General features: G+C 33.5%; 2 protein-coding genes across 4 annotated transcripts; one reads left to right on the forward strand and one right to left on the reverse strand.

Moving 5' to 3' along the window:
* Positions 1-218: 218 nt before the first annotated feature.
* LOC123705034 (protein male-specific lethal-1-like) lies at positions 219-29879 on the forward strand. 3 transcript variants are annotated; one of them, XM_045653585.1, is made up of 11 exons: positions 219-1030; positions 5744-5890; positions 6527-6638; positions 7952-8132; positions 10115-10323; positions 12565-13163; positions 13703-13820; positions 17306-17475; positions 18495-18619; positions 21315-21518; positions 27752-29879. In XM_045653585.1, the coding sequence occupies exons 1-11, from the start codon at positions 641-643 to the stop codon at positions 27822-27824; spliced, it is 2328 nt and encodes a 775-aa protein (XP_045509541.1). In that variant the 5' UTR covers positions 219-640; the 3' UTR covers positions 27825-29879. The 3 variants fall into 3 exon arrangements, with proteins under 3 accessions (XP_045509541.1, XP_045509542.1, XP_045509543.1); XM_045653586.1 differs by having other exon boundaries at positions 12718-13163; XM_045653587.1 differs by lacking the exons at positions 21315-21518; positions 27752-29879 and adding an exon at positions 25220-25357.
* Positions 29880-33143: 3264 nt separating this feature from the next.
* Positions 33144-50638, reverse strand: LOC123705041 (secernin-3). The gene is made up of 6 exons (XM_045653600.1): positions 50416-50638; positions 47840-48036; positions 41909-42215; positions 38188-38379; positions 36527-36661; positions 33144-35741 (listed from the first exon to the last, which is right to left on the reverse strand). The coding sequence occupies exons 1-6, from the start codon at positions 50566-50568 to the stop codon at positions 35529-35531; spliced, it is 1197 nt and encodes a 398-aa protein (XP_045509556.1). The 5' UTR covers positions 50569-50638; the 3' UTR covers positions 33144-35528.
* Positions 50639-72089: the final 21451 nt, after the last annotated feature.

Consider the following 72089-nt stretch of genomic DNA (forward strand, 5'->3'; position numbering starts at 1 on the left):
CTCACATTAAATTTTATTGCAAATTGTTTTATTCTATAGATATAAAAAATAATAATGTTGAATTTATTCCAATTTTAGTTTTTATATACCACAGTTTATACCGACTTTATTATATTTTGTCTATGGTGACGTTCAAATAAATGTTGCCACTATCCAAAATTGCTGTTTCACTTCCCAAACAAAAGTTACTTTATATTCTGTTGTCTACGGTTGACGCCTTGACGCTAGTGATAGATTTTCTTACAATTTTTACATAGACATTTGTAAAATTGCCGTTTTCTTGATGTTTAAACCCCTTTGGTTTAATAAAACTGCACTCCTACAAATGCGTCTTATTAAAGTTAATATTTAAACCGGTGTAAGCTCAACAAGCGATCCTTTTATTACGTCTTTTATCGTTTTACATGTGCGTGAAAGAAATGTCAGTAAAGAAGATTATGAGATACGCAAATTTTTAATTGTTATGACAATGTGATTATAGAAAAGGGTGTATTCGGTCGTGTGTATCAAGTTTGTATGAGTGGCTTTGGGAACGACCAATCCGTTGTAATGCTACACACATGCGGAGAGTTGGTTTAAGCTAGGTTTTGACAGCCGGCTGGCTCGTCTGAATTCAATTCGATATTGGCTTCCCATAAAGATGAACAGTCGCAGTAGTGTTAATGAAACAAATTTGGTGAATTTCTCGGCTGATCTGTCAACGCTCAATCAACTGGATTCAAAGGACGGCTTGCTGAGTTTTCCGTTCGATCACATTTACGCTTGCCATTCTGATGAACCTGATAGACGACCAGCATTGCAACTGGACAAGGAAGTAGAGGTGTCGACGCACTGTGTCGTGGGTGAAGAGAAGACTCTGACGACCCCCACAGAGATCCACAAGCTACAAGACCAATTGAGTGCATTTGAAAACCAAAACAAGAGGTTGAAAGACCTACTAATATACCACTTGGATCTGATACAACAGCAGAACGAATTGATTTCCAAGAGAGACAAACTGTATCAGACATTAAAACAGGAAAATGATACAGTAAGTTAATTTTTTGCTTAATTTGTTTTTGTGCTTGTCAAGTCAAGGTTAACTTATCAATATTGTATACAAACAAACTAAATTGATTTTGGTCAAACTAAATTGTGTAAATGGAGTTTGATTTGTTGAAACTAATTCCCTATTACAATTAATTATTGTTAACAATTTCATAGAGTTTTAACCACAAATTAATATTAATTGAGTGAATGATAATATTTTAACACCTAATAATTTGGGTTTACAAATGTGTCTATTGTAAATGCAAATTGTTTAACTTTGTTAAGTATCAAAATGGCGTAGGATTTTTAATCAAAAAGCATTATAAAAATTGCATAGTAAATTATAGTGGAATATCTGAAAGAGTAGCGGTATTACAACTTAATCTAAACAAACAACTTCTTACACTTGTTCAAGCATACGCACCTACCGAAAAAGCGAGCGAGGAAGAACTTGATAGATTCTACAACGATCTTAGGACGGCCCAGGAAATTGAAGGCAAAACCGTATTCGTTATGGGAGATTTCAACGCCCAAATAGGACAACCATCTAGTCATGAAAATTTTGTAATGGGTAAATTTGGATATGGGAGACGGAATGCTAGAGGTGAAAGATTAATTCAATATGCTTGCGAACAAAACCTGTTTATAATGAACACATATTTTAAAAAGAGGCACAATAGGAGATGGACTTGGGTGTCGCCAGACCATAGAACGAGAAACAAAATTGATTTTATAATGTGTAATGAACCTAAAATTATAAATAATGTAGAAGTTCTGAATAAACTGTCCTATCCGTCAGACCATAGATTAGTACGAGCATCTCTTTCATTAAAAATACCGAAATTGAGCAGGAAAACTTTCAGATCGAAACATAAGTTACCTTCAACTGACCAAGAAAAAATGTTCTACATAAAGCTACTGAAACAAAATTTAGAAAATAATATAAATCTCAATCATGATACAAAAAACATACAATATTTCTACGACAAATTAGAAAACATAATCTCAACAAGCGTTATTAAAAAACCTACAACTAATAACAGAGACAATAAAACTCACATACTAAGCGAATCAACAATAAAACTACTAAACAGGCGAACAGAATTATTAAAAACTAAAAATAAAACAAAAGAAATTAAAGAGGAACTTAAAAAATTGTTTAAATTATCAAATAAAGAAATAGCAAGAGATTACAAAAACCATAGAAGCAAAATTATAGAGAAAAACTTAGACAAATACAGAAGCATCAAACGAGCTAACAAAGAACTTACTACACATAAAGACTGGATACTTAAACTAAACAAAAAGCAAGACACAACTAAAACACGTCAGGATATTATTAACTACGCAACTTCATTTTATAAAGAATTATATAAGAAACCAGAAATAATGATACAAAATACACAGAAAAAGTCCTTGAGTACGCAACATAAGGTAGATATTGTAAACGAATTTGTTAGTGAGGACGAAGTATTAAAACATATCAAAAAACTAAAATCTGACAAAAGTCCAGGCCCAGATAATATTACCAATGAAGCTTTAAAGATAGGTGCACCAGTACTCACTCCATATCTCGCACAACTTTATAACTTAGTACTTCAAACCGAAAATGTACCTAAACAATGGTACTGCTCAGAGATAGTTTTGCTCTACAAAAAAGGTGATCCATTAGATATTGCTAATTATAGACCTATTAGCCTTCTATCTAGTATTTATAAACTTTTCACATCCATACTTTTGAGTCGGTTAACACCACTAATAGATTCCCAACAACCAATTGAACAAGCAGGCTTTCGTTCAGCCTTTTCAACTATAGATCATATCCACACGTTAGACCAAGTACTAGAGAAATATAAAGAGTTCAATCACCCGCTTTATGTAGCTTTTGTTGACTACTCAAAAGCATTCGACTCCATTACTCACTGTTCAATTTGGAAAGCGCTCGAATCATGCAAAATAAGTACCACATATATAAACATTCTAAAGAACATCTACTCTCATAGTGTAAGCAGAATACGGTTAGAAAACAAAGGAGAAGAGATACAAATCGGACGAGGAGTTAGACAAGGCGACCCCTTATCGCCAAAGCTGTTCATCGCAGTATTGGAGGACGTCTTCCAGAGTATTGACTGGAAAAACAAAGGGCTGTGGATTTCAGGCCGATATCTTAGTCATCTAAGATTCGCAGATGACATAGTTCTATTTGCCAACTCAGCCAACGAACTAGAACAAATGTTACAACTGTTATCGAACTCCAGCCAGGAAGTAGGCCTACATATGAACCTTCAAAAAACTAAAATAATGACCAATTCTCGAACTAAATTAATACAAATATCCGGTAATAAAATCGAATATGTTAACAGCTACATATATCTAGGAAAGCTAGTATCATTTAACGAAAACTGTAATGAAGAAGAAGTTGATAGAAGAATTAATGGGACATGGAAAAAATTTTGGGCTCAAAAAGAAATTTTAAAAGGAGACTACCACATAGGATTGAAGAGAATAGTGATGGATACTTGTATTTTACCTAGTTTGACATACGGGAGCCAGACATGGACATATACAAAGAAAATTAAAAACAAAATTACCACATGCCAACGTTCAATGGAACGAAGTATATTAAAAATAAAAAAAATACAGAAGATTAGAAGCAAAGACATAAGAAATAAAACTAAACTAACAGATGCTCTCCGCCAAGCTCTACATCTCAAATGGCAATGGGCGGGTCACATATCGAGATATACAGATAACAGATGGACATTACTGACAACTAAATGGGCAGGACCAACAGGAAAAAGGAAAAAAGGTAAACCAAGAAAGCGATGGGCTGATGATTTAATAGAAACGGTGGGCAAAAACTGGATGAAAATTTCACAGGATAGGATTACATGGAAGAGGAGAGAGGAGGCTTTTACCCAATAAGGGGTCCGTGGAAATAAGAAAAAATTAAACTAACATTAGATACTAAAATAAATTAAGTTAAACTAACAACTAACAAAACATTTGAAATGTAAATTTTGATTTATTACACGGAATAAATGAGCTTTATTATTATATTATTATTAAGTATCAAAATATTACCACAATAGGTAGGTATATGACAAAGTAAATATGTTTCATATTAAACATATGGACCTATTATATTATGTTTGTTTTTAGTTTCATAGATTGAAGTTTATTAGCTGCATATTTGATATGTTATATGAATTGATGGTTAAATTTTTTAAACATGATCCCCATCATGATCAATGGCTTAAGATTTTACTTAAAGTGTTGTTTTTAGTACAAAAATAACCTTAAAAAAATAATTTTCATTTTCGATTTTCACAAAAAATACGCATTTCGGCAGAAAAAGAAAAGCAGTTTGCTATGAAAAGTCACTAACCTTTATCGATTAGACACCTCAAAATAATGAAATTTGGGGATCACAATATAAAAATGCATCCCAATCAAAAATTGACTTACAAATTATTAATAAAAAAATTGTGAACACTCATTAATATTGTATTATAATAATGTACATTTGGCAGCCTTATGGCAACCATTTCTTACAGGCAACTGAATAAATAAATATTGCAGGACAATTTTCACACACGGCACGATCTGATCCCATACTGAGCTTTCGCTTCTGTTATGGAAACCAGATGCCTGATAAACATACATATATAATTTTAAATACATACATAAATAGATAATTAACACCCAGACCCAGAGCAAATATCTATGTTCATCACACAAATATTTGCCCCGGTTGAGAATCGAACCCACAACCTCTGGCTTGGAAGGCAGGGCCACTACCAACCAAGCCAATGGGTCAGACGGAATAATGATGTATTTTAATTAATAAGCTTAATAACACTCAGGTAAAATTTATGAGTATTATTTTTACCTGGGTGTTAACTATTTTGTATATTGTTAGAAAAATATTTTTTTTCTTATATTTATACAAGGTATTTATATTTTAATAAGAGTTTTAATTTTTTTTATCTCAGAATTTACTATATACTTGTATAGATGCTATTTTAATGGATATTAAAATATATATACAATAAATAAGTATTCTTCAACATTTCTAATAACGCCACCTAGTTTTATATTCACAAACTAAAATAGCGGTCTTTTTTTTATTAATATTTAATAGCCTGGTAAATAGCGGTCACTTTGCAACTGTCAAATAAAACCAAATTAAAAAAAAAAACTTTCTTTTAATTATCTTAATTTCTTTAATTGAATATAAAATGTAATTTGTATTATATTTCAAAATGCGATTATATATATATATATATGTATTTCAACATTGTGCACTATTTTGAGGCCTATGCCATGAATGCTGAACTACAAGACATTTTATGGTTACCTAAACAAAGTGTATGATGAATAATATGCTTTAATTGTAATTCTTTTACTTCAGAATAAATGGGCTTAGGCTGCAGTTAGACAACGAGCGCGGTCGCCGCGCGGTGGCTGTTCAGTTATAGCAAATTTATGTTTTATTAACAAGGACGTAAAGTTCAAATTAATTTCAACTTTACGTTCAACTGGAAATGGTCCGGGTTCGCAGTGGCGCGGATGAACGCGCGGCCGCCGCGCGGTCACCGTACTTTCGCCGCGCAGTAACATTCCATGTCATATAAACGCGCCCTTAATATTATTAGTGGTAATTAAATATTAATAAAAATAATAATATAGACCTTCATCTTCTCTTTGATAGCTCAGGGCAAAACTGATGAGGGCAGAACGCCGTGTGGCAATCAGCCCAAGGACACAGGCCCTTAATGCGGCCTATCATGCGTCAAAGCAGCTGCCGACATCCACAGTGACGTCTGGTTCCATGAAGAACCAGCCAACCACATCTGAGGTATATTACCTACCTACCTTATAGAGTATACCCTAACATTGGCTTCAGCTGACCTTTGTTTAATTGTGCTATTAAAGATAACCGTAATTCATCTTCATTTTGTACTAAATGACCCAGTGAACTTTGTATCACTTGTTACTTGATATCTCACACTGTTTAAACCTTCCCTGGACTATGACAAACATTTAAAAATCGAATCTACTAAATCAGCCTCCCAGCCCTTCTCGAGTTTTAGCGAGATTAACAAACAGTTCATACTTACAATAGACAAAAGAAGATTGTGCTAGTTACACCACTCGCTTAAAAATAGCTTAACAGATACTAATGATTCTTTGTTTGTTGGATATGTGTCAACTTGGATTAGGATAATAATTTACGAGTCTAGTGCATTGATGTAATTGTTTTCGAAAACAGTCTTTTTATAGAGATTGCTTTATTGCTTTTCATACCAAGTGTAATATACTAAAATGTTTATAATGTTGTTTGTTGTCTATGTATACATTGATTAATTTGCTTAATGAACTTTACGTTGTAGCTTTAATTTCTGCCTTGCTACAGTAAAATGTACCGCTTCATAAAATTTTTTACGACTATATTTAGTTTTTTTTGTTACTGTAACTCTAAATGCGTTCACAGATTGTACTGAACAGCTTCTCAGAGCTGCTACTCCCGAGCAACGGGTCGATGGTGGTGGACCAGACACCGATCAAAGAGACGTTTGGCATTGCTCGCTTGCATGCGACCCCAGGTAGGTAATGAATACAATCATGATTTTAAAGGCTTAAACTTAGTGGTGACATTATTTATAACTGGAGGACAAGGAGGAGGTGAATGGTTAATAATGTGCATTCCTTTTAAAAAGGAATAAAGATATTTGGCATGTCGACTTGCGAAGAAGATGGAGTACCAAACTTTCCAAAGAAAGGAAATTACTTGTAGCAGAATGATTTTTTAATTGAAATTAATGCCTGTTGATAAAATAAAATGCTATCAAGTGAAGTATATACTTAATTATCTGATACTTCAGTCACAAAGAAGTGGAGAATTTGAATAGTATTGTTAATTCATAGTTACCATAGTAGCGAATTGCTACAATCAAGCATAAATGGGTAGTGGTACTTTATGGTTAATTTATGATTCTACTACCTACTTATTTGTGGTTATTGTATTAAAGTTTGTTACTGCAATGTTGGCCAGTGGTGGCACAGTGGTTAATATCCCTGACTTGTGAAAAGTCGGGACCTGAAAAATAATGATTTTTCAATTTATCTGCCCATTATCCACAACACCACTGTTTCAAATGGTGAAGAAAACCTTTGTTAGGAAACCTATATCACAAAGAAAATTTCATGGTATGTGACATCTGCTTCAGATGATTCTGCTTGAGAAAAAGGTTTTGGTACTGTCGCACTAATTGGTTTTAATCTATTTTTTCCATAAACTATAGTTTTACTTATTGATATTATGTTGTATTATAATGCTTCCTAGTTCATTTTCTCCCACATGTAAATTTATGAATTTACTAGCTTCCGCCCGCGACTCCGTCCGCGCGGATGTCGGTCTTCGCGTGGATGGTTTATCCATTTTGACTAACTCTGACAATGACATCTTATAAATATTTATTGGACCCAAATACGGATAGGCCTATAATAATACGCAACGTTTGATCGCTGTTCTACAGAACAACGTCAATGGATAAAACTGAAAAATTAAGATTAATTTTTTTCTACGTATTTTTCCAGGATAAAAAGTATCCTATTTTACGCCCAGGATAATAAGGTATAATTATACCAAGTTTCATCGAAATCGAACCGCTAGTTTTCACGTGATGCCTTCACATACAGACAGACAGACAGACAGACAGACAGACAAAAATATTTTTAATCACATATTTGGGTTTGGTATCGATCCAGTAACACCCCCTGCTATTTATTTTTTCAATATTTTCAATGTACAGAATTGACCCTTCTACAGATTTATTATATGTATAGATGCTTTTATCTCTTTTTATCGCCTTTTGATTTCGTCGAATTTTCAAGGTGTCAAAATCTTTTATTTCAGAGCAAATAGCCGCGTACACACAAGACCCGGACCGTGACGTGAAGAAAGTGCTAAAGGCATCGCTAGTGCCACCAGAGAAGATGATTGACAAGAAGCGATCGTTGATCAAGAAGGAGGTCCGCAAGGAGATCTTGGAGGAATCGGCTCGTACCGGCGCGCTGGGTACTAAGTCGGCGAATAGGTATCGTGGGTTCTGTTTGGGACACATTTTTCGTTATTTAAGGGCTGATTTTTCAATCCTTGGTTAAATCTTATCCGTCCAATAAAGTATTACTCAATAATATACAGATGTCACCTAAAAACTGTCAAAAAGTGAGCAAGTAACACATTTTTAAAATGGTTGTTTAATACTATATTCGATGAATAAGTTTTAACTAAGGATTGAAAAATTGGGCTTAAAATGACTTAGGAATAATTAAGATATTAATGTGTAGGTTTGTGAACAACTCTGTATAAAATTTGTTATAGACATTTTATGAAATGAAGCCGTGGGTTCAAGCTAATAATAGATGTATTCGATTTTTTATCGGGTTTAATAAAGATTGGTGTTGATTCTTGGAAGTCAGATTGATATAGATTATCTTCTATATCTCAAACATTTTTTAACGATTCATTATTCTTTTTTATGGTATTTGATTAAGACGATGGTCATATGGACTGGTCTGATATATAGATTGTATTTTACAAGCACTTTTATATTTAAGGAGCTTTTGCGAATTTATAGTTAATAAGCGATTGTGTTTTCTATATTTATATGTGACACAAAACTGAATGGAATCTTGATGATTGTATGACCGGGAGGGATGGACATTGTGAATGTTCACAACTTGGCAAAGGCGGTATTATAACATTTAAAAAAATAAATAAGCCTTTCCAAATTGAATCAAACACTACTGTTTGATTTATCAAAACAAAGAAAAATATTGTCTGATAATGTAGTATGTAGTATTGGTATTATTCATGATTTTGATTTTGCTTGGCAACTGTTATTATTTGTGTGCATTTCTGCAATTTTAGCTGCGACGTTTTTTTTATAAAAAAAAAGACTCATGACACTTCTTTTAACGCCGTCTATTTTCAAAATAAAACAACTTTATATTAAACACTAATTGAAGCGCTCATTGTATTTATGTTAATACCTTATTTAATTACGAATACAATTTCATTAAAATCTGTTTAGGCTATTTAACATTAACCGACGGACATATGGACTAGCATTCCGCCCGCGGCTTCGCCCGCGTTTTCAAAGAAAAACCCTATAGTTACCATCCCCGTGAGATTTCCGGGATAAAATCTATTCTATGTGTTAATCCAAGTTACCCTCTTTATATGTGCGCAATTTTATTGTAATCGGTTCAGTAGTATTTGCGTGAAAGAGTAACAAACATACATACACACAATACAATATTAGTAGGATAATTAATATGCACATATCGAATACACTGTTTATTAGGCCAATAATTGTATTATAAAATTGATGTATGTCTTTATTGTTGAATACGCAAATTACTGATAAAATGCGAAATTGTTATATGTACATATTTGTAAGCGAAGTTTATATAGATTGTTTATTATAATGTTTTTCAATGATATAATGTTATTCATAGCCGCTGAACTTTTAAGGGGTGAGGCTATTTCAAATAGACCCACCCATAGTCAATTAAAAAACCATTTTAGTATGATTTCCGATATAAATAATAGAGATAGCATGAAATCGACGAATGTGTGAGCTCTATGAGCGCATATGTTATTTCAAGGCAACTTTGTTTACAAGTTTGTGTCGAATAATATACATCATGAATAAATTGTAGGCTGTGACTATTTTATAAGCATAATGATCATGTTGGATGATCGCGAATGGACAGGACTTGGGTTCGATTCCCAACATTAAGTAAACTGGCAAATTGCAGCACAGAAAATAATTTTTATAAGTGTAATATACATATAGCTTCTATCGCGGGCATTGAGCGCGGGGACCGAATCGAGAAATTCCGTAACGAAAAAACCTCACGCTCCCCACTCCGACGGGCTCGGAGGTGTGGCTTGAAGGCATGCTATGCAATAGCTTTACCGCGGCAGTCCCCGAGTGCCACACGTCTTTTTTTATCATGTTTCCTACCACAATCTTTTCGCAATAATAATTCTCTAACCAACGCTCGACAGCCGCAAGCCGATCCTAGAGCGGCTCCAAGCCAAACGGCGGGCCACAAGCACTGCCAGTGCTAGCGCGAAAGTCAGCCGGGCGAAGGTGATGAAACCGGTGGAAACGCCAGCCCCACCGCCGGAACTGCCGGAACCGTCGGAACCGATGGATATGTCACAAATGCCGGATCTGTCCGAACTGTCGGAACTGCCGGATCTGACGGAAGAACGTAAGTAGATAGTAGCTAGGTTTAAAAACAAGTGATAACTGCGTTAAAAACAACCGACTTCAAACTTGCACTTGCAACATTGACAAATACAGACAAAAATGCTCATAAAATAAAAACTATTGGGCCTATCCGAATAAAATTTTTATGGGACCAATTCGACACCATCCCGCATCGAACAAAAAAAGAATCACGTAAATCTGTTCAGAAACCTCTGAGTAATCGGTGTACATACATAAAAAACATACCGGCCGAATTGATAACCTCCTTTTTTTGAAGTCGGTTAAAAAGATAAAGATAGGTTATACTGTATATAGGGCTTCGTAGGGTAATAGATGAATAGTTCATGGATAGTGTGGCTTCTCGCGCGGTAGGGTTACATTAAAATGTTGGGATTGCGTTACAATCTTTAATTTTGAATAGCTCTGAATTGGGTAGACACCATATAGGGTTAGGTGAAAATAATTCTTGGAAGTATTAGGTTCAGCTATTACGTACGCATAAAATTGATGAAAGGTGATCAAAGTTCATTATTATTGCATAAAATATAATACGTGGCGTCTCGCGTGGTAGTTGAAAATAATCCACAATTGGGTAACTATAGTTGATAGTGAATAGCTCTGGTTCGGGTAACTAGTTATAGAAGTAGGTGATTCGGTATGAAGTGACGATAGATTTAATCACTATAGATAGGCCGCCCAATAAATCAAACATTTTTGTCCAAATTTGAAAGGTTTCCTTAATGGACAACTTTATTTCCGAGTTAAATAAGTTAGTACCTAAAAATTTTGGATTGAGTTATCGATAATTTTTTCTATTAGGATGGTAATGGTAGTATTATTATAGGTTTGTTAGGATAAACAGTTATTGGTAAAAAATAGCGCGTGGCTTCTCGCGTAGTAACTCTACGTTCTAGGTTCAGATTTTATTAGGAAAAATATATTATTATTTGGTTACTAAGTCCTAGGTTCTGTTATTATTGTCCTTGTTAATTCCAGATTCAGTTATGGTTGTTAAAAAGAGTAAGGCTTATTATAAACTGGGGTCATTTTTGGTTCAGTTTTGAGGTGACATTAGCTATTCTCAAAGGATTTTATATTGTTTGCCTCCATGTAAATAAATTTAAGATGAAGCCGGTAGGTTGATAAATTTCATATAATGCCTTCAAGTTCAGAATTCAGGGTGTCGTATCTATAGAATTATTTTCTTCTCCATTAGCATAAGGTATTGCTCCGAAACAAATTTTACATGCATCCCCAGTGTTAAAGGTTGCTGAATGGTTCCATGTGCAATAACCACTAAATACCCTAATAATAAAAGGTTCTTGCCGCTTGATTCTGCCATTACAAAATGAACAGATATTTATGGCCTTTTTATAGGCAGCTTAACTGCATACTCCCTCATCTATACTAATATTATAAAGCTGAAGAGTTTTTTTGTTTGAACGCGCTAATCTCGGGAACTACTGGTCCGATTTGAAAAATTATTTCGGTGTTAGATAGCCCATTTATCGAGGAAGGCTATAGGCTATATATCATCACGCTAAGACCAACAGGAGTGGAGCAATGCGGGTGAAATCGCGGAGAGCAGCTAGTCATTTATATAAAATTGATTTCAACGACTTGCAGAATCAAAGAGTGGGATCTTATGTAATAACTAACTATAGTCAATAACTATCTTCGAATATGCATAAATAAATTGGCTTTAAGATAGGAAGAAATGAGTTGAGTGATGAGGATGGATGGAATAAGAATGTTCCGATCCTTCACTTATCATACAAAACGTGTTAACATAGTCGAAAATATTATTTTTCTTTTCCTATTTTATCGTAATCAAAAAAACGTCATCCATAAAATATAATAAATGGTATTTTTGCCTCATGAAGAAAAAGAGGGATTCACATAATCAATTTTAAAATTACATAATGCATTTTTATTGTTTATCTATGTATTTGCTCATATACTTGGCAAAAATACCATAACATAGAATAGGCTAGGTATTAAGTAATCAGTATAATTATAAGACTAATTTGATCTGTAAGCCGTAAATTATTATACTAATCTGTAGTTTAATATAGAAAAGCATACAAAATATCTTACTTGCCTGTGAACAGAAAGAGGGACAAAAAATAAATCCTCTTGACTGTTTTGAAATTCTACCAAAGAGTAGATTAGATTGAGCCTAAAGCCGTTTAAGCAACCCTATTCACTCAATAACTAAAAAAGAACACATAACAATTTGCAGCGCAATCCCCTACCGAAGACTCCCAACGGTTCACCGTTAATCGGAAATCGAAAATGATTAACACTTACGGCAAGTTGAAGATACCAAAGCGTAATGCGAAATTCACTGGCTCTTTATCTGATAGGCTACAATTAATCGATACTACCCCGACAGGCGAAGATCCGTACCAATTAGGCGAGGCTGAGATGAGAGAACAGTCGCCAATACAAAAACTGATGTTGAAGCCAAACAACAAGCGGAAGTCTACAAAACTGTACGCCATGGTGGACAAGAAGAAGAGTCGCTACTTATTCAAAGACCCCTCGAAGATCATCATGAAAGCGTCCGACTTGGAGATGGTGAAAACTGAGCCGGATATCGATTGGCGGATATACAACAAGAATCACGACAATTTTGCGTTCTTCAACGACGGCGAGAATCTGTCCTCGTCGCTGCCTTCCTTGGACGCGAACGAGTTCCAAGAGCTATTCAACTCAGATGTCAATCTGGACAATCTAGCTAACCTAGACAATATAAACACGCTGGATTATACACCAGCACTGCCCGATAAGTCAAAGAAAAGGGCAGGTAGAACGACTAGCTTGATGGACCTGGCCGAGGTAAGAGTTTTGCTATTTGATGAACACCGTCAACGTGTTACCTGACGCGATACCGACAATATAGGCTATAGCGAATGTACTTAAATTGTAGCGTTTGCTTCTGTTTGTCTAGCATTAAATTAATTTTATCCTAATTATTGGAGACTACATTAACAGTTGTGACTGCGGTTAAGATGGCTTTAGTTTTAATTTTCCCCATAACAGATTGCTTTCTGCTGTTGTGTCTAACAATATAGATATATTTTCAACATTGGAATTAGCGGAAAATGTTCCGTTTCTTATATTATGTGTCTTTTCTAAATCGGACAAGTGCTCCGAGGGATAATTTCCAAAATCCAAACTAACAGTTAATCCCTTATAATATAGTATAGACGTTATAGCTTAATACCTGCTTCCTTGTCTTTACCTCGAAAACCTTTGTTCCACTAATGGCTTACCTTTGAAGCTACATTAGCTTAAATTTCTAGAAATGGTCTTCTCGATTTCAACCCTTATCCATTTGCCTCAGCAAAGAAGTAAATCCATATTAAAATTTTTAGGAGGACGAAGAAACAACAAAAAGGGGAGGTCAAAGCAATCGTGGTAGGAAACGTGCATTTTCTGCCACTGGGCTAATAAAGCAGACGAAAACACAGGCAAAACCTAGGGGCTCTAAAGGTATTGAAAAAGCGTTTGGCCTAGTCAAACGTGCTATACGATAAGACGTCAGACGAGGCTATTTTGTTTTCCTATAAATTGGGAACTTCAAAATGTCTGTGTCTAGAATAAGTTTAGTTTGTAAGTTTTGGTTTTAAGTCGTGATAAGTTGTGGGCAGCATCGCATTTGACTCTCTTGATTTGAGGTAACTATGTAGTGTAAAAAGTGGCCATAGACGTGGGTTCGATTTTACCAATGGATAGATCGTCTGTATCGAGGTAAGCTTACTAGTTTTAATGGGAATGTCCTCGATTCTGTTGACCTGATCTCTCTTGTATACCAAAGACAAAATGACATGAAGTATTTTTCCGTTTAGGGGGATCCATCTGCATTATCATAGGATTCCAATCAACATTTAGTTCAATAGCTATTAAAATAATTGACTATTTTAAGACAAGACATGTGGTGATATGTATTCTTGATAAATCAAAAATGGCAAAACCGATTTCATTGAGTTTTTCTTCGTTAGATTTAAGTGGAAATAGTATTTGGAAATTTCAAAAAGAAAATGGACTATAGTCCGGTTTCTGAATTGAGAATTGATTTTATTTAGCTTTGAGTTAGTTTATTAACATACACGAAAATATTTATGCAGCATTTAAGAATGTTTTGAGACGTTCTTAACGTTAAATACTCAATTCAGAAACCGGCTGTAAGAAGTAAATTCAAGGCGTGGAGTTCGACGGGTCAGCTTGTAATTAATAAAAAATATCAATTGTGATCTAATTTTTAATAATTATTTTATTAACTAATATTAATTATTTATTGTTTAAGTATCTTATATATAAATATATATATGTATAATAATATAATATTCTATATTATAAGTATTTTGTAATATTCTAATTGTCAATTTCAAACACGTCACAATAATACACGTGCACACAACTTGCTCTTAACTTTTGGTAGGAGAAAAAAAAGAAAGACTGACAGAAATGATTGCGTGCAATGACAAATTAATCTATAATATAAAAATGAATCCCAAAATGTGTTGGTACGGCATAACTTGAGAACGGCTGAACCGATTTCGTTAATTCTTTTTTTATTATATTCCTTGAAGTACGAGGATGGTTCTTATATAGAGAAAACGTAAACATGTACCACGGGCGAAGCCGGGGCGAACCGCTATTATTATTATATTTTTATCATATTATTATGACATAAATTAAATGAAAATATATACCTATGTGGATCATAATCTCAGTGATTTTTGAGATACAGGGACTATATTTACTGGAATTCAAAAGCAAATAAAAAAGGATTCCATGCCTTCACACATTTTCCAACGACGTATTCGTAAGTCAATTTAATTTTAGAAATGACTGGTCGTATTGGATTGGGGTTCGATTCCTCTCACTAGGCGAGTCGATAATAGTCGTGGAAGAGATTTAAATTCATATTTTTATAATACTTTATAATTTAATTTATTTAATTTACCCAACCCAAATATTTATTCGAGTTGAAGTATTGAAAGCTATTAAAACTATAATATTTTATATGAAATATATGTAAGTATGAAATAAAATAAATATGAATATCTCTAATATGCCTCATTACAACTTCACATAATATAAAATATATTCAGTAAATCTATAGTATCTTTATACTTGTAGAGAAATTAAAATTTGTTGAAAGGAACAAATAAAATACAATATAAAAATTACTCAACGATTATTTCTTTATATGAAATGCTAATATTTGGATCGATAATAATATATAATTCATGTCACATTTTTAATATAGCGCCATCTATTGGAATTCCTAAGAAGATGGTAGAGCTCTAGCCTCGTAACTTCATACATATCTCCAAACAAAAATCGTATCTTCCGCCAAAACTTAGCCGCCATTAAAATGTCAACTTCACGTTTGACACTTGACAGTTGGCGCCAAGACAGGACAACGTCTTTTGGGTCAGCTTAGGGGTCATGAAATGAAATGATTTATTTTGCAAGAAATGTGGAAGATTTACAGATGTTACATAATTCATTGTTCAGCACAAATCGCCAATTGATTGGCATGCAAAAATTAACAAGCTAGTTATAAAATGTAATGAAGTTCATTAAAAATAAAATATATATAATAAAAATTTAATATCTCAGATAAAACTTTTTGCCTTCGATATTACAAAGCGAAAGTACGATAAGGTAAATTCACCATGTACGATTTTTTGGTTTCTGTTACTGTCCAAATACATAGTATTAGAGACAGGCTATTTCTAAAAATAAAAGGGTGTAGTAAGTTTTAAAATTTTAATTAAGTTTGAATTAATTTATTAATTAAAATTAATAATTAAGTAAGTCAAATAATATGAAAATTGTAAGATATATTTTAAACTCTTTTGTTCCCGTGGTCTACGTGACAGCGTATTTAAAAAAAAAAGAGCTGAGAATGCAAACACATAAAAAATAAAAAATATATACAACAACTATATAGTTATACCCTACGCATATTATTATCAGGTACCTTGAGTGAAGGGACTGGTAGTTTTTTAAGCTTTTTGTTTCGAGTTTATAATCTCATAATCGACTATCAGCTTTCTTGTGTGTATATGTGTTCTTTGAGTGGATCTGTGTGTGTTTGTGCGAGTGTGTAATAGATAGGGGTCTTCAATTCTAATATATTATTTATGAGAATCAGGAATGCTTTAGTGAAATTATATTCAAGTGTCTTATTTTACTCACTTATCCTAAAGTTGGTATGATGCAAATGGTTGTTTGCTGCTCTTTACCCAAAACTTCAGAACTATTTTGATGATATTTGCTATGAATAAAACTGATCATGACCTGCTACCACGCGAGTTAAGCCACTGGTTAATATATAGCTTAAAGTATTACATATAATATCTAGTTTATGATGGAATTGCCTTCCTGTATATCGGTTATTCGATAATGTAACATAATATGGAGTTGCAAGTAATTTTTGTAGATTATCATGTCACAGTCATAACACACTGTGACAGTACTGTATTTTTTAATTTGCATTAACGTTAAAGTCACATAATATGGTTCATTTTGAGACGATTTTTATACCATTCATCTTTTTCAATACATTATTTACAGAAGAATCTTCATGTTTAAATTTTTAATCAATTATCTTAAACTTATTTTGCATCTGGTAGATGATCAAACGAACTTATACTAGCACATATTATCCAAAAAAATTAACCTTTATAATAGGATATTACAATGAGTTAGGACATATATTTTTGTATGCAGCATTCTTTCAAACTCAAACATTTATTTATTCAATTACACTTCTTCTAGAAGTACACATCTTCTTTACTTATTATAAATAATATATAATCCACCAGATATATATGTATTTATGATATATGTAATATGTATGTATATATAACATTGACTAATGATGTATAGGATAGAATTCACCTTCAACCTTGCACACTTTATTCCAACATTATAAAAAAATCCTAACACACCTATTTCAGCGGTGCTCCGGGCCAAGATAGTACAGGCGCCGCCGCCCGGCATCACCACAAACAAGCCGTACGACACGGTGATCGCCGACCCGGATATGACTTGGTACTTTGGGCTCGACCCGGACGTCAAGCTCGAGGACATTGATCACTTGGCTGGGTGCCCGGTGGACACGGTTGAGGTATTTGTAGGACATTTAAGGGTGTTTTTGAAAGAAAGAAAGAAATCATTTATTTCAACGCACACAACTCACAAGACATAATAAATATTACAAAGTATGAAGTTTAAAAATTAAGAAAAAAGTAAAGTAAAAAAAAATAATATTAAAACTATCAAAATATGTGAGGTTGCGTGCGCCAATTTTTCAGGGTTCAGTTTAATTTTCTAGGAAAGAAGGGACGTATTTCGATTGTACTAGGGATATAGCCTTGGATAGAGTATGTATCCATTTTTCAGCCAACCAATGGTTAGAACTATTGGTTGGCTGTAAAATAGAGACGCTTGAGATTTTTTTGAGGGCTCTTTTTCAAAAACTTTCGCAATTTTATAAGAGGTGATCTAGGATTGGGAATTTTTGAGTGTTTATATACACATTATTACAGAATGTAATAAATAATACTGTGTATATAAACAATCGGCTATCTAATCTTTATATATATAAAACTCAAAGGTGACTGATATAGTGATCTATCAACACACAGCCCAAACCACTGGATGTATCGGGCTGAAATTTGACATGCAGGTAGAAGTTAGGACGTAGGCATCCGCTAAGAAAGGATTTCCCGTAATTCTTGCGGGAACGGGGAAAAACGGGGATGCACGTACAAAGTCGTGGGCGGAAGCTAGTAAATAACTAACTGTGAAACCCAGTTAAAGCCCGAAATTAATAATAAATTGATTATGTTATTACTTACAGATGTAGGTTTCTAAGAGTAGTTTTTCAGTCCATTTTTAAGTACAAAAAAACATCTTTATACTATATTTAATATTAATATTATAAAGCTTGTTTGTTTGTGTGTTTGAACGCGCTAATCTCGGGAACTACTTGTCCCGTATTTCGGTATTAGATAGCCCAATTATCGAAAAAGGCTATATATTATCATCTCGCTAAGACCGAACAGGAGCAATGCGGGTAAAACCGCGGAGCACAGCTAGTATTTAATAAGTATCCACGACTAATACATCAAATATCTCGCACAGGTACCGCAATGGCGCGAAAAGATCTTCCCAAGCTCGTACACACTAGAGGGCACAGAGAACATGAACGAGAAGGTGTTCGAGAAGCGTCACTCTAAACTGGAGGCCGAGGAGCGCAGGCAGCTGAGGTGATATGTGTTCTTGGAACTAGGAAAGATAGAAAGAAAGAAAGAAAGCGTTCTAACAGACGAACGGCACGTCGACGGCAGACGTCGGCACGTCGACGGCAGACGTCGGCACGTCGACGGCAGACGTCGGCACGTCGACGGCAGACGTCGGCAAGTCGACGGCAGACGTCGGCACGTCGACGGCAGAGACGTCGGCACGTCGACGGCACACGTCGGCACGTCGACGGCAGAGACGTCGGCACGGCGACGGCAGACGTCGGCACGTCGACGGCAGCAGTCAATAAATACGTCGACGGCTGAAGTAGCATCTGCCGTTGACAACTTGCCGTTCGTGTGTTTGAACTAGGATGGAGGATAGGGAGTATCTGAAGTGATATGTGTTCTTGAATGAATAGGAAAGATGGGGAAAATATACTTCATAAATGATAGTAAAAATAGGGAAAAATCCCGGGTTCAATTCCCGGTTGGTTTACTGTAAGAAGTAGAGATTTTTTGAAAGATTGTAAAAATAATAAAAAAGGCGGTGTTAGGCTGGGGGGGTTAAGACTGTGTCTGATTCCTGGTTATTTCTCTTTGAGATGAAAAGAAAAAAGGAAATATAAAACTTGTAAAATAGTCCACATTGAGAGGACGGGGTTTGATTTCGGGATTTTTTGTTTATTTTAATTTTTGAATAATGGAGATAGGGTTTTTAAGACTTTTATAGGGGGGGTTTTTTCTTTTATGTAGAGTAAATGGGTTGGAGTGGGTGTTTGGATTTTTTTTTAGAACTCTAACATTACTGCAAAATTAATAATGACTGACAAAGTTGTGAATTCAAACACCATTACCTGTAGTAGAAGAGCATACGCATAAGCGAATGTAACTGTCTATTCCTTCCTTTCAGTTTACTTTTAAATGGAGCAAATAATGAAATGTGTATTTCTTTTAAACATCCATGTGTAGTATAAATGTTTAGAAGTGTTTTGTGAATACGTTTGGTGTTTTATCCGAAAATACTAGACTGTAGTTTTAGCCCCTTTCATAAACTTTACAATTTATTTAATGAATCAAGACGACTGTATATTTAATTCTTGCCGTAATAAAATAATAGCTTTCTGGAAATGGAAATAACTTTCTTTAGTTGTACAATAATGAATTGATATAGTAATTGATTTTTAGTGTTAGCTATTGAGTGAGTTTCTCTTGCATTTAGCAATAATATGTAGTAACTAGCTGTACCCCGCGGTTTCATCCGCGTGGCTCCGCTTCTGTTGGTCTGAGCGTGATGATATTATAGCCTTCCTCGATATAGTCTATAGCCTTCCTCGATAAATGGGCTATCTAACGTCGAAAGATTTTTTCAAATCGGACCAGTAGTTCCTGAGATATCATTAAAAGGATAAAATGCAAAGCGTATTTACAAAACTTAAATGTTCCATGTTCGTTTTAATTTAAGATGTCACATTTCCTTGTACCCAAAAAAATGCGACTCATCTCATCATTTCAGATATCATGTAGATCACAGTTCATTAGTATTGAGAATTGTGTATTTAAATGTTTATTATTTATGTGTTTTATTCCTATTGTTAGCTTAGAAACATATTCTGTGTATCAACATGCGTATTAACTACCAAAGAAATAAATTTATAAAACGCAAAAATAACATAAGAAAGGTGATATAATAAATATGCCGTCGTTATCATAATTAATATATTACCCAAATAATTAAAATATGCTGGTAATATAAGAAATTTAATAAGATAAACTCTTCATTGTTCAAAAATAGATGCGGTATCACAATAATTTAATTTAAACATTCAAACGCAAGCGGCTAAACGTACTGTAACGTAACGTAACGGCTAACGTATGCAAGTACCCTTAATTCGTCGTAATCATTGCTACCTATATACATTTGAAATGAATTTCGCTCGATAATATTTTAAATGACACTTGTATTTGATATGCACATTCATATAATTAAATCCTTAAGCCTAAATTTAATTTATTGTTTTCAAAAGTTAGAACCAATATTTTAAAGATCGAGGTAGTAACTCAGGCCCCGGAATCACAGACACAATAGAAAATCTATTGTGTCGTGGACCGATCGGGCCGCTTGGAGCTCAATGGGTTAAATCGCTTGAGATTGCTTTTTATATACCATAAATGATTTATAATTAGGTATAAGGATTAAGGATTTCTTCTAATTATAAATCTCAAAATGCTACTTGAAGTTGACTCGGTTAATGGTTTTTTCGAAGAAATCCAAAGTTTCCGTAAAACAAATTGTAAATAATTATCCTAAATAGCAAATAAAAAAATAGTAAATTATATAAAAGTTAGGTACTAAAAAGCTGATTATCATTTTAGATGGCATCGGGATACATGTTCACATCTATAAAAAAATTAAATACCGTATACGTTGTTAATAACTAATGGAATTCTTAAGGATCTAAAAAGGTTCATAAAGCCCCATACCATTTTAGATGGCCTATCCGGAGTTACATGTACCTTATACCTTTAATCCTAAAAGTAGTTCATAGTTGACTTCTTGTTGAGTTAGATGTCACATGCATCGGAGAACCATGTGTCGTTAAACAATAACAATGCTAAAAGTAGTTTAGACTCGTAGACGTATACAATCATACTAACGAAATAGACTTGGCGTTCCCAAAAGTTGCCAACACCAAGCAGTAACGGGCGAATACGATTTTAGATGGCACATGCGCCGGATAAGGGAACAGCGTCACATGGAACGGTTAAGGCAACGGCACAGGGACGCGTGGTCCAGCTCGCCCGTGACCGCGCCCTCCGTGTACACGGTGTGGCCTCGCCCGCAGAGGGACATGAGCGAACTGCAGATCGCTAAACACCTGCCCGTTGGCTCCTTTGGGGAGGACGTCCCGGACTTGCCGAGCGCGTAAGTCCCGGCGGATGTCTGGGCACTAACGTTCCGGGATGAATTGGGGATCACTGTAGCCACGATACTGGTTATTGGCTAGCTATTAGCCTCCATTATCGGGGTTAGGGCATTAGCTAGACAGCCACGGTATTAGGCTACCGCTTAGCGTGATACGAAATTCGATCTTCGGCTTGCTCTGGTTTGGAAATTATGGATGACCCGATTCCTGGACTGCTGGTCGAGACAAATGGTAGACGTAACATCTATTGGAATTCAACAATCGTGTATGACTTGCCAATACGGTTTTTTAACCGGATTGATTTGACAAAACTGCCTACAAGAACGCCTTCACTTGAGCGACTTTATCAGATGGCAGATGCGCGACTATGGAATGTGCGTCTCGATTTCATAGTATAAACAGAAACGCAGAATACACATACTGTCAAATCAGTATACCGCGCAAGTAAATATAAGTAACAGTACTGCAAAATGAGTAAGTTCTATACCGAACGGTTTATTTTGGAAATTCATGAGTGTTGTTGTGCGACTCGAAAAGAGACAATCACAACCACAGACCAATAAAAAACTGGGAAGAATTATGTGCATTGTTTATTCCTGCTTTGTTTTTGATTTGTCGTTGAAATCCATTTTTGAAATGAAGTGCGTCACACTTCAAAACTGGCCTGAGCGGGTGCCGCGCTGCTGTTCCGACCTTATAATGTGAAGGGATATGCTTCTGACGCGCTACTAACGCCCTAATGTGACGACGCTCTAATAGGATGGGATGGCATTCAGCTACCGATTCCCTAAATTTAAGCATTTATACATTGAAGATTATATTCTACTATCGTTTGTGTCATTTGTCTTGGCCATCAGGATAGGATAAGCAAATGTGCAAAAAGTCGATGAGTTTATCCTTTCGTTTTGCTTTCGTTGAAAGCGGAAAGTCTGTTCAGGAATAGTTAGTGCTCAGAAATTCGTAATCTACTTTTATACATATAGTCGGAAAGTAAAATTTCTTAAAATAAGTTCGAAAGCCGGCAAACTAGATCCTGTAAAATTTGAAGGTATAGTACGAAATAATAATAAATAAATTAGAGTTCTCGAAGAAAAGCTCGTGTTCAATCGATTGATTCATTCTTCGGTCTACGCGGTTCAAGGTAGTAAATTTAAATTTAGGGTGATTTGCGGCATGCTGAAATTTCTACATAAAATATAAAGGTAATAAAATGTAACCAATTTACAAAACGCAGCGAAGAACTCCAGCGACATCTCATTTCCCGAATGAGAATTACGTATCCCTTCGTGGGCTTAAGAATATTTCTAATTGAATATTCTTTGAGTAATGTGGGTATGTATAATTAACAAAGATAGGTAATATAATAAATGAAACCCTATCGCTTTTAATTTAGTTTAAGCATTAGATGAACGAAATATATTATATATCGAATAACCTCATAAACGAAAAATGAATAATAAACATTAATAATGTTTAATTATTTAACCCCTATCTAACAATAATAAGCTACTAAAAAGCTAAAAATGCCATAAAATAACAATATGCATAAACCTTAACCTAACCGTATTTTTCGAATTCAAAAGTCCCGCCATTTTATGAACGTCGTCTTGCGGCTTTCTTGTGGAGATTTCAAAAGACGTTCACAGATGTCGTTGAATTAAACGTAAAGCTTGTATGTGGTTAAATAGGGTTCGCCACTGTTTGTGCCTTAGGTAGGGAATTCCTAATTCCTACTCATAAGTATCTTTACCTTGTACTGCATGAAACTAAAACCTTCTCTGTGTGATATGGAAAACTTGTAATTTCCTATAAAATAACTGGTGCAGAAAAATTTTTAAAAATGAGTAAAATCTCATTTTGTGTGTATTTTCATAGTGATTTATTTATAAGTACGTTCTCCATATCATATTTATACTGTGTACATGAATATTATGTTTCATCTATTTTGTTTGCATGAAACTAATTTTGAACCCGTTTTCCGTGTGATGTGGAAAAATCAGTGTTTTACGCAATCAAAAATTAATGCCACAGATAATTGTGTAAAATACATATTTTTCTATATTAATGTATATTTTATTGAGGTAAATATGTTTTCTATGTCACACGAATAATACTGTTTACATGTTATGTTTCATGATTTTTGTACTGCATGGAACTCGCTAGAATTTGTTTTTTGTTTGTGATATGGAAAATGAGAAAATTCGGATTAAATTAAGTACTGTAGAAATAATGGAAAATTATTATTATTTTCTATGTATATTTTAAAGTAATATACAACTAGCTGGACTCGCAAATGTTATGTGTCAAAAATGTAAAAGAATGGATTAAGTTGATGTTCCAAAAAAATAGGGTTTGCAAGTAAATATGTTTCCCATATCACAATAAATTTCATCTCTTTTAAATAACACTATGCTTGAAAATTGACTAAGTAATATATTTTGTGTTATTTTCTTAAACTTATGCATGTTACACCGTTTTTGGTAAATTATTTCTCTTTATATTATGTTTTTACTGTATATTCCTGAATCGATGCTGTTTACAATGCGTATGAGTTATTGTTGCATTTTTTAGATATATTATATATATTTTTAAGTTATGCGTACTAAACTGTAAACCCGGCGCAGGCGCATGTGTTTGTAATCACAACTAATAATTTATTATGCTATATATAAAAGCTTAAGTAAGAAATAATTTACATTAATTTTAGTAAGCATTAAAAATACGTATGGTTACATATTTTTTTCATAATATTATTGTATAAGATATTAATAAAATAAGAGACGGAAGTGAATTTTAGAAGATGAAGGTTAAAATATGTTAAAAAATATTTTGTATTGCATTTTCTTCACACAGGGGATGAGTTTATTTTGAAACAATTTGAATATTAAATAATGTCTATTTATGTAAATACAATATAACAGTGATTCTTTGAAATTAGCAATGTTTCTAACTTTCTAATGTTATGTTAGATATATTATTAATTCTATAGTTAGAAAACTTTAAAACTATTGTTTATTTTATCTTCTTATATCAAGTCATATAGATGATGTAATAGTTTTAAAGCGCTGAAATTATAGCTCATTAGGAGTAAATAAAAGTAAACATTACCTAGCTGAAACTTATTAGTTTCAGAAATTATTTGAAATTTTAACTTTTTTGAAAATATACAAATTCTTAGGGAAAACGTTAAATAGTAATAAAAACGTACCTAAAAATTTTTAAGTTTTTCCATAAATTGTCAAATGGACAATTTATGGAAAAACTTAAAAATTTTTCTCTAATTTTTCTCTCTAAAGTTTTAAATTTTGGACAACATGTTTATTACAACAAAAAAAAAACAAATCCAGTAAAACTATTTAGGGCTGATTTTTCATTCGTTGGTTAAAACTTATTCATCGAATAACGTATTATACTACCATTTCAAAAATGTATTGTAATTGTCCGTATTTGACAGTTTACAGGTGACATTTTAAAATGTTCGTGTAATACTTTATTGGACGGATAAATTTTAACCAAGGATTGAAAAATCGGCCCTTAATAATGTAATATGTCAATGGCTTTTGTTGAATGCCATATACAATTAAACTTGGCATACATTTTAGATTTTCTAACTACATAAGTATTATCACGATTTCCCAAAATTTTATTATACTGCGATAATAAAATTTGGGTTCTGTAATAATACAATTAATTATTACAGAGCCCAAAATCGTCGATTGGAACATCAAAAGTTCTATCAGTATAAGCCAGTAGATTATAGCCAGGCACTCCTGGAAATAGCCGATCGTCTGTAAAGAGTCGTATAAGATTAGTTGTTGAAGTTTTAGACAAAAATCGTGTAAGTATATTATTAAAATTTTGCATGATTCATTGGAAATATTCGTAATATACCTTGCAATGTTAATGTTGATTAAAATTATTGTTCTTTGTGTAGTGACGGAATATGGCTTCGTCTCTGATAGTATGGTTGTAATTGGGATATTATTTATTTTTATTTATTTATTATATTATGTAGTAGAATCGAATAGTGTAGTATTTTTAGTAACGTTTACTCATCCCGAAACTCATGCTCATAGAAGAAGGCTATCACATTTTTGAAGTGAAACTATTTTATCGGGGTTGGAAAAAACCATTTTTTCCAACTTTCAACATTTTTTCGATACGCGTGACATTTTTCCGTTACGCGCCATCAATTTCTTACCCCTACCACGCGTGATTCGACGTATTTCTGTAAAGTTGCATTTAGTAAATTATTTTTTGAAAAATAAGGTCATAAAGAAGTTTCACTTCTTACGTGTACACTAGTACACGCACACATTTTTTTAAACAAGGACTAAACAAATAGAAAAAGCAAATTGTTTTGGATCACATTTCGTTTCACCAATCACCAAAGTGTAGTGTATAAAATATTTAAATAATGAGATTAATTAAAAAAATATAAAAACACTAGCGGTTCGCCCCGACTTCGCCCGTGGTACCTACATGTTTACGTTTTTTTTTTTCATAAAAACTATCCTATCTCTCAAGTTGGATCAGACTGCACATGGTGTGCGAATTTTATTATAAACGGTTAAGTGGTTTAGGAGACCATTGAGGACAAACATTGTGACACGAGATTTATATATACACTATATTATAAGATTAGGGTGAAATCGGTTCACTTATATTTATTGTCATATGAAATTCATTTACAATTATAATATATCGCGGTTATAAAATTACCGTTAAAGAAAAATAAGTGTTAGTAGGTACGTGGCATGAATCAAGTATCAAATTCTCAATACAACGCATATTGCATCGCTTATAAAACATACAAGTTACAACCCGTACGAATAAACTTGAGACCTGAGCCGATGACGTTATTTTCAATGTAATATTGTAAGCTACCTTTCCAAAATAAATAAAATTATGAAATGTAATTCAAACTAAGTAAATACCAGTTTTACTTACTTTGGGTAATATTTTTAAGGAGAAACTAATATATCGCATATGTCGCACTCGAACCGCGTCTCAAGTTAACTCGTACGGGTTATAGATCCGTAGTTGTTTATTTTTATATTTTTTTCGATTCAGCACTTTGTGTTTTGAAGATACAAAACACAAGGAGCCAAAATGTGTCATAGCAATTACTACATTTAGAAAGATGTGTAGAACTAAATGTTTAGAAATGTTATCTGTGCAATATTAAATTATAGGCAATTTTTTGTTCAGTAGATTTTTACTTTTGTTAAATATATATTTTGTTAAATATAATATACTGTCAACAATTTTCCAATCTTCTGTGAGGATGAAATTCTCAAAATTATTGAGTTTGCTTTAAGTAGTCCCAGAATTCAATAACGCATTAAGTAAGCAATATTGGATTCAAGGTAAGTAGTAGACAGTAGTTTTATGACAAGATCGGTACAGTATTATTAAAATAACTCCTTCTGGCGTCTGGTAAGTACGTATAATGTAATTGCATGCATTTAGTTCGGATGGTGATGATCGAATATTTCGTGACGGCTCAAAGGTAAGAATAAATGTACAGTCAGCGAGGCATAAGCTGAGCTTTGCATATGTGTGAGTGACCGCCAAAAGTCAGAAACCGCTACACGCGCCGCGCCTTAGGCCGCTACACAGAAAACTATAAACAGGTATAAGCCAATCAAAGGATGTTCCGCGCTCTAAGCCGTCATCTTATCTACACTATCTATATTTATTCACACACATGCAAAGCTCATCTTGTGCCTCACTACTAAGTAGTAGTAAGTAGTGTTATCTCAAAATAGGTGTGTTAGTTTTTAGTGCACTTCTAATTGTATTTTATTGATGTACTTATTTGAAAACTTCTCTTTATTACGCTTTAAGTGTTCGTTATATTTACTCATTAGGATTAAATTATAAGGGGCCGTGCCACAAATATAAATAATTTTGATCATTTTTGATTATGAAGAAGGCAAAGGTAAACTTATTTTTTGAGTCTGTAATTTTGTAATTTAGAATAATATCTAATAATCAAATTGTTAAAGCGGTCACTAAGTTCATTCTTCTGCCTATGTAACTGTATATAAATGTTGCACACACTTTTTTTTTTTTTTTACCTAAACTGAATAACTGGCACGACCTCTCAATATCAAAACTAGATCCCAGAAAATTATCTGAAGGAAACAATTTTGCCTATATGTCATGCATGTTTGTATCTCGATTCGTATGTATCAGACTGCGTCTAATTGTCACTATCTGTTTCCAGCCCCTTCAAGTTGCCGTGGGTGCGAACGTCTAAAGCACTAAAACGCTCCAAAAGATCTAAAACCCTGCATTAACCGTGAGAAAGAATACTGTCAAGACATCACAAGACACGGGACCGTGTTCGCTTCGCCTTAAGAATGGAAAATAGAAGAAAAGTGGTTTTATGATGCGGGTAGATTTCAAAAACAGTGCGATCAAACTACCTTCATTTGGCCAAGTGTGGAGATTTGATGACTCATTATGTGCAGTTTAAGTTCTTGTGAATAAATAAGTGAAAAATGACTAATATTACGAATTTACTCCGACCATGACAGTCTAAGTGTAAAAAGTGACAAACTATTAAGAATATTACATCAAAATATTAAGTCACAAAGCAAATTATGTAAATGCTCAGAACATAATACATGAAGGTAGTTCAAAAATTTTAGGCGACATCTACGTTGAGATTGTCTAACTTATTGTTAGGGGTTGTTTCTGTAGGCGACACCCGTTTGTAGTAACTTAACCAGTCTTCCTTAATAAGTGTGTATTTCTCGATGTTGAATTACTCGATACACTTTAGGTAGTTGTTGTGTAGTTTCAGATTGAATTGATTTAATATTATTATTAAAAAACAGACTAGTCGATACGAACGTCAGTCAATTTCTTCATATAAAGGAAACATGACAACACAAAAGACATAATGATCAAGTTAGTTTAAAACAATGAAAACAACACACTTTAAATAATGACTGTAGAAACAACATTATGCATAGACAAATGAACCATAGGCTAATGAAATATTAAGGCACATTCTACACATATTTTAGCCAAATATTAACACTTTTACGAAAAAAAACCCATAATATTTAATGCTAAATTATGTGAAAGAATAGGTTTATCAAATAAATAATGAAATAAACCAATGCATTTAAATAATGAACTGGCAACTCTAGTCTTTTAAGGGACGTTGAGAGTAACAGTTTATTAGGATATAATTATTTTACTTAACACATATTAAGTAATGTTATCTTAACTTTAAGCACCTGAGAGTTAAATATCATTGGATTATGATTTGCAAATATACCAAGAGTTTTTTTTATTCACATCTTCATAGCCTGCATGTTTTTTTGTGATGTAATTTTTTGTTTATATGTTCTGTCTCTGTATGATTTGGTTTTAAAATGTTATAAGAAGATATTTTTCGCTCATAAAGATGCGTCTACACAGTACACACCACAAATGTTATAAACGAACATTCATTTTTGGTATATAAAAAACATTCAAATGTGAACTTATTTTTCGTGTGGACTCATATTTACTTGTTAATATGATAAATATAATGTTTTGGGCATGTATATCGATAGATTGTAGTCGTATATAACAAGTTTAAACTTCGTAATTTAAAGTTTATTATTGTAAATGGTACATATTTAAATTCTCCTATCTCTGTAAATAATGTACTGTATTGTGAGTTTAAGTTACATTATATGTTGAGGCGTAATTTACTATTTTTTATATGTTGTTTTTTTTATATATAATTTGCACGTAACATTATGTAAAGTTGATCTAGATTTTGGGGCATTAAAAACCCCGGTATGTAAATTTTTAATAGATCGCAGAGCGAAAGAATTTAACTTCGTGGAAAGACTAAGTATACACTTTGGACGACAGAATAATTTATTACCCATGAGATCTAATTTAATGAGGTTTTTAATATTAATTTATAATCCGATACTTAAACTGTTACATTACTATTTGTAGGTATTCGTAGAAATTTTAGATTAAATACAGTTCAAATATTAGTCTTAGATGGTATATATTCCTTTAAGTGAAGGTACATATTTCTTAATCATATATGTATATCTTGTTTAAAACTTTGCCTTTTAAATCCTTTAAAAGGTCATGCTGCATGATAATATAATCCTGTAAAATATTGGTGAGAAACCGATGCGCGTGCATGCCAAAACGCTTCAATTCAAACCTAATGGGCCCTCTGAACAATGGGCAGCGTTGGCCCAACAAATGTTCGTCAATGTTTGCCACCATTATGGTTATCACTACATAGTATAAACAAAGTCGCTATTTACGTCCCTATGTCCCTTTGTATGCTTAAATCTTTAAAACTACGCAATGGATTTTGATGCGCGTTTTTTTATAGATAGAGTGATTCAAGAGAAAGCTTTTAGTATATAATTTATTAGGTTTTATACAAAGCGGGCGAAGCCGCGGGCGGTAAGCTAGTAATGAATAAACATCTACAATAACAGCCGATCATAGATATTTATGCCATCTACACTATCGTGATTGTCTCTACTCTTCCAAAGCTGTCCATTGTTTAAGGGGTCCAATACATATTTTAAATTAAATCAAAAACCAACCGTTTAAATTATTCTGATTATTTATTTTTGCTCGCTCGTAATTAGGATATGATCTATTTAAACAGTCTAAGTATTGTCTAAACTCTAATCTATTAGTTGGTGTATTTGGAATTGTATAACTCTTTTTCTATAGATGTAAATATTTTGATAAATTTAAAACTCATTGTTAAGTCCATTTGTTGCAATAACTGGTTATGTCAAGATCTCATTATTATTATTGGGGAAGCATATTTTAAGCATAATATTAATGTTTAAGTTTGTAAGTGTTTTGAATCCGCTAAAGCGGTGTTCGTTTTGGACTTTCCCATTGGTAGAACAACTAGCCTGAAGAAAGGGAGTTGTCACTTAAAAGTGGCAGCTGCAACTATGAATAAAGTTATGTATGTACTATGTGACTTTTGTATTACATTTTGTTTTAAATATAATATGAAAAAGTCTGTTTGAATAATATGGTAACTGTTGTAAAGTCATTTTTCTAGTGTCGCCATATCGTATTTGGATATTTTTTTTTTTCTCTTTTACTGCATCATGGCAATTGGCAATCGGATGATCACAACAATAAGCCACTAATTTGTATGATATTTATTTATATCCCACTAATTTGTGGGATATTGACAATTTTATTACTGTGAAACTTTTATTACATCGTCTCAAACTTTTTGGTCTGTGTAGCGCATGTCGCGTGACGCACGATAACTACGATAATTATCGTACATATACGATAATTTTTAGTTAAATGTCTATAGTGTGAAAAAAAGTTTCACTTTTACCGTGGTTTCATAAAACCACACAACATTTTTTCCAAATGTGATAAAATAAAACTTGTAAACAATATTAATTTTGTCTCAAAATTCTGATTTCGAAAATCGAAATTAAGCTTATTTTTAAAGAAATTAGTTAATGAATTCAATAAATGAATGAGCGAAAATTGTTTCGTTCACACTAACATTGCCAAATATTTCTTCAGGCTCGTTGTATCCGCTGTCGATTTATTTCAAGTTATGTAAAGACTGTCTTTAATTTTACTAGTTGCTTAAACATATTAATTGTGATGCGTCGTAGATTTAAATATAACTACCGATTACTCTTATAAGTATTGATATCAAGGTATGTAGTCGCTAATGTATCCTTGTAGTAACTATGTAACCTGTCTTTTGTCGTAAATACCATTGTATTGTATAGGAATTATGAAAAGTAGTCTTATTTCGTCTGAATAAGGTTGAGAATTCCCCGCCGTTTCCATTCGTAATATACATTTGTGATCCGTTATGCCGAATTGTTATAGATTGTTTTCAAATGCGAATTTCGATTGTGTTTATTTCTGTAACGAATAAGTAAAAAAATATAAAACGGATTTTTTTATACTATAGTCGAGCCAATTTGATAGGCAACATTTGACGTCTATCAATTACTTTATCTTCGAAGAGATGTAACCTGCTTAAAAACATCGATAAAAGTGAATTAATCGATACGGACTTGAAACGTTTGTCAATCGAACTTGAAACACATGTCAATTTTAAAATTCATCAGGCGAATCCCTGTCCCAGTAATATACTTTCTTTCATAAATTTAGGGAGCAAAATAAGACAAGTATCAGTAGGCAATCTACATAATTTAAAAAAAAAAACGCAACGCATTTATTATTAATTTATGATGATTTGTAATCACAAGTAGGTAATCAAATCAATGCATTCGATTCTAGATGGCAGATTTCGATTTTTAGACTAACGTCTATTTCGTCGTAGTCGTATTTAAAAAGAAAAAAGGTTTAATGACACGAAATTGTAGCGACGCGACGTACTGACGTAAAGTCTTTAATTCATAAATTGTTTATAGTTTAGAATGGTTTATCAGCAAAATCAAATCTTAAAATTACTTGAATCGGTCATTATTATTATAATTTTATAATTATGTAAGTAAGCGTAATTGAAAAAAGCTAAGCAAATGTGCAGTTCTATCAAAACGAAATAACAGATTAATCTAAGTATTATGTCGCCGTTATAAGGTTACGTTGTTAAATTTTGTTGAACTGTCAAATGTTGCCTATTAAAATGGCTCTTCTATATTCTTATTATATAAATTATTACTTATAATATACCAAGGATGCAATCGGCACTATCCACTATCAAAAAAAAAAAATTCTTTCGTATTTTTCAATAATTATAATAATGTAAGTTTAACAATCTAAAAATGTATGTCGATGTACAACGTAGTGTTAAAGCTTATCTTTCCAAAATTTTTAACCTTATTTCGATGATTCATGTGATACTTCAGGCTAAGTTGTGTAATTATATGGAATTAAAGCCTTCGATTCTAGAAATATGATCTTTTATTTTAATCCCAATCCACTAAAAAAATGAGGATAAAATTTCTACCGTTTAAACGTTTACGCCTTTCGCAGGTCCTTGCGAAACAATACTGACAAGGACGCAACTATTTCATCTATCTATGGACCTATGTGCTAGAGTGAGACATATGCGAAATCCTGCCACACTAGGTACTGACAGTTTTTTCGTTGCTTCGCTGCCGCACGCGAATGCGTAGGTGTACTAAAGGCGTTACAAGACTAATCAATTTAAAATTGAATTAACTGTAACACCGTTATTTAAATATTACAAATGAGGTCTGCTATCTATCTTTTCAGAAGATGTAACTATTTTTGTTGCCAATAGAAATAAAAGCAATAAAATAAATATTTATGAATTGTCTGTCTATATTACACTAGCTGCTCCGTGCGGTTTCCCCCCCGTGGCTTCACTTCTGTTGGTCAAAGCGTGATGGTCTATACCTAGTCTTCCTCGATAAATGAGCTATTTAACAACGAAATAATATTTTAAATCGGCCGCTTAGACTATAAAATAAAAAATGAAACCATAAAAAAACAGCTAGGTTCGTGGTCGAAGTCGTGAGGGAACCCCAGAATACAACGTTTGCTTTATTAAATTATTGTCCCTTAAAGGACTAAAATAGGGGATGAAAATATTACCAGCGATAGAGTCCGCGTGGCATCGCTTTTTGCCAAATAAAACAACATTTTCAAATATTTTTTTAATGCCAAAATAATGACCAACGCATACTACATTACAAAGAAACATTGTAATAGAGGCTGTTACGAACAATATAGTACATTGAGTCAATTTAAAAACGTATTACTAAAAACTAGATTCTCAAAGACAACTCAATTTGTAGAAGATCAAAATTTTCATTTAGAGTATATTCTACACATTTGAAGTGTATAAAAATTACAAATACGTACATAGGTATTGATATTGTTCTTATTTCTTAGGTATTAAATTTACTTTGTAAAGATTAGATAAAATTGTAGCATTAAAATGTAATTGTATACTTACAAAGTACAAATAATTATCTACAAAGTTATATTACGACGAGGCAAAAATCTGAGTTGTGTCTGAGAATTCAGCTTCATAACGAACTTAAATATTTAATATTGTATAATCAAAGTATAAAACCAGAGAGTAAAAAAATAAAACGCCAACACATCCCATTCTATGTTATTATACAAACTCGTCAATGGAAACGGACCTCCAACTATTGTACTCGGATACAAATTCCTTCTTATTTAAGTCGTAAATCAAACATTATATGAATATATTCAAACTTAATTTCGTAAGTATAAAATAAAAAAATAATAAGCACATTCAGGTATTTAACTACTAACTGCTATAAAGTGCACTAGAATTATTAAAAATTAAAAATAATTAAAACTACAAAATGGCAGCTAAGATAGGCCACGTGGTGCCTCATTAACATAAGGTACAAAATAATAAATTTGAGACCATATTCTCACTTCTTGTGAAACGCCGTAAAATAAAGTTAGTTATTTGGTTTCATTTTTGAATGGAATCCCTTACATTTCTTGTCACATTCGCGTAAGCAAAGTTTAATTTGACAAGCGGGAAAAAAATGAAATGTCAAATTGAAAAAAAAAGTGTTGCCAACACTAAACTAAACTTAACAAAATAAAAATACAGGCCAATTTGCCGGAGAGGAATATTTGACAAATAAAAGAATGACAATATGACGATACAAAAATCTTATAATAAAATAATGGCAACACTGCACTCAATTTGACATTCCACAGACGATTGTCCGATTTTGGTCATTTAAATTCAGTGCATATAGCATCGTAAATAAGATATAATTTTATAAGAACAATATTGAAAATGTCATTCAGAGTAAAACTTATAAGTAGATTGCCAATAAGAATAAAAAAAAATCCATATCCAATTTTATTTATGACCATTTCACGATCAATAAACTTAATACATACTGCAGTTCTTATTTTATTCAAATAATTTCGAGTATTGTATTCTTTTAGGAGTCTGTTCTAAAATTCTTAAATTATTAAGTAGAATCCCAAGAAATTCTCTATTAATTTTTATTTAAGCTAATATAATTATAACTGCCCAGGATACATCTCAATTTTTACTACCTATAAATAATTTTCAATCATAATATCATAAAACATTTAATTAAAAACATTACAAACATGAAATATTAGTAATAATAATATAATATATTATGTTAAGCACCTTCACCATCACGTCATCTATTATATACTATATATCATTGCTGTAAATGTATGCTTTTCTATACTTAATAATCAAATACTTTCAAATGGCAGAATGCTAAAAGCAAAAGCACACAGACAGTTGCCATTTATATAATATAAACATTAAAACATTAAAATACAGATAAAAGGTATATAATATATCTATAAATTTTAAAACTAGCAACACCGACTTAACCGAGCTTTGGCGCCATAACATGACAATAAATTTTGAATTACGAACTAAATCTATTAATAAAATCTATAATATAAAAAATTATTGCTATCACATAATAGATACAATATTTTTTTAGATCGATATATTTAAGTTGAGGCACATACATATATTATCGTCCCGAGCGCGGGACGCGAACCGAGTATAACCTATAAACTGTAAACATTACATTTTATAATTATGATGTGCTTTTAGCAATGCTTAAATATTAATACTTAACTTATTTAAAAGCGTCGAAAACAAATTGCCAAAGCACACCGCTACGCAATTGAAATTCCATATAAAATTACAATTATAATAAAATTTACTTTAAATACTGGTTACCTGAAATTGCTCTTTGTCTGTATGTGAATAAGGTTCAAATTGATTACATCGCAGTAGCTTTAAAGAAAAAAAATACTATTTGTTCTGTGCTAACTACAACTAGAGCTAAAATGAATTAAAACGTAACTGCTAGCGACTCTAACACATTTATATTTCATCATATAGCACTTTTGTTAGACGGAGATAGCTGTATATCTAGTGCAAAGCAAGTATCAAAAAACAAAAAAGTGCTGAGAATCTATAAGTGGGAAGAAAGTAACGTGTTAGTAAATATTGCCAGTAGTAAAAATTAGCCGTAAAGTTTGACTTCTGTTTCTACGCAGTTCTTGAATAAGTTGTCTATGTCTTTTAGTGGTTTGTCTTTATTATTGTTTTGAATGAAATCCTCGATCTCGTTGAGACAGCCTTGTTCTATTTCTTGGAGGACTTTGCTTATTTTATCGTCTTTCGCTGTGAGGACATGCTTCATGTGTAGGGTGTAGAGGTGGTGCTCCCGGTTGGGCTGGAATTTATTTTTTATTTTGTATAAAAATATAAATCATTATATTATATAATTCTAAAGAATTATCAACAGGGGTTTATGAAGGTTGATTTGAGAGAAACAATTTCTATGTTCGTTTGATTTACAAAGAACAAAATTTAAAAGTTCAAGACGGATTTGTATGAAATTATATCTTAATATATATTATAAAGGCGAAAGTTTGTAAGTATGGATGTATGCATGTATGGATGTTTGTTACTCTTTAACGTAAAAACTACTGAACCGATTACAATGAAATTTAGCACACATATAGAGGGTAACTTGGATTAGCACATAGGATAGTTTTTATCCCGGAAATCCCACGGGAACGGGAACTATGCGGGTTTTCCTTTGCAAACACGGGCGAAGCCGCGGGCGGAAATCTAGTATTATATAAAAATAAGGATTTCTATAGCTCATCTGTTATTCTATACAAACTATAGCTATAGATGACAGGTTCGTCCGCGGGTGAAACCGCGCGGCACAGCTAGTATAAAAACAATTTTTTTTTCTGATTTAAAGCAGCCGTACACGGGCAGTTCGAGTAGTTAACGGCTGAGCGATTTAAACGGACTGCTCGAGCGGTCGGTCGTTGACTGCTCGAGCTGTCGCTACAAACCGCGCAGTTGACGGCTTGAAGTGGTCGCGACGGCTCGAGCAGTCATGTGTACGGTGGTGAATGAATGTCAATAGTTCACTGTGCGGTCGCGGCTTCAAGCCGTCGGTCTCAACTGAAGCGGTCCGTGTACGGCCGCCCTTAAACTCACCTTTTTAGGGCTGACAGTGTGTGGTGAAATTACCGCGTTGGGGGTAAAAACAAACGGTTTGTAGTACGACACACTTGGGTCGGGGGTCGCTGTGAACCAGTGCACGGATACACCCTCTGTAGTTATTGACGATACCTATGAACATAAACATTTTCAGATTAAAAAAGAGCGCGTGTGCCGAGCACACGTGTCAGAAGTGAAACTTCTTTGGCAAGATTCGCCGTGACGAAATATGGCAATAGCCATGACGCGACCTTAAAATTTTACTCTGAACGCGCCTAGAGAAGTTTCACTTTTTAAAGAAGTAACGTAACAGTTTTCAGTGGTGTGCTAGGTACCTTGGCCAATCTAGCAGCCTCTGGACATGTTACTTTAATTTATATGTCTACTAGCTTACCGCCCGCGGCTTCGCCCGCTTTCTCTAAAACGATTTGAGATTTAAACTATCCTATCTCTCAAGTTGGATCGAACTGCACATGCTGTGCGAATTTTATTATAATCGGTTAAGTGGTTTAGGAGTCCATTGAGGACAAACATTGTGACACGAGATTTATATAATATATTAATTAATTAAGATTAAAATGACACTCCAATAATGTCTACAAATATACATCAAGGTAATAAAATATAGTCTATCGGAGACACTGTCAGCTAGCGGCAACCGGCTCAAAATTCTATATATGTTTATTATTTATTTATAATCATGCTTTTTTGATAATATAGTGAGTGAATAGAGGTCATTAATAGGGGCTTTAACGTCCTCATACTTGTCATGTTACATTTTTAATAAGTTCATCATATAAAAGCGTCACCAACAGCATTCCTCATGACATTGCACTATAAAACCTCTGACGTCATATTTCCTTTTTGTATTAACCTTTCCTGTCACTCAATATGACGTCTGTTACATCATATCTTTTACGTAAGAACTGTAATATACTATGTGCTTATAGTATTAAGTGTCATAAGGTAAATAGTATTATTTTCCTTATAACACAAAGGGGTGTAAGATTTTACATAAGAAAGCATTGTAACTGGTCACTTTTCCTGTTTAATTTGGACGTTTAAATAATTTTTCTTGTCGTACCTGATGTCTTTAAATAGGAAATATCTTATTAACCGCAAGGTCTTTGTCCTTAGACCGAAAGATAATCGACATGGACCTTAAAAATGATCGGAAATAATTCCGTTGCTGTTCCAAGTCAATACTGACCATTAAAATTACTACTGGAAGACGTTTTATGACTAACAACTGTACAATTTTCACTATTTTTTTTTTCTTACCTGCGTAACAAATACAGAGACTAGTTATCCTGATCGGAGGACCCTGGAGTATTTTCAACACAGTCCTACCTAAATATATTACTGGACATACCGTAACTGCTGAACAATTTTGTTATTTTAAAGGCGAGTCATTTTTTTCGATTGTATGTATGTTTGTCGGTATATTATACATGTTTATTTTTTTAGCACGCCCTACCGCTGGATAGATTTTGACTAATGGAGTGTCGTTGTAATCATCACTGTCACTATCTAACACTGAATTTTTCTAATCGGACCAGTAGTTCCTGAGATTAGCACGCTCAACCAAACAAACTCTTAAATTTGTTTGGTTGAGCGCTATTATAGGCTACTTAAATGAATAGTCGGGTTTTCCATACCTGACTTCCCTGCGTAGGAAAAGTGTCATCTACACCGCGGCAAATGCAGCTTTCCTTATGACGAAGTACTGTGAACATATCACGGACGTCGAAGCTCTTGTTAGCGGACAGCTCTGAGAGCAGCCTATGGCCTTCCGCCTGACGTAGCTCATCACCACCCGACGAGAATGCGGTGGTGAAGTCGAATTTACCCTGCAATGTCGTAATGTATGTAAAGTCAAATGGATTTTGGACATTTTTGCTTTGGAATATTAAGAGCTAGCGCGCAAGAGCAACTTTTGTCTCCGCAACTATTTTGTCTCTCCCATCAACTCTATAGGAAGTTGCGTCGCTACGTGCGCGCACTTTACTAGCCCATAGAGTTGATGGGAGAGACAAAATAGTTGCGGTGACAAAAGTTGCTCTTGCGCGCTAGCTCTAACACCTTGGCCACGGGAACCGGCGGCGCGACCGACGGCGCGTCGGGCGGCGCGGCAATTCGCGCGGCGCGGAAAGCACGCCACGGGCAGTTGCGTTCGCCGCCGCGACCAGTGTAGACGAGGAGACGAGATGGCTTTTATATCAAAGTTAGCTCGACGTTAGTTTGGAGATTAGCAGCTTTTTTGCTCAAGATTTAATGTTTGGAAGATATAGTGGAGTACACGAATTAAATAGAAATCGTGTTACAGACGGAGAATTCCACCAAAAATATGAAAAATATAGGCAGCACCCAGATTTTTTTCACAACATTTTTAAACTTATGTTGCGGGTGGCTAGACTTCCAAATAGCTGGTCTATCTAGAATTTCTGCAATAAAAGCTTCCGTCTCCATTTTCGCGAAAAAAAAACAAACTATTTTAAATTAAGTTCGCTCCGGCACTAGTCGCCGCGTCTGCCGCTCGACTCCGTGGCCTGCGCCGTAATAACTCATACATTTGTTTCGATCGCTAGTCGTGCCGCGCGATTCGCTCGGGGAAATTCGCCGGTCGTCTCGCTGGTCGCCGCTGCGCGTGGCATGCCCAGTACATTTCCATACATTTGATTCATTCGCAAGACGCGCCGCCGGTCGCGCCGCGCGAATTTTCGCTATAGCGAATTGTCCGTGGCCAGCACGTAAGGATGGATAGACGAATTTCGCTTGCACTTTGGTGGTTTTATTATAGATATTTTTTTGTACATGCGTACAAAAGTAATCAAGTAGAATTAACCTTGCAATTACGTTTTATTGCATTTTGGTAATCGTTGTTTAGCACGATGAAGTGAGGATAGTCGAACTTTGCTTGAACTTTGGTGTTTTTATTACATTACTAGCTGCTCCGCGCGGTTTCACCCCCGTGGCTCAACTCCTGATGGTCGTAGCGTGATGATATATAGACTAACCTTCCTCGATAAATAAGCTATCTAACACCGAAATAATTTTTTAAATCGGACCAGTAGTACCCGAGATTAGCGCGTTCAAAGAAACAAAATCTTCAGGTTTATAATATTAGTATAGATATGGGCCTGATTGCTCAGGAAAATGAATAATGATATTTGTTTTAGTAAATAAGTTAACTAATTGAATTAATTTATTTATACTGTACTATTTTTATAGTTATTTTCCATTCCCATAAATTATTTAGTATCCGATCCTTTTAATCATATAGTCCAATCGATGAAACCTTATGTAGGTAACATAAAGATATAATCCGAACTTAAAATCTATTGTCACTTTTCCGTAAGCCTGTGTCGTTTTAACTTCAAAGGTTAAAGAAAAAATAAAATGGAATAATTTTCGTTCGATGCAATTGTTATGCAAATAAATGAAATCGCTCACTTGAAATTAATTCTACTTTTCTACGTAGCTAGTTTTACCTACTGTATATTATATTATTATATACTTATAAAACAGTATAATACTGCGACTTCATCCGCATTTTCAGCAAGGTTGTTGTATACCTTGTAGCCTGTAGGTATACGCAAAGACGAAATTTTTATACATTAAAATTTAATTTAATTTTTAATCAAAATGAATATACTATAAAAAAACACTGTCACACGCGGCTTTGAATTACACGAGCGTAACATCAATACAAAATGGGTAAGTATAAAATGGGAAAAACTATTTCTTTTCAGAGCAAACGAAATCGCGTGAGTCAGCTAGTTAATGATAAAATTACATTTCAGCATAAAACGACTTTTTCATAACATGTCTTAATGAACGTGAAATACATTGTCCATTCATATATAAGTTAGTAGTTAGTCCAATCCAATTATTACTTTATCAAGAACTGACGCGGTGCCACAGAATACATAATAGTAGCTAAACGCTACAGAACGGACACTCTCCGCCTCCCGCCAAAATTAAACACTTACCTCACCCCGCACGATCAGACATGTTTTGGTACCCATTTCCCCGCAAGGACGATACCAACGACGTCTTAGACGAAACGCAACGAAGATTGACAACATTAATCAAATTGACTTAAAGTAATTTTATTATTTTGGATTTGTGATTATCGTTTTTCGTAGAAAATGGTTAAATATTGTGCTGTTTACGGATGTATTTCATCAGAAAAAACGCGAATTTTTTTTTACGCTAGTCACAAATGTGCCAACCATAAAGCGTTAACACACACATTTGCAGTCTCTACAGTGTGACTGTCAAAACAATAATTTTGTATGGAGTGTCCGGGGTGTGGCGGTGCTAAAATATTTGTGATGACGTCACGTTGGAATCTCCTGGTAAAAGTGACTAATCAGTCTCTATCTAGGATTATATTCAAAGTAGCTTATCACACATCTATGAGGAAAATTATACTACATTGTAGCTCCCGGAAATACTGTATAGATAATCTGTGCTAAGTATAGCATACGGAAAAGTGCATTAGTAGCACAATACATTATTGGGCGTACAAAGAGTGTATATTTTTCCAATTATTTATAACTAGGGAACTGACAATGGGTTTTTGCAGTAATATGAATGAGCACTGCCTGTATAATCATCGCGCAAATCTATATTTATTCGCGAAAAATACATTATTCGCTACGCAATAACAATGTTCTGTAGTTATGTAATATGTGATGGTTATAGTTTGGTTTTATGTTAGCCAATTTTTATATTTATGAGGGGTAAAATTTAAAAGTATAATGAAGACTGCTATATTTGCTGCTACAAGGACTAGTTGTGCCCTGCAGTTTCACCCGCTACTATCATTAGTCTTGGCATGATGATATATATAGCCTATAGCCTTCCTCGATAAACGAGCTATCTAACACGGAAATAATTTTTCTAATCGGACCAGTAGTTCCTGAGATTAGCGCGCTCAACCAAACAAACTCTTAAGCTTTATAATACACTAGCTGCGCTTCGCGGTTTCACCCGCGTGTCTTTACTCTTACTGGTCTTAGCGTAATGATAATATAGCCTTCCTCGATAAACGAGCTATCTAACACTGAAATAATTTTTCAAATCGGACCAGTAGTTCCTGAGATAAGCGCAATTTCAAACATACAACCAAACAAACAAACTCTTCAGCTTTATAATATTAGTAAAGATCTGTAATCTGTCTCAATTTGCTTGTTAGCAAGATCTGCAAGAAAATATTAATGTCTGTAGTATTATTTTTATAATATTATCTATTTTTTCAAGAAGTGCATAGTTACCTACTAAAAAAAATCATATATCTATCAGATTTTTCTAATTCTATCAAATAAAGCAAAATAGAATTTTCTACAATCTAAACTAAAAGAGACCATTTACCTTGCCATCCCAAACGCCCATCTTTTCAGCTATTTCATACAAATTCTCCGAATGCTTGTCGATTTTCGACTTAATCGTCAATCCATTTGATATGTTCCTGTATCCAGTCTCTACTTTCTCAGCGGCCCATAGTTTCCCGCTCGTTTCCAGTACCCAGGCCTCTTTGGGGTCGGCTATTAGGAAGGAATTGTGGTAAAAGTGACTATCATCGAACTCCGAGCATGGCCCACCTTGGCCATACTTCTCTAGAAGTGTCGTGATCACGTCTAGCGCTTCTTCAGCTGTGTTACCACGCTCTAAGCCCAATCTGTAAAGATTTACGTTACTTTTATATTATTTATTTATTCATTGCTGATTCTTTAGTCTTTACAGCTATTCTTACAATCATTACAAAAGACGCCAAATAACAGGATTTCCACTTATAGCGTTTACAATATGTATATATTGTGACAAAAAAAGTTATTTAAGATTATAGAAATGAAACTTCTTTAGGCTCGTTGATAGAAAAAAATTAAGGGCATGTCATGGCAGTACCGTCACGTCATGGAGTAAGGCGATGATTTTGGCATCTTTGAATCTCGCCAGAGAAGTTTCATTTCTGACACGTGCGCTCAGCACACACACGCTTTATATATATTTTGGATGTATACCTACAGTATAAACTTGGTTCAATAGATAGAGGAAATTCACATGTGCGTATGTATATATATCAATTTACTGATTTATCGTAAAATAGTTAATGATACATTAAATCTAGGAGATAAAATTATTCAATTAAAACCAGATGATGCAATGAAACCGGTATTTATCAAAAATAAGTGGAACTATAGTATAGTGAAAGTGGTTTAATTTTACAGTCTAATAGTAGCAGTTATAACAAGAAGTAACTTAGTAGTAATTATCACTACATAGTACCTCGTGTGTTCATAAGTTTTGAGACGAACTTTGTAGTTAAAAAATAAGATAAAATATCACTGGCTGATATTTTTTTCTTTTTCCAATTTTGAATTTGGAATGTTTACTTTTAATTCCTTTGATTTTCAAATTCATTTCTTTCAATTTTCTCGTGATGGAGGGAACTAAAGAATTACGTGCGACCGTGATTTCGCTGTTTAAGGCGGGGAAAGAACCAATGGAGATTTTCCATGAGGTGAAAATTTTTGGTGTGAGCCGTAACTTCGTGTATTACACTATCAAACGATACATGGAGACTAATTCTTTGCAAGATCGCCAACGAAGTGGCCGGCCACGCTCTGTGAGGACGCCTGCGAATATCAAAATCATCAGAGAGCGACTTCGCCGAAATCCATGTCGCACTCAGAAAAAACTTGCACTGCAGACTGATATTTCGCGCGTATCAATCAACAGAATACTAAAATATGATCTTAAGGTAAAGGCGTACAGCCGTAGGAAAATTCACTTTTTAAACGACCGCCTTCGTAAATTACGACGCGAACGTTGTCCAATACTGCTTAGGAGACGATGCGAGGAAAATACTCTTTACTGATGAGAAAATCTTTACTGTCGAAGAAAAGTTCAACCAACAAAACAATAAAGTGTATGCCAAAAGTAGCAAGGACGTCCCACCTTCAGCACGGAATGTCTTGCGTACTCATCATCCGGCTAGTGTGATGGTATGGTGGGGAGTTTCGTATGAAGGTGTCACTCCGCTGCATTTCTGCCAACAAGGTGTCAAGGTGAAAGCCAAGAATTATCAAAGTGATATTTTAGAGCCTGTTGTGAAACCCCTGTCTCATACTTTATTTCACAACAAGGATTGGGTTTTCCAGCAAGACTCAGCGCCATCTCATAAGGCAAAAACCACCCAAGCTTGGTTGAAGGAGAATTTGCCGGCCATCATTGCGGCTAACGAATGGCCCTCCTCCAGCCCAGACCTCAACCCGCTGGATTATTCTTTATGGACTGAATTAGAGCTCAGGGCCTGCCGAAAGTCCCACCGAAACTTGGAGTCACTGAAGCGAGCTCTTGTCCGAGAGGCAAAGCGAATTCCATTGGAAAAGATTCGTGCCGCTATAGATGACTGGCCAAATCGTCTGAGGGCTTGTATAAAAAATAAGGGGGGACATTTTGAGTAAAAATGAAAGTTTATTGTTTGTTATTACTGACTTAATATGTTGTATAAATTTTAGAATTATAAGTTAAATATTACAAAGGATATGCAACTTTTATTTCGTCTCAAAACTTATGAACACACGAGGTATAAAACAAAGTCACTTTCTCTGTCCCTATGTCCCTTTGTATGCTTAAATCTTTAAAACTACGCAATGGATTTTGAGGCGTTGTTTTTTTTAATAGATTGAGTGATTCAAGAGGAAGGTTTTAGTATATTATTTATTAGGTTTTAGAAAAGCGGGCGAAGCAGCGGGCGGTAAGCTAGTAACTTATAAGTTAAACTATGTAACACAAAGTAGCTAAAATGTCGCTTAAATATGAACATTTTTAAGTGACAGCAGCCAACTACAGACACTCGCAAGTTTGCTTTTAAGATCTTATAGTTTAATCTCAAGGTCTGAAATTTGCTAATTAAGTAGTCTAGCGTTGGAAGTTACAGGTCACAACAGATAATTAATTACTCAGAAGGACAGGAAGCGGAAACACAAAACCATAACAACTATAGTAAAATGCAAATCGAGTTCTCAAATTCGCCATTCGCACTTCAAATTAAAACATGTTAATATTGTTTTCCCTATGTGATGAATAAATGAATGAATAAATGAAAAATTCATTGTCCTATCGCTGATAGCGATCTCTGCCAGGCAACCCAAACGGCAAGGACAAATTCTGAGTATGGTGGATGGTGGTGCATAATAAACTTAGAAGTACAAGAATTTATAATAATAATATTATCCCACCAAAAACATTTTCATGTAAAATGTTGCCAAGACGAGCCCATATGACTCGCACTGTCAAAAAGTTATCAGATCTCATGTAGAGCGAAGCTTCTAACACTACACGCCCTAACTCTACAAGGCCTAACTTCACAAACTCTACACCTTAGTCAAAATATGTGGCTTGGCCATTTCGCTACATTCACATCGGCGTAAGGTGAAAAATTAATTCACTGTGCATTACTTTTGTGTTATACAATAGTTCTTGTAGTAACGAACGGCCAAGCCACATATTTTGACTAAGGTGTAGAGTTTGTGAAGTTAGGCCTTGTAGAGTTAGGGCGTGTAGTGTTAGAAGCTTCGCTCTACATGAGATCTGATAACTTTTTGACAGTGCGAGTCATATGGGCTCGTCTTGGCAACATTTTACATGAAAATGTTTTTGGTGGGATTTCATTTCTTTTTGTAAGTTGTTTGTAACAAAATTTTATAAGTATGTCGATTAAAGTTTTAATTTTTTTTTTAACAAGGAGTACCTATACATATATATATCTAGGGGAACCAAGTTTTAGATTATTAGATTAGACCTCTAGCGTCATCAAAATTTAATTTAAAATTACAGGTCTCATACAAACTCCCATCCCCTAGTTTAAGGGGTTGGGGGATGAAAGTTACAAGTTTTATAATTTTTTTGTTGTTTGTGTGCTAATACTAGCTTACATACAAAATTTCAGCTTTCTAGGACATTAGGAAATACCTTAAGAATTTTGATGATCATCAGTGAGTCAGTGACGAAATTAGCGTTTTTTAGATATAAATAAAATCTGAAGTATAAAAGCTAATGTAATTAAAACTTAATATGTTCAATAAGTCCGCTATTGACAATATATCCCGAAAAATTTGTTGATCTAGCATAATCCAAACCCAAGTTATGAGGGTTCAAAAAAACGTCGAAGCGCTTCGAGAAAAGGTAGGTAGTGCCCGTGCTTGTTCGCTTGGCTCGTCTTGGCGGGGGCACTACCGTGCCCCCAAATGTGCTACAAATATCTGATATTTTTCTTTAACGGTGAAGGTGGGTAGAACCCTAAGAGTACGGAACTATAATAGTCTAAAAAAGATCAAGAGAAGTATGAATCTCAACTAGACTCGAATGTTCTCGAAAGTGTACCCTAAGAGTACGGAACTATAGTCTAAAAAAGATCAAGAGAAGTATGAATCTCAACTAGACTCGAATGTTTTCCAAAGTGTTCATCTTAATACATTTAAATATTTAGGTTTGCCACAATACCGCTGCGTCAAGCATATTTGTCTCTATGTAAAATGTGCCGCGATACGTGACCTTAGTTAAATTTAATTTATTGATACAATTTATACGTGACTCCATGACTTGTTATTTCTTGAGAAAAACCTTATGTTTACGTTGTTTGAATAACCTCTTTAGCACAGTATAGTACATTTTATATAAATATTTTTATTACTTACATAAATTTCGCATTAGCAAAAGGTGTGCATTGCTTTTTTATTACATACTAATGGTCCGCCCCGGCTTCGCTCGTTGTACATGTTTTCTTTCCATAAGAACCATCCTTGTAATTCAAGGAATATTATAAAAAAAGAATTATCGAAATCGGTCCCCACGTTCACGCGTGATGCCGTGACCAACGAAAACGGGTTTCATTTTTATATATTACCTATATAGATTGCTTTTTAATTAAATTTTTAAGGAATATTATGCAATATTGAGAACATTGGTAATCATATTTTCTCACTCCATTACATAAATTACCATAAACTGACGCATGCGCAGTTAACTTCATTAAAAGAATAGAAAAAAGGACAAACAGACAAAAAATAATATACCAACTAGCTTTCCCAACGACACGATCACATGGATAAATAGTATTATATTATTTTTGGCCTTATACATAAATTGCAGTAAATTTGTTCAGTATTCAGCATTTGAATAAAGGAGGAAGACAACTTAGCATGAGGCATGATTCAAACTTATAATTATTCAAGCACATAACTCAAAAAAAAAACACAAAAACATCTATACATATAATAAATCTGTAGAAGGGTCAATTCTGTACATTGAAAATATTGAAAAAATAAATACCAGGGGGTGTTACTGGATCGATACCAAACCCAAATACCTATGTGATTAAAAAAATTTTTGTCTGTCTGTCTGTCTGTCTGTATGTGAAGGCATCACGTGAAAACTAACGGTTCGATTTCGATGAAACTTGGTATAATTATACCTTATTATCCTGGGCGTAAAATAGATACTTTTTATCCTGGAAAAATACGTAGAAAAAAATTAATCTTAATTTTTCAGTTTTATCCATAGACGTTGTTCTGTAGAACCGTGAACACACGTTGCGTATTATTATAGGCCTAGCCGTATTTGGGTCCAATAGATATTTAAAAGATGTCATGGTCAGAGTTACTCAAAATGGAGAAATAAACCATCCACGCGAAGACCGACACCCGCGCGGACGGAGTCGCGGGCGGAAGCTAGTTTATAATAATTATAAAGAGGCTACAGAAAATAAAAAAAAGAAACACAAGTAGCATGGCCGATATCCTATTAGCATTGATTGAATTTCAGTAACGGCTTGACTGAATTGTCAGCTGCTCCCCAAATAAATAAAATCAATAAGAATAAGCCTATTAATTATCACTAATCACTAAATAGTAAACACAACATATCAATTAGTAGGTTACGTACGAAATAATTTATAATACCCTATATTCATTCACCCGTTAAATTTAAAAATAACAAAATGCCTCAGCCCCCGGAATCACAGACACAATAGAAAATCTATTGTGTCTATTCCCGATCGGGCCGCCGTCGGCCGACGCGACGAACCAACAACCAAATAAATGTTTATATTTTCTTCAACATCTAAATGCAATAACAACCACTACAAATTGAGAATAATACGCTAATTATAGCACTGCATCTGTTGAAAAAATTCATAAAAAAATCATTCAATGATTGCGCTGTTACAACTTGCTGACTAGCACGTCGCCCTATTCTCTATACCACGAAGAAGTTTGCTGACTAACGCGTAAGGCTCACCTTACAAGATCCATGCCCAAGAGTCGCTTTTGCCTCGCGTCCCCCTCCCCTTCGTTGTTGTTCGTCCACACCGCCTCGTTGCCAATGACAACGCTCTTGCTGTTCGCGCCCATTTCCGCCCCCCACATCCAGGCGGGCTTGCTGAGTATGACGTCATTTATTGGTACGGCACTCTCGCTTATCGTTATGTAGGTGCACTGTAAGGTGGAATGCAATTAGAATAAGTTTAAACATATTTTTAACAATTATTATGTACTAGCTGCCGCGAGCATTCATCCGCGGCCGAACCCGCGGGCAGATGCAAGTAACATTTCTAATTTCCGTTCAGTGGTTTTGGCGTGAAAGAGTAACAACTATACCGATGATAAGAGAAAATTTTATCGTAAAAGTTAGCTTATTGCAAATCCCTCGGCGAGCATTTCTCGTTTTCCGCAATATAAAATCATCTCTTATTTACTAATAGAAAACATGATCAAGTTACTATGATGGTTTGAAGAGCAAAAACAGATGTAAAAAAAATAATCTTTGAAAAGAAAGATTTCAGAAGTGACTAACTGCAGATTATTTGAAAAAAAATTATAAATATAATATTTAAAAACTAATGAAGATTTGAGCTTTCACAAAGTTCTTCATGCAGGTTTTAGCTCTTGTGAATATTTTTTTAAATAAATGTTAGGGTTGATATCTTTACAATGTAATCTGAGATAGGTTGTCTTGATGCAAAAGAAAATACACTATGGAATATGGATAGTTCACAATAGAGTCATATGCATAAAGTTTAGAATTACAAATCACAACATTATAATATATCAGTTGGTGGTATTCTTAACGTTTTTGATTACATATCACTCTTTTTACTTTAATAAAGTGCAAGACTGCATTTAAAGGTTTGACTGACAACATCTATAAATAGAACAATTGTTATTTACAGTACCTCTCATTAGTTGCAGTAAAATATTGATATAATTACGCTAAGGCTTGACTCAATCTAGTTATGTTTTAAATAATTTTTCAAGATTGTGATCAAATAAAAAGTACAGTAATAATAGTAAAGGCGCTGATGATCGGTTGTTATGGAAATCTTTGGGGGAGGCCTATGTACTGCAGTGGACGTCTTGAAAGGCTTGAATGATGATGATGATGAAAAAGTACAGTAGATCCGCCGTATTCCGACAGTCGTTTTGTAGGGCCTTATCAAAGTATCAAATTTGTCGGATTATAGGGTGCTGCCTAGATATCCCCCTATAAACTCAAACTCAAACATTTATTTATTCTTCTTTATAATTAGAGAAGAACTTTTGAAAGATCAATACATATTTTTAACATTTACCACCGATTTGGAAAGCAGTATCTATGGAGAAGAACCGACAATTAACTCCATATAGTCCGTCACTACATATTTTAACTTAAATATATTTCAGCATGAGCATGGCCTCGGCTTGAAAAATCTTGTTTTAAATGTGAAGCTTTCTATTATTGAAAGAATTATCATGATTGGTCATGTAATTCCAAAGATTGGTATTTACTTGAGTTTGATTTTATGTGAGTATTCATCATACATCGGGATAATAATATAATGAAGAAATCATGTTTAAAATTTGTTCCTTCTCTGTTAGTTTAAATTTTTAATTTTTCAATTCTGAAGATTATCCTCTACAAACAAAGCGAGATACTCTTACCTCTTTAAAATAATAGTTTACTAAATTTAATAATTAAAATCACAAATTCATTGAGGTGAGATCTCATCTGAATTATTTCCATACTTAATAATATAAGATTAATAACAATTTGATGCATGTGTCGCTTGTAAGGTAGGAGTGAATGGTGTACAATAAAAGTTTCTTTCAATTCAGTGGTGTAAATACCTGTAAGTACACCATTTCCTAAATTATCTGTACTTAGTTACTCTAATAAAAATAACAAATTAAAATTGGGCAGTTGCTATTACTAAGAATTGTTAATTATAAATAAATGCTAAAATAAATTTATGAACTTGTTCACAACAGAGTTAAAATTAAAAATTGAAAACAAAAAACTATGTTTCATATAAGAATGATTTACTTTAAAGTTTAAACAATATTCAAGGTAGGTATTGTTATGAACTTTTCTTTCTTCATATATATCATGATTTACTTAGAAATAAATATACATACTTTAATACATGGTTAAACTATATTAGATAATAATAATATATAGCTGGCAAAAAATAGGCGATTTTTTAATTTAAATTTAAATGCCAAATCGTTATAATTTTATTTTTTACGCCGTTACTTTAGGAAATACCCAATTAGAGTTTTTGTATTTACTTCCTCAAAGTATATCTCTAACAAAGATATTATTATGACGTAAAAATAGTATCTAACAATCTAGACATTCAGAACATAATTGCGATCATTAAAATCTAGACAGTTAGACACTAAATCATATGTTTCCAATTTTTTGTAAATGTAATACCTAATAACGTTCTCCAAAAACTCGCATATTTTTGGCGTTTATTATTTCAGCTAACATCTAAAGACATTTATGTTTTGTCGAGGAATTAACACTCTAACAAGGTATTAATTAACGTTACTTACCCTCAACGTTGATTCACGAATTCTATCTTTTACAAAAATCACTTCTTGGACTTCGTTCTGTGGCCGATCGGAATTTTTTCCGAATATTACGGCATTGTTTTTTGTGAAAGGCGGCAAGACTACGAAAGTATCGCACGAGCGCGGAAAATACATATTTTGAATTTTTTATTATAAACTGTTTATTTATTTTCCAAATAAAGAGACCGTACGCTTGCACCGTATACCGACCAACAGACGAATGTTAACGTCAAAATTGACAGATGAGATTTTAAATTTGAAATGAGAATGACAGTTTACACAGATTAGTGTTACTAGCGTTCAAAAAAACTTTTACTGTCATGTCATAAATATTATAAGCACACATATGCAGCTCGCTTCTTGGCAGCTCGCAAGCAGGTCGTTTTCTCTCGTTTGAGAAAAAAATATCAATAATGTAACCACTGTAATGTAACTGTTTGCATGAGAAGACTACAAATTCTTGAAATTTGTAAAGTAGTTTGAGTAGGTACTTTTATAAGGGCTAGTGGCGTCGTGATGACATTTCGCGGCCAGATATGAAACTTGGATAATGTAAAAGAGCAATTATTATAAGTTATGCGTACTACGTTACTAATTATTGCGTACATAATATAATCGTTCATATACATCGTTTTGATTATAAATCTTATATAAATAAAAGAGAAACCTAAAAAACTCATAAAAAAACTAAAGGTGAATCATCAAGTTTCTAGGTAAATGAATAAAACAAAACCAAATAATATCTCTGTTAAATAATACGTTTCGAGATTTATGTCTATTGCTCACGTTATAATATTAATGCTCTTTTAAAACTTCACTGGCCGCGAAAGTTCATCACCAAAGAGTATAAGTAACTATGTATAAGCTTCATCACAACGCGGACGCCAACAGCTTTACCCAAACCCCTGTATTCTTATAATATTATTTATATTAAGAAAATAACTATTATTAGGTATATAGCTGCAGCTGTGATGTATATAGTTAGGTTATTATTGTGTTCCTGCTTTTTACAACAGTTGATGAATATTATTAAATCTTATGTCATATTATTAATTATTATTTTTCGTAATGAATAATGATTGTATGGAAATAAGCTACGTAGCTAACTTATTGGTATGTACATTCTATTGACTATTCTGCTACAAAATGACTTTTACAAAAACTCTTTTCGCATACATTATTTTAATATCAAAAGGCATATGTACGAAGAATCCATTTCAGCCAATTATTCCACCGTAATTAGTCGATGCTAATTGGCTTTTGCAATTTTCGTCGTTAATAAGAAACAGTTGAGGATAATTTGCAATAAATCGATACGCCATCAGGTATAAGTTAATAATTATAAAACCTACTAGCTTTCAGCCCGCGGCTTCGCCCGCGTTTTCAAAGTAAAACCCGCATAGTTCCCGTACCCGCGGGATTTTCGGGATAAAACCTATCCTATGTGTTAATCTAAGTTACCCTGTATATGTGTGATAAATTTCATTGTAAGTAATCGTTTCAGGTAGTATTTGCGTGAAAGAGTAAAAAACACACACACATCCTCACAAACTTTCGCATTTATAGATATTATTTGTCCACCAGTATTATGTTTCATCGATCCTTTAAATAATTTAATACTTAATCGTTTGATATAATTGCGACATAGTTAATTGCACTTGTACACATTTTGCACTGTTTGATTTAGAATTCTTACTTTTCTTGGAACAAGAATTTAATACTAGTTTAATAGTATAATTTTGTTTTATGTTATGCTTTTATGCTGCCTAGGTAACCGAAGGAAAATTTTCAAATTTTCAGTTTAAAATATTATGCCGTAACTAACTAACTCTTAGTTACGCACATAATATTTTTTGGATGGTAATGGAAAACTACCTACTGGTATACGGCACAATGGAGGATAACAAAAATATACATACCTACCTACTTAGAATATCTACCAATAAGATTAAAATAATATGTTTCAATCATGAAACATATTTAATCTTAATCAGGGTCATAATCTATAATTTAACCAGGGTCATGATTTTTGACACCAAAAAATTATACTTACAAAACCCATTGGGAAATCCAAAGGAAAATACAACAAAAATGAAACAAAAACATTAATTCATTTTATCTATCTATCTATTATCTAACTATTATATTTATATCAGACATTTTTTTTCCGTCTCCACCGAACCCAAGACCCCTCGGTTCTACGCTAACGCGTCAACCACTGTACCAAGGAGGCGGCGGTAGCTGGTTTAATATACTTACCTATTTTCATTATTTCAGATCTTCGCAACACGTTGATAAGGGGTGCCTGTTATTTAATAAAGGCGCCTTACAATTTAATCTCATAAAATTTTATGCTTATTGTCAAAACCTGCACATTAATTAAGAACCTCTTCCGTAACGCGCGGAAGAAACAATGACATTGTAATTACTTGCTTATACCTTATATTGATTAAAATAAATACCTAGGTATTAATAAAATAAAGACGGTCACAAAAATAATTAATATCTATTATCTAGGTATAGAAAAGTAAATTCTAGCAGAATCTAGTTTTGCCGTTCAATCTTGATTTTACTTCTGAGTTATTGATATGATGTGAAAATTAAAGAACATAGTTTATTAAATACTACCTTTGTACAAATTGTACATACCTATCATCATAATGTGATCATAAAAATATCAAATCAGACAAAATTACCCTTATTTAGATTCCCAGTCAGAACGGCGCGGCGTGTTTTAACTTACAAACGAGCGATTTTGATTGGTGACAGGTTGAAAATGAACAATTCCTATTGGAATGTCCCAACTAAGTTTGTTTTACCAGTTTTACCATGGTTAAAGCCCATGAGTCCATGACGCAGTGCTTGGATATGAATTTTAATTAATTCTCACTAAACAGCAATATAATCCGCCGCAACACGCACTTGGCCAGCGTGGTGGATTATGGCCTGTACCCTCATAGGAGGCCCGTGTCCCAGCAGTGGGAACGTATATGGGCTGATGATGATGATGATGAAACAGGAATATAAAAAATGATTAACAATGTAGGTAAGTATAGTGTCTCATAATATTATTAATATTTACCTACTTTACTACTGTACTTATAACAATATTATCGTATCCACTATCCATATTCCATAATCTCTAGGTCTGATACCTAGGTACCAAATATTAATAATATTAGAAATGCTATCTATTACGCTTACGCGCTTAAACCACTGAACCGCCCTAATTAAATTAAGAACATAAATAGACTTTGGAATATAGACCTTGGTAAAGTCTAATAGTATAGTATTATCTGTGATTCTGTGGTCTAATTCATGTTAATCTCGGGAACTTCTGCATCATTTTCAGAAACTCTTTCACCATTGGATATGAGTATTCATGAGTATTGTACCTACAAAGTCCCTACAGCCACGTAATCCCCAAGTGCTATAGATAGGCTATAATAGGTATTTAAATGCTAGATATAAAGGCAACCCTGACCGGGGCGAACTGCGGGTAATTTATATAGGTACACTAGCTTACCTCCCGCGGCTTCGCCCGCTTTCTCTAAAACGATTTGAGATTTAAACTATCCTATCTCTCAAGTTGGATCGAACTGCACATGGTGTGCGAATTTTATTATAATCGGTTAAGTGGTTTAGGAGTCCATTGATGATTCTTCTTCTATTCGTCACGATACTGCAGTCAGCTGTGGCATTATATTTTTATAGTAGCATAGTAAAAAACAAAACATTGTTTATTCTGTATTTGAATGCTGTTAAAACAATAATTTATTATTTCTTTTTCATGCTGGCAATGCAAAGCGGAGCGGTATGTGTTCGAATTTCAATTTTAAATTTTCCTGAAATCAAAAACATCACAATATGGTTTATTTATAAATCGACAAATGAAACTCTCATTCAATAATTTTCAACAATAAAAATACGGAAAATTAAAATATATAATTTCAACGCAATCACAGATAAAAACTAAAACAATTCATTTGTAACTGTCAAGTTCTTAACCGTAGGAAATGGGAAGTAAAACCATCAGAGACTGGCGGGAAGTGCGGCGCGCGTCCGGTATGAACCATAGAGCACCCTCTATTCAGGTTCATTGTTGCCAGAATTTACATAAATGATTTATGAAGAATCTCTTTTGAGGAGGCCTACCTGCAAAATTTAAGCGATTTCTTATGGAAATTATATTCGAATATGGAATATTTATTTACGCTGCCAAATTAATGTTAGGTTTTTATTTTGACGGAGTTTATTCTGATTTCCTTATTGTTAATGAAAAAAATTGCGAAAAAACAATTTATAGATACCTATTGTTTCATTTATAAAATATACAATTACCGAAAGATGATTTCAAAATAAAAGAGAAGGTATTATTATAAGAAGTATACCTATAATAATGAAGAAATCTTTTATATTTAACTCACGCTTTGACTTCATCCAAGGAACTCTAATAACTTTATTTCGTTACATATTTAATTAATTTTCCTCAAAACAAAAAGGTGAGAGAATATAGACAACTTCCAAAGCTGATATTGTCAAACAACTCTGAAATAGAATGGAAAACGCGAGTTTATTTCATTTCATATTGTTCACACATCAAAGGATGCAAAAGCTGTCAGTTCTTTTAGAAAAACAAAGACTAATTTTGTTACGAAATACGCATGAACCATAGTAGAAAGAGAACAAGTAGGCCATCTCCCGGCGTTTAGGAGCGCACGGTAAATAAACTCCCGAGGCGCAGAATTGTCACTTGTCAAGTTGATATTTTTAAATAATTGTTTATACAAACACGGAACACCGACCGCTCACAGCAATGGCGACCGAGAACGGTCCATGAAAAGGAACCGAACGGCGTTGTGTGCGTTCGTCAAGCTTGCGTGCGTTCATGAAAAGGGGCCGTGGCGAACCGCTACGCGTAAAATGTACATACAAACGGCCCGATGTAGGTACCTTTTTTCGAAGATAACTTACCTAACTACTTGTTCTCTTTATATGTACTATGTATGGACTAAATAAACAACTAGTGAAAAACACAAAACTTGGACGAAGACGCTTGTTATACATAAATAAGTAACACAATAAATATAAGATTTTATCATTGAGTAATAACTTCCTCCCATTAGAAATTTATACGGAACTTTCTAGTAGTGTTCGAGACTTACGATAAGCAGAACAATGAATTTTTATTCGGGAAGTTTCTTTTGAAAAAGTTAAACGACGGATTTGCAGACGCAAATAATCCCGTTGAAGAGGAAATGACGGGAAATAAGTGCATTTTCCTTAACCTTATTTGATACACAAATCGGGAAACAATAAATAGAGGGATTCGCGTATGTGTTGGGTTTTGAATTCTAATAGTATTTGTATTTATCGTGTTTTGCTTTGGTACAATCCTTCATTGAGGTAAGACGCGGCATTAGTATCGATGCAGCCCATGCAGGCGGATTAATAAAGGAATAGTACTTTGCGTTTTGACGTTTGTCTCGACCCTCTGTTATCTTCTAAACTCTACTTATTATTCGTAGATTTTCAATTAATTATGTAAATGTATACCTATTGCGGTAAGTGTCCGAAGTCATTTGGATGAATTATGAATTACCTAGATATTAATTACATTTCCAGTTTATGCTGTTTGTTACAAAGAAACAATTCTTATTGTGTGTCTTTTAAACCCAAATCTAGTCTAATAAGCAGAAATTTTAAACTGAATCATTTCATACGCTTGGCGCCTAACACGTGCTGGTTCTTATATTATTATGTCGACCTGTTTCTAAATGCAATAAAATTATATATATCACATTCACATTGTATACAACTTCCAAATAAAATTAATCCCCACAGTCTATTATTTTCGTAACCTAAACTATGTCCCGCGGTTTTGCCCGAGAACAAAAGGATTTCATCCACAGGTTTCATCTATGCTCATTATAAATTTCATTTTTTTTTTGGTTTGATTTATACGTGAAACCGAGACAGACATAAAGAAATTTTCACTTTGATACTAGGCTTTTGTATTTAGATATTATGGAGAATTTAAAAAGAAAATTTTTAGACTACCTGTGCTCCGCGGTTTAACCCGCATTGCTCCTGTTGTCTGTCTGACAGGTCGTTCACAAAGGTGAATTTCTCACTGATATTGTTGAGGTTGTTCCACTGATTGGCCGTTTATTCAAAAATAATATATTTTTGAACAGAAATATAAACCGAAATCGAATAAAAAGCCACCATCAAACTAATTTTTTCTTCTGTGGTTCTTGTGCATAAATTGATAAATAATCTTCTATTAAATCAATATAAAATACTTATTCTCCATACACTATGCACTTACGCAGATTACCAAGAGATCAATAGTTTTTAACAAGATAATGAATCATCAAAACTAGGTACTATTTACACCGTCAGCATACAGGCTACAGGCTACAGCCAACTCCGTAGTTAATTAAAGTTTTTCTATAGAATCGCAAGTCCAACTGGGATTGCAGTTTTTAATGCTAATTTGAATAAGGAATTAATTAAAATGCTTACAGCGCTTGTTTACCATTGTTATCCAAGTTTTGTTTGTATTAAAAATGATATTTTGCTGCCCTGGTATTTAATAGTGTAGTGAAGTCCCATGTAAGTAGTGGGGTAAGGGCAGATGCATTATACATCTGTTTCACGGACCGATTTTCTATAGGGACAAGTAGGTGATCAGCCTTCTGTGTCCTGCCAGAACGAGACATTTTTATTCTTCGTCTCCACCGGGAATCGAATCCAGGAACTCTCGGTATTACGCTGATGCGTCAACCACTGTAGGTACCACGGAGGCGGTCAATAATAGTGTTTTTTTTTTATTCACCAGTTTAAGATATTTAAAACTACGCAACGGATTTTGATGCGGTTATTTTTTATAGAAAGAGTGTTTCCAGAGGAAGGTTTTAGTATAGGTAATATTATAATTGACTAGCTGTTCGCGGTTTCATTCCCGTGGCTCCACTCCCGATGATCGTAGCGTTATGATATTATATTGCAGCCTATAAGCCTTCCTCGATAAATGAGCTATCTAACACCGAAAGAATTTTTCAAATCTGACTAGTAGTTCCCAAGATTAGCGCGCAAACAAACAAACAAACTCTTCAGCCTTATAATATTAGTATAGATTAGGTTTAGACACGGTTTGGACATAGCGGGCCAAGCCGCGGTCGGAAAACTAGTAAGATAACATTAAAACAAAAGAATCATTATTACCATCAAAAGCTTATTTCAACATAATATTAAAATGGTAGCCGTGATCATTCACAAGGCTATTTATGAAGAATCAAACATAATTGTAACAAATCGCCTTTTATTGTAAGGACATTTATTTTCAAGTATAAAGGGTTGAAAACAAGAAAGAAAGGGCCAGCGGAAATGGGTTGGAAATAATTTAATTAATCCACGGAATTCAAAAGCTAATTAAATTCCAAGCGAATTATTTACTCTTTATAGTTAACTGTTCTGTTGACAATGTTGGAGTCGTTCGGGTTGAGTTAAAACCACTAGACGTTTTATTAAACAAGTTACATTTTGTGACGTTTGTTTTGTTTTATTTGATGTGTTGTCTATGGTTTTTTATATGATTTTTAAAAGGATATAATATGACGAGTTTCTATTCTAGACGAGGTGTTTGGTTTTATAATATGATGTGCGTTGTCTGTGGTGTCTATGAGCTTCTAATCTATAGATTTGAACCACTTTATACAGATTTAAATTAAACTTTCTACACAAGGATCGGTTACAATACAAAAATGTCATCAGATCTTACTTATTAGGTATAGCGGGCTTTTTTTTCTTCTAATTAATTATTTAGGTATGTAGTGTTTATTATTATGGAGAACAACTTGGAATTAGTTAGAGTTTTAGAGTGTAAAATTGATTTTAAACTCGTCACTATTCTAGATATTTTTACGTACTAACAATTAAAAATAGAAGTAACTTGGCTACAATTCAAAATGTATGTTAATTATACAATGCAGATTTGACGAAAATATATTCTATCGCGATGCGTGCAGTGGAACACAGGTGAAAGTCATTATTACAGTCATTATAGAATATAGTCATTATTATTACATACTAGCGGTCCGCCCCGGCTTCGCCCGTGGTACATGTTTACGTTTTCTCTACATAAGATCCATCCTGGTACTTCAAGGAATATAATAAAAAAGAATTATCGAAATCGGTTCAGCCGTTCTCGAGTTATGCGCTTACCAACACATTTTGCGATTCATTTTTATACAAGAAGACAGTTGAATTTCAGCAATCGGACAATCTGATTATTTTAAAAGTATTCATTATCCAAAACAAAGTCGTCTCCCGCTATCTATATCTGTCCCTATGTAATCTATACATATTATAATAAATCTGTAGAAGGGTCAATTCTGTACATTGAAAATATTGAAAAAATAAATAGCTGGGGGTGTTACTGGATCGATACCAAACCCAAATATGTGATTAAAAAAATTTTTGTCTGTCTGTCTGTCTGTCTGTCTGTCTGTATGTGAAGACATCACGTGAAAACTACCGGTTCGATTTCGATGAAACTTGGTATAATTATACCTTATTATCCTGGGCGTAAAATAGGATACTTTTTATCCTGGAAAAATACGTAGAAAAAAAATTAATCTCAATTTTTCAGTTATCCATAGACGTTGTTCTGTAGTAGGTACCGCGAACACACGTTGCGTATTATTATAGACCTAGCCGTATTTGGGTCCAATAGATATTTATAAGATGTCATTGTTCGAGTTACTCAAAATGGAGAAATAAACCATCCACGCAAAGACCGACATCCGCGCGGACGGAGTCGCGGGCGGAAGCTAGTAAAGTAATAAATCTTTAAAACTACTCATTGTATTCAAAATTTTGATGCCGTTTATATAATAGACTAGCGGTCCGCCCGCTTCGCCCATGGTACATATTTCGCAATAAAAGGTAGCCTATGTTCTTTCTCAGGGTCTAAAGATTGTCTGTGCCAAATTTCATCAAAATCGGTCCAGTAGTTTATGCGTAAAAACCATACATACATACATAATTACAAACCTTTCCTCTTTATAATATTAGTATTTAGTATAGATAAAGTCAGAGGATAAAGTGGCTCAATTGCGATGTTACATCGTGGAACAACCCGCGGGCGGAAGGCTAGTGCTTAAAAAACAAAACATTTAAAAATTTATCTGTATGATGAATGGTCGTGGTCGCTGGATGATTCAGCAAATTCGGACTTCGTAAGCAAAAGTGGTGGCGTAAAAATTCGATGTCATAAGTCATTTTTAACTTGCTGGGTTAAATTCCCACGGAATCGATAGACCGTTGAAGTTATAACATTTTTTTTATGAGAATATGAATATATAAATACTAGTTGTTGCCCGTGGTGTTGCTTTGCTGTTGGTTCTTACTTTACCACGATAATTTGTGTCCATTGAATTATATTTATTTGAAAATAAGCATGACTTGTGTAGTAGGTACCAAAGCATCCAACATTCGATTAAATATCTCAAATTGTGATAGTTGTTTTATACATTCATAATATTTACTTTTTTCGACAGCCAAATAGCCAAGCCTTGATAATTATAGAGTTTCGTTGGCTTCGTTTACGAAACCTTAAAAATGACCAGTTTTATTAAGAGTTCGTAGTTACAAAAGTATTCGATCATATTTTTTAATTTGTTAAGGTAAAAGAAAAAAAGTTAAGTATCCATAACTTTAGGTGAACAGAACAAAAACGTATCTAAGTATTCATAATTTACGGATAAATAGTTCAAAGAATAAACTAGAACAGAACTGGTTTAAAGGTTAAGGTTAACACGAGCCACGACGATAAAAGCACTAATTAAAAATTCCACTTTCATAAAATTCTCGGGTGATTTTCTTGATACAAGAGAGAATTTACCGCGCGGTAAACTTAAACAATATTACAGTGTTTTAAGGAGAATGAAAAACAATTTAGTGACGTGTATGTTGAGTTACCTCTAACGAAGCGGTTACTATATTGAAGTAAAACAATTTCTCTTATAATTACTGATAGTGGGGTATACACACGTTTCACTTTGTTGGGTATTGAGAAGCGTGACTGCGGTTTTGTTATTTTTCATAATTATATAATAATCGTAATATTATTTATTTAATAAATATGTCATGATATGACAGTGTTTATGTTTACTCAACAAAAGTCTAATAATATCATTTAAACGTATCTATTTTATCAATATACTGTTAAAAAATAAAAATAAAAACTGTTTTATTATGTCGTCTGAAACTTATCAGTGCCCGTTTTATATGAAGGAAGGAAGATCAGAGCCTTAGATCAGAGCATTGAAAAAGTGAGACGCTCATACTAATTACAGCTACAGCCTATAGGTTTACAAACAAGACTACAAACAATTACAATTCTACCAAATCTGAAAACATTAAATAGGTCACTACTATTCGATTATACCATTTTAATGAACCCTTTAATTATAACTAATAAATTCATGAGCATTTATCATTAATTTTATTGAAACAAGCTTCATTAGATTGTAAACTTATCTTTAAAGTCAATTTGAAAGACTATCTCGTTAACTATTCAGCGTTCTAACGAATTAACTCTCAGTACTATATTACTGTAATTATACTAAGTATTTAGTTAGCCTTTCCGCCCGCGGCTTCGCCCACGTTTTGAAAGAAAAACCCGCATAGTTCCCGTTCCCATGGGATTTCCGGGGTGAAAACTAACCTATGTGTTAGTCCAAGTTACCCTCTATAAGTGTGCTAAATTTCATTGTAATCGGTTCAGTAGTATTTGCGTGAAAGTGTAACAAAAACACACACATCATCACAAACTTTCGCATTTATAACATTAGTAGGATAAATGTTTTCTTTTCTTTCAAACATACAAACATTCATATTTCTAATGTTGGTAAAATTTAAGTACATTTTGATGGAAATGTATGGTCCTGTATAATTCGGTAGAGCAGTCACCCCACACGAGTGCGCCGCCGACCTCTCGGCTGAACGCTAGTAATTATAGAGAAGCTTTGATATTTCCACGTTTTCTGAGGATATACTTCTGGGGAGTGCCTAATTATTGTAAACTTTCATAACCCTTCGTCATTTTTAACGTGGCTTAAAACTTTTAATTTCTTATAAAACTTGCCACGGCTGCCGTGAGGTCTAATTAGTAAGGGCAGTTTAATTTTGGCCTTTTTTACATGGGCAATGTACAGGGTTCATTTTTGAAGTTATACTTCTTTTGGCGCGATGTAGAAAAATGATGAGAGTGAATTTTTACGATGCGCGCGCACACCGACACCTAAATTTAACAGTATGAAGTTAGTTCAAGGTGGTATGAAAATTGATAACCATGTTCAAGTTGTTTCTAGTATTTTTTTCCATACGCCAAAGAAGTATAACTTCTAACGCGTGTTCTAAGTACACAAACTCTTTTTTTTATATTTTTTAATTTACTGAGATCTTCTTGTTTCGTGTGAGTTCTTAGAAAATGTAGGTAGAGAATTCACAAACAAACGCAGGATGTATCGCGTAGGTACTTCCAGTAATTCCGTTCAGTAATATTTGTAATATAATATTTGTTTTAATGGATAAGGGCTCGTACATTTTGTTTGATATTTCTTAGATTAATTATTTATGAATGTATAATAAACCTTATATCGAGTACCTCTAAATCTAAATATCGAGAGTAGGTCTACATTTTTCTTGAAAAAATACGGCGAAGTCATCTTTTTGGGTTATAAAAAGGTCTAACAAAAACTGATTATTATGGACCAAGTATACAGTAACGACAAACAATAAAAGAACACGATAGACAGTACTGGGTGACGAAGCGTGGGATGACCTCCCACAAGATGGACAGACGACCTGGTCCGAGCGGCAGGGAGCCGCTGGATGCAGGCCGCCGGTGACCGGTCGTACTGGAAATCCTTGAGGCAGGCCTATATCCAGCAGTGGACGTCCCACGGCTGAAACGACGACGACGACAAAGTAAAAGTAATTGAAAATCAAGTTCTGTTTAGCTCTGAAGATCTCGTTAAAATAAATTCCAAAGTTACAAAACCAATTAATTAATAACTTAGTATAAATAACGTCGAGAACTGAATTACTCTTGAATATCTTGAAGGGAAATAGCTTGTGGCTTATAACTTGTATAAATCGGTTGGAAAAGCATAGCGATTTTGTTGGAATAGAATCAATTAGATTAATGTTTAGATTATTTATAGAAGGCGAGCAGCTAGTTGTTAATACATGCGAGACTGTTAAATATTTTATACCTATGAATAGGAAACTATTTTTTACTGCAAGATCATAGGCCTCCTTATCGAGAGGGACCAGACTATTTAATCCACCACGCTGGCCCATTGCGGATGGCTCGAAGTCACGTGTCGTCGAACTTTTAATTCTTGAAATGCCGTTTTTTTTTCTTCCGATGTTTTTCTTAAAATATATTCGGCACTTTAGTACTTTAAACTACTGTATTTGATAAAATGTATATTAACGGCAATTTTGCCATTCAAAAATTATGTTTAAATTGAACAAAGGTTTTAACGTTCAAATGCAAATATGCTTCCGATAATATCGATTCAAACTAACATTTGTATTTGGCATGTAATTATGTCTTATTTATGGGCATATGCACCATAATTGCATTGTAGGAAGCGCAACATGCCGTTATTAGTATGATTATAGCTTCTGATATACGTATCATGTTGATGGCAAATAAAAATTATTTTGAATACAATAACATTTTATAGTTATTGTGATCAATAGCATATCTTCTACGATAGATTTTCTACAAAGTAATGTAGAAAAGGAAAAGTTTTTGTAATACTATTATGCACAAAACGAAATAAAAGATTTGACTTTTTGGGATACCTATAGGGTACCTACTAGCCAACACAGCATACGAATTAGGAGACAAAGTTTATAGTAAACATTAATAATTTATAATGAAACTAACCTTATCCCGCAGCTTACATTCAAATTTCAAATAATTGTAAATCGAAACCATTCTCAAATCACCAAATATGTTTTCAAACGGGACAACGGGACAACGTTTTCTCGAATGTTCTAAAAGAGGTGAATACATAACACATGCAACAAAGCAAACAATAGAGCTCATAGCCAACATGTAAACAAACGGAATATAACAAAAGAACAACATGTTCGAGCTAAATTTCACCCCTAACAAAAAAGATTAAAAATTGAACGACGTAACCAATTAGCAATAGAGTTTACACCACACTCCTCCAAATAAGAAAAAAACAGAGAAATAAAATGATACCCGAAAACTATTAATCCATTACATTCGATCAAATATGATAAAAGGTATTAATTTCGATATTTTAAGCCATATATTGATACGTCCATGCATATGGTTTTAAGAATTTAATATCAGAATTCAATATTTACTTAACTAATCCATTCATGCGAAAAATATGATAGCATTTCTGATAAATTGATGCGTTTACGTGGACATAAAGAGGCTGGATGGCAAGAGAATATACAAATATTTTTTTTTCTACAATTTTAAATGAAATAGGTAAATTAACGGCCAATTAGTTATTTATTTATGTTTATGTGTTTGTTGCTGGCTACTAAAGTATCAATTGGAAAAATCTCGGTTGGTCAACAGCTGCCGGAACAATTTCAACTGTTCTTTTAATTGGCCCTGCTTGCTTATACATATCATAATTGAGGGGGTGCAATTCCAAAATTGCCCCAGCCGCAGGTTGGTGAAGAGCCGGCTTTAAAATCGGCTCTCACTGTGTGTTTGTATTAAATGACAATAAATTTCTTTCTTTCCTTCAAATAATAAAATGATAATAAGCTATAAAAGTATCAAGTTATTTCTATGAAAATAGTGTAAAGGATACTACCTATAATAATTTATCTCCTTTTATTCTCAAAACTAAAGCGTGGGTCGCATATTTGGCTTCTCTGTAAAATAATACCTATTGAAATAAAAGTTAAAGTAATAGGAAAACAAACTAATATATTTTTTATCCTTGATTTTCATTGTTTCAACACTGTGTTTCTTATCAATTATTATTAAATAATTTTCATCTATAGATAGGTACTCACAACAGCTAATTAAATTAAATTTCTTGTAAATTTTAAATAAGAGTTGAAATAAGACGCTTTTATTACGAATTCAAACATTAATGTTAATTGTTGTAATTTAAAGTTTTGAAAAATGATATGGGATTCGATCCGTGGGTTTCGAAGTACCTTTTTTCAAATACTTACAAAACATGCAAAAGTACAGACGGCACAAACGAGTAAAAAAAAAACATCCATCAAATTTTCTCTGTCCGTCTGTTTTCCTCCCCTCTAAATTAATCCGGGCAACGCCGCGGGCGTGAGCTAGTACAAAAACTAAACAAGAACACGCTTAGGTATTATTTGCAAGGGGAGCACAAAACTCGCCAATTATTCCGAAAGATGAGAAGTCTAACGAATTTGGTTATTAAAATAACAAAGGTCGGACCGGGTATCGACTTTTAACTATGTGTTAGTACATACCAGCAATCGGGGTTGAAAATAACAAAATGTTACGCCGAGCTCTATACAGTATACAGGGTGATTTAATTCGTTGTTGCTTTGAAGGGACTGTATAAGCCTCGTGAACACCCCTCGATAGATTTCTGCTTCGGATAATAATTGAACTGTACCGATAGTTTGAAGATTGCAAGTTATTTGTTGCATAATCCCTCTCTATTCAGAATAGCCATGGATAATAAGAAGATATTCTATTCGATTCGTGAATCAACCAAATCTGTAATGAATATAAAAAAAAGTTATAAGCGATGAGAAAATTGTAAATGCATTATAATTACACAACCCTTTTTAAGATATTCCATTATTTGCTTTTATGAAAGGGGACTTTGTAGCTACGCGATCGGCAATAAGTGATAAATCAATTCAAATTGTGCAATGGATTTTAATTAAGACAACGAATGATCAAAATAGGCGAAAATTACAATTCTATGAAACTTAGTGTCAAATATTCGCTTCCAGTAGTTTTCATTCCATGCGTTAGGCCCACATCAGGCATTTTTAAAACCTTTTAAAAACTAAATCCAGTCCAGAGCCATACACTATACAACATACCAATAAACGACCGTTTGTCCACGTCCATCTTGCAATCAATTAATTTGAAAAAGAGGACCAAAAATTAAATTCACATGAAATGCTGTAATTACATCGTACCTACATTCCATTCTGGACTCAATTGTTCCTGCTTTTGACCAGGCGTTGTCAGATTTTGTCACCAAATTAATTACGGGGTAGATTTAATTTAATTTAATTTAATTTTACGTCGCGGTTTCTCTGTTCTCAATATATTTCAGGCTTTTTGTAGTATTATGCTGTATTTTTAGGCTGTTTTCATAATATTGTGATATATGGTACAAAATTTGGGATTATATTGAAGAGAGCATTGAAAAGCGGACAAAGCTTCAAGTGCCATCATCCTCCCATCTCCACTGTCGCTAAGGAAAATTAAAGGGGCTTCGTGTTTTTCAATAGACTTAAGGACGTCGATTTCTTCTTTATTTACAGATTATTTTATATAATTGCCTTTATCAATGTAATAGGGGCTCAATTTTGATTTGTTTTTATGTTACCTCACACAAAAAATGTATTAAATTAAATGAAAATCTTGTAATTAATTGGCCATTCTTATGTTACATATACATATACTTAAGGTGCTTTTGGTTTTTTGTTTTTTCATCAGTCATCAAGTTCCTATCCTACATAACAAAGATGCATTAAGAACTTCCATCTCATGTCCCTCATTTCCCCATTTACTGGCTGAGCAAAGTCTGCTTTATAGCTGTTGAAAATGTAACCATTCTTAGTCTAATTACACTTACCCATCGACTTGAATATAAAGCATGACGAAAATACTCAACCAATAGCAGGTGACGTGACGTCATAAATACATGTCAGCCCCTGTCACATGTTGTGGCATCGTGCTTCGTCATCGCTCGCGTTGTTGACTCGTGATTGGCGAAACCCTTTTTAACATAATCCTATTTCAGATACATACTTTACAAGTGGTATTGGTAAATGTGACCAAATCTTGTATGACCAAAATCACAGGTAATTAAACAGTAAGGTAACAGTCATATTTGTAGAATTATAAGGTCACAATAATAGATGATTATAATTAATTCAAGTCTCACGAGAAGAGTGAACGAACCTTCAGGAATTGCTTACAACCAGGCAAGATCGTGGTCAAGCGTTTCCATATAGATCGTAAAAAATGACGGTTTACACGAGAAATGAACAAATTGAGTTTGAGGAACCTGTATTTATAATTGGTTTCAAAATCACAAAATGGTATTATATGAACTACGTTTATACGTAAACAACGTAAACAACTCCGTGATCGTAGATATCTATGATATTAGAGTATTCTATGATAGTCGATAGATATGGTAATTTTCCAAGTTTCAATATACCCTGTTAATTGGTTGAAATAGGCATGATCATGGCAGTCGTTCAACATGAAAATTTTTTCAAAGTGTCGAGATAAGAGTAGTGCGCAAATACATTGAAATCTGCTCAATAAAATATAAAATAAATTAACATAATGTAAAGTCAATGTATTATTTATTATTTCTTTTACGTAAAAGTCCTAACCTACATTCTAATTTGCACTTCAATAATACATTCGTATATTCTTATTCAAGTTACACAAATAAATCTTGCATTTAATATTCGAGTGGGGCCAAAGCTTAGATGCCTAGATAGGTATCTTGGGAATCGTCATTACCTAACCCGTAACCGCGTTTTCGAGAGAAACTATTAAAGCCTATCTTACACGAGCGTTCTGACTTTTGTAACAATTTTGCAGTTCTGTGAAATGTATGAAAGAGTTACGAGTTACTAAACCTACCTAGAAAGACATATTATAATACAGTAGTATTATAATATGTCTTTTTGATGTTAATTTATTTGTTACGTTCATACATAAAAATATACAGGTAGTAAAGTTTACGAGAGTACCTATGTAGTGTGTCAGTGTGTAGACACAGGACACCTATAATATTTTTCAAAATTAAATTGTATAATAACTGCTAATAATTTATACAAATACCTCATCGCAATATTTTTAAAATATATATAGAACATAAAGTAAATACGAATACTACTTTTACGAATACGAATATCAAACCTACTATTCGGCGAATACGAATACGAATACGAATATCTAGCCTTGGTAATAAAAGACTTATTTATTTAATGAATGTTTACTCTTATAATAATTAAAATTTACAATAGGCAATTTTTTATTTAAAAAACATAAAATTCGTAGATTTTCTGGTTTTAGGCTATTTTTTTTTCAGTCTGGATGTTTTCAGGCGTTGAAAAAAGTCTTTCCGAAGCGACTGTACATGGCTTCAGTGAAAAATATTGTTGGGCGAGTTTTTTCTGACTTGGAAATTGGACATCTTCTCGCCAAAAGGCCAGTGGATCAGCAGTCTCTGCACACGTTTTTTCGCGCGATTTTTAAATTTGTAGTAAATACAGTTGCGTAAAAAAAATATTCGTTTTTAAAAATTCGTATATTCGCCGAATACGAATATTCGGTAAATGTCTACTATTCGGCGAATACGAATATTCGTATTCGTATTCGTTGCATCACTACTATAATCACTAGTATCAGTTATCGCGCATTAGGCATAGGCCTTGCATAGGCAAACATAATATCTAAGTACCTTCATTATAGGTATTTTATTTTTTAATTGTATGGCGTATGCAATAAATATATTTAAATTATGTCAGAAAATTATACAAATAAGCCATACTAATATTGGTTATAAATGCGAAAGTAGCTCTGTCTGTCTCTCTAACGGGAACTCTGTGGGTTTTTCTTTGACTGCGCGGGCGAAGCCGCGGGCGGAAACCTAGTTTAATATAATATGGTTAATATTAATACATAATATTTTCCGCAATTTCATGACGCAAAAAAAACCCTTTATAATGGTGTGTTACAAATAAGACGAATCCACATCTATTTATCGGTTTCTTAACGCGAAGTAGGATGTCTTTTCATACTTATTTTTAGCATTTTCCTTTTAAGTATCAGATAATATGGCAATAACACATTATAATAATATCTTTATATATTCTTTTGAATGCGCAGATTTGACGAATTTCTTTTGATCTTGATAAAAGCAGGTGGGAATAATTCTAATCGAATACTTTGACGGCTTACGTACAAACTTTCATGTTTTAATAAATAGATGTTATAATATAAGCTAGGGGAGCCCTCCCAAATCACAAAATACCGATTAATTGTATTCTCAAACGTAAATTCGTCGAGTTGGGAGCCCGTTTTAATCTCGATATTATGGGGCGACGATAATTGCGTCGACAGTCTTAAGATCTTTCTCCTTCTGCAGCTACAAGTGTTGGGGGCAAAATATAATCTATGTACTCATTAATGCTTCGAAGTGTTTTTGAAAGGGTTAAAAAGATTTTGTTAAGGTAAAAGTGAAGTCCCATGTCCCCTAGTGGGGTAAGGGGCAGATGCATTATACATCTGTTTCATTGATCGATTTTCTTTAGGGACAAATAAGTGATCCTTTTGTGTTCTACCAGACCGAGACACTTTTTTTTCTTCGTCTCCACCAGGAATCGTGACCCCTCGGTGCTAAGCTCACGCGTCAACCACTGTATCAAGGTTTGTTACGGTACATTTGGGTTTGTATTAAGATAAAAATTAAGAAAAATGTAATTGAAGTATTTATTTGTTATAAAGTTTTCTTTTTGTGTCTATTTCGTGGCCATATGGTAGATTTGCTCATTTCATGAAATGATTGATCATTTTATGATATGAAACACTTTTATTATAGAATTTAATATTATTGATCCATTACTGAATAATAGAATTTATTATTATTCAGTAATGGATCTCGGCATCCTTCTGGACGATAAATGTTTCTTCGACGCCCATATTGAGTACATGTCCAGTAAAGCCTACAAATCCCTTGGTTTCATCCTAAGAACAAGTCAACCTTTTAAAAACTCTCAGTGTTTAAAAATGCTATATAATAGTTACGTCAGAAGCATATTAGAATATGGAAGCATAATATGGCGACCATTTTTTAAAAAATATACAGACAAAATAGAAAAAATACAAAAGATATTTATGAAGCATCTTAGCTTTAAAGCAAAACATAACTTTAAGGACTACAAAGAATCCTGCATTTTCTTTAAAATGAATACTCTCGAAGACAGACGTACTCTTTCAGATATTATGTTTCTTTATGATCTCCTGAACAACAAACTAGACTGCCCCCAAATAACAGAAAATATATATTTTAACACCCCTCTAACTCGAACACGTAATACTCCTTTATTATTTATACCACGTACAAAAAATCAATATAATTATGAAGAACTCACTCTTTAATCGCCTACCTTCGATATACAATGAAAAATTTTCTACTCTTGACATATTTAACAGTCCTCGCAATCGTTTTAAATCCAATGTAATTAAAATATTATCAAACGTACCTAACACATTTTAATCATTCACACGCACACACATACATACACACAAACACACCCAAACGCACTCACCCACACACACAACTCACCACTCTTTAATAAGTTACTGTTTTAAATATACATATAATTGATAATAATTGTAAAACTCGTAATTGGCGTATTGTATCATAGATGTAAGTAGATTAAGTCAAACTGTAAGCTGTGTAGTTTTCGAATAAATAAATAAATAAATAAATAAATAAATAAATTGCCATTTGCCGCAGATATATTATATCGAATCAGTGGTAAATGTTAAAAATATGTAATGACGATTCAAAAGTGCTTCCAGAAGAAGTCTAATTGAAATTTGAATAAATAAATGTAAGAGTTTGTTATTTTTGTTTTTTTTTTTTACATTTCTTTTACATATTTGTAGTATGTAAGGTCCATGGTTTCGTCGTCATAATATTTTATATGTCATAATTATTGTAACCAGTTCAACGCTTTTATTTCTAAATCAATACGTTAGACAAGGCACAACTTCGAGTTTCAATTTCGTAATGCTATTTCACTCATAATAGATATGAGAGCCTTGGTCGAGGGTATTAAATCATTTCTAATGCTTTTCTAGCTGCCTTCAATGGCGTGTCTGTGCCAAAACAATGTGGCAATAACATTATGCCCTGTTTTACTACCTGCTCCACAGATTATGTTAGCTTGTGGAATACAATATACCTACCAATATAGATAATAAAAAAATATACCAGTTGTTTCATAATTTTTTGTCTGTGTTTAGTTTCTTTTTAAGTGGGTTGTATGTTCATATTTTAATTTTAAATTAGTATCTGTGTTAGTTTTTCTAGTAAGTATCTGTGTTAATGATTATAGATTTTTTTAAATAGAAAATGAAAATATTATGGTATTTATAACAAGTTTTGTTTCAATCGTGTTTTTTATATTAAGCCACACCCCGGACCCTCCATACAAAATTATCGTATTGACAGTCACACTGTAGAGACTGCAAATGTGTGTGTTAACGCTTTATGGTTGGCACATTAATTGTGACTAGCGTAAAGAAATTCGCGTTTTTCTGATAAAATACATCCGTAAACAGCACAATATCTAACCATTTTCTACGAAAAACGATAATCACAAATCCAAAATAATAAAATAACTTTAAGTCAATTTGATTGAATATGTTTTTCATCTTCGTTGCGTATCGTCCTCGTGAGGTGTTTTATTTTGGCGGAGTGTCCCTTCTGTAGCGTTTAGCTACCTACTAATAAATTGTATTCTGTGATTAGGCATCAATCCGTTGTATAGCAGAATAAATTGTAGAGTAAATTTTGGATACAAACAAGAGCTTTAAAAAGTCTGTATACATTATTATAACACGTTACTATTATTGCATATTATTCCGATATCTTTTTATACTTACCTATTATAGTGTCTCTGAAATTCCTATGTCTATTTTTAAATTAAATTGAAAGCGAAATGGCTCATGTTACACGGTAGAAAATTAAGAAAGGTAGATAAATGTGAGTGGACAAAGTCACGAGGGTTAGCTAGCGATATCATAAAGTGCAGTCTACATTAATTTTACGGAGGACGCAGCAAATTTAATCTTCACGGATTTCTTTACAGCACTATGAGGTAACAGTTAGTTATTGAAAGGAATTCCTGACATTTTAAGAATGGCCGGTGGTCGCCTGGCCTTTATATTAGACGAGATATTTTACAATTTGCCGGATTTCTCAAGCTACTCAGTTCCAACTATTTAATAAAGACGTAAGTGGTCTATATGAAGGTTTTAAAAGCTGGAACGTTTATGACTTCTTCACTTTTATTTACGTCGTATCTTTGTTTGGATTTCAGGTCCTAAGCTACGTTATTTTAAACTGTTAGAAGACTGTTTTGCGAATTCATAATTTTTAAGGAATAATAGTTTTAATAAAAATCTAAACGATCATAAAAGTTATAGTGAGAAACAATAGTATTAGCGGTATTTATTAGCGCAAAGATATAAGTCACTTCTATAAATTTATTCTCCGCATATTCAGTTATTTTAATTAAATCCGTTCAATAGGTAGTGAATAGTTTGACTGGCTGGTTGGCTTGGTTGGTAGTGACCCTGCCTT

The sequence above is a fragment of the Colias croceus genome, chromosome Z (assembly GCF_905220415.1).
Source record: "Colias croceus chromosome Z, ilColCroc2.1".
In the NCBI taxonomy this organism is placed as follows: Eukaryota; Metazoa; Arthropoda; class Insecta; order Lepidoptera; family Pieridae; genus Colias; species Colias croceus.

Coding starts and splice junctions, on each gene's coding strand:
- LOC123705034 (XM_045653585.1), top strand. CDS start 641: ATGAACAGTCGCAGTAGTGTTAATGAAACAAATTTGGTGAATTTCTCG. Junction 13,164..13,702: donor GCTTGATGGACCTGGCCGAG/GTAAGAGTTTTG, acceptor TAAAATTTTTAG/GAGGACGAAGAAACAACAAA. Junction 21,519..27,751: donor GTCCCGGACTTGCCGAGCGC/GTAAGTCCCGGC, acceptor ATCTGTTTCCAG/CCCCTTCAAGTTGCCGTGGG.
- LOC123705041 (XM_045653600.1), bottom strand. CDS start 50,568: ATGTATTTTCCGCGCTCGTGCGATACTTTCGTAGTCTTGCCGCCTTTC. Junction 38,380..41,908: donor TGGGCGTTTGGGATGGCAAG/GTAAATGGTCTC, acceptor ACGACATTGCAG/GGTAAATTCGACTTCACCAC. Junction 35,742..36,526: donor ACACTGTCAGCCCTAAAAAG/GTGAGTTTAAGG, acceptor AATAAATTCCAG/CCCAACCGGGAGCACCACCT.